Below are 72089 nucleotides of genomic sequence, written 5' to 3'. Positions count from 1 at the left end.
ATATCCCTTTCAGGCTCCGTCAGCCAGTCTGCCTTGGAGGATGCAGATGCAGCTCCTGCTCCTCTCCCTCGGATGATTGTGGTGGAGTCGGGAACAGCTCCCTCTTGGGCTTTCGATGCACAGGCTCCCCCCTTCTAGGTGCTGGATGCACAGACTCCCCCCTTGTGGGCGCTGGATGCACAGGCTCCCCCCTTCTGGACACTGGAAGCACAGGCTCCTCCCACTCAGGCATAGGACATTCAGGCTCCTCTGTCTCTGGCAATGGAGGGGGTTGGTCGCGTGCTATGTGCCCAACCTCGCCAACGGCAAAGCGCCATTCCTCACCTTTCAGGCAGGTGAGGCAGACATCCAATGTCATAGGGACAACAGTCCTGCGTTGCTGCTGATGCACTGGCTGCTGCTACTGTTACTGCTGCTTTCTCCGGTCGCTTCTTCACATTTTATTTGTTTATCTATTTATTTCCAAAAAAATATTTGTAATCCCTTTTTTTCCCCCAAAAGAACACTTCAAAACTTCACACAAAAAACTTTTTTCTTTTTGTTTTTTTTGTTTTAAAAATAACAACAACAACAACAACAAAAAAAAAAAACGCTGTCCTTCCCTGGTCTGACTTGTGGAGGCTGGGTTTATCCCTCTTCAGACACCATATGTGACCAGGATGGCTTTGCAGCGGTGACATCAGACAAGAAACAAATATCAAAACAGTGAATGGCGGGGCAAAACTGAAGCACAATGGCACTTAGTGTTTTATTAAATAAACAATAAAACAAACAGTTTGAACAAAACAAGGCACAAACAAAAGGGGCATTAGCCAAACAAATAATAAATAAGTATCATGCTGGTTTTCAGCCAGCATGTATAGCAATTGTATACTCTCTTCTACAGACTTGCGTCTCTCCTCTGACAAACACAACCCTGAGCGCAGACAACTGCAGGCTATTATATTCTCGCTGAGGGGTTAACTGGCTATTAATTAATTACCTTATTACCCCTCAGCCACAGTCTGCACGAGATTAAATAAGGATGTGTGACTGTCAGCTAGTTAAATCAGTAGCTGATCAGTCACGCATCCTCACAAGGTTTTCAAAAAAAAAAAAAAAAACCTGGCGGACAGCGTCTCGCTTGTCCGGCCTACCAGTAATAATAATAATAATAATAATAATAATAATAATAATAATAATAATAATAATAATATCGATCGGCTTTTGCCGTCTCATTAATACATAAATCATAATACAAAACAATAATAAATAAAGAGGCGGGACACTCCGCCACACAAACCATTCTTTTCTATGCATGCTGCCTTCGTTAAAATGACAGTAAATGATGTCCACAACATGACAAAATCACACAGAAAAGCTCCAGTGAAAGCCCCAGAAAAAGGTTTTGAAATATATATTTTGAGCTACCTCAGGTGAGTTCTTTTATTTGAATGCTTGCATCTTCAGATTCTCTTTGTATGCATATGTAACTGTGATGGCAAAGCCTATAGTTGGTATACTTGATTTATGAGTACATTGAAGCCAGTCCTGGTCTTTATTCCAACCAGGTCCTAAATTAGTTAGTTGCCTCTTAACTACAAATTCAGTTAACAACATTAGAACCTGCATGGAATAAAAACCTGGACTGAATTGGATCTCAAGTTGAGTACCACTGGTCTAAACTGTACTATATCACCATAGTAACATATCACAGTCTAGTAACAGGGACTTTACTAACTTAACAACCATGTTTAAAACTGAAGAGGTTATATTGTGTAATTACTGGATTCTAGTTACCAATTCAAGCTGAACTCACAACAGAATTGTATTGGGAAAAGAAAGTTGAAATAAATACGCACCAACCGAACAATCCAGAAAACTAACGGGTATCGCCATTAACAAGATGTAGACATGAAGTAAAAGTGCCAGTATAATTGAAACCGTATATGCACAACACCACTATGTGCAAAGAGCCTATTGTGTCAGAAATGAGGAATGGTGGAGGTGGGGCGGGGGGTTAGGGTTAGGTTTAGATTTAGGGTTAGGGTTATATCCTGCAAAATAATTTACACATTAAGTACATTATAACTATGCATTATAACATTGCAATTATGGGTAAGTCCACAGTAATTTGAGAAACTTCATGTAAAGTGTTACCTAACATTTAAATACTGTAAAGTAAATTACTTACATCAAAGCCTTCTAATCTTCTGCTTTTGTCTGTTTTTAATGTGGTGACTGTATTTATAAATGTTGAAACCCTCACTGGCACAATGCACTTTTAAGAAGTTTTTTTTTCATGGCCCTTGAACCCCATCGACCTCTTATCTCAAGGATCAGATGCACCACAAACAGATGCACGGTGAGCGCAGGTCTCGTGCTTTATAATGGCTAGATGCTTTAGGGAGGAAGGTGGAAAGGGTGAAGCATCTGCCTTGAGGGCATGTTTAAGACTGGATGGAATGACTCGCATTCCTCCCACATTCTTTAGCTTGGACTCAGATTGACAGAGTGGAGATCAGATTAATGAGACGGCACATCCGGGGGGAGGACAACAAAACTGGAGCACGGACACATGGGAAAACGAGCAGACTTTCACACATTTAAACGGACGGAATGGTTTGTACCATACATATATATATATATGCTATATATATATATATATATATATATATATATATATATATATATATATATATATATACTGAGTGTACAAAACATAAGGAACACCTTCTTAGTATTGAGTTGCACCCCCTTTTTACCCCAGAACAGCCTCAATCCGTCGGGGCATGGACTCTACAAGGCATCAAAAGCGTTCCACAGGGATGCTGGCCCATGTTGACTCCAATGCTTCCCACAGTTGTGTCAAGTTGGCTGGTAGTGGATCTCTACTCCAAATAGCTTGTTCCATCGCATCCCACAGATGCTCAATTGAAAGAAGCAATTAACATAATTTCCAAATCTGGTACCTGGCATGCACCTTCACTTCTACATGTTAAAGAGGTTACTTCGATTTTTATTATTATTGTATGTTTATTTGACAGACGCCTTTATCCAAGGGGACTTACAGGTGTTACAGGGCAGTAAGTGGTTACAATGTAAGATTCATATTTAAATACAGTATAGCTTACAGTAAGTGCAAATAATACTACTAAAGTACAATAGGATGCAGCAAGTAAGGATTACAGCAAGTTATATCTACAAAGACATATTAGTAGTGCAATAGTGCAAATAGTGCATTAGCTGAGGATCCAGTAACGTGATGCTTAGGTCAGGCAAGTCCAGTGCATAGTAGGAGTAAACAGGTGGGTCTTGAAGAGGCTGCGGAAGTCAATGAGAGACAGAGCAGTCCTGAGGTAGCTGGTTCCACCACAGAGCGATTGTTGAGAAAAGACAAACCAACCCGATCTCGAATCATCCATGACATACAGGCAGTCATTTTCAAAGAAGCGTCATTAGCTTCCTGAGGAATTCATAGAGAAGCTTTTACAATTTCAGTGTTTCTAACAAACAGTACCAGCTTGGACAGATCGGAAATGATGATCCGACCCTCGTATTTTTCGACATGCCAAGCAATACCATAGTTCACAAATTGGGAGAAAAACTGATGTGAGTAATCATGACTGGAAATGAGAAGCAGCACATAACTGTAGTGCTCTGTGTGAAAGCAGATGGCCACAAACTGCCTCCATATGCGTAATTGAGGTTGTATCTTTGTAAATGCAGATTTATTTTATGTTTTATTTTATCTTCAAATTGAGGGTGGGAAATTTGGTCTGCGTCTTAAATTCGAAGGAATGTGGTAGTTACAATGTACTTAATGGGTACATTTTCTGCATGATAAAATCTTCATCTTAGCCTTATCCTAACCCTAACCCTAACTCTAAACCTAATCCTAAACCTTTTCTGATACAATTGTGTACTTACACACACCCTGCAAAAAGATTATGACCACATTATCTTGGAGGCCAGTTTTACTGTTGACTCCATAGCTCCACACTCTAAGTACAGAAAAATAAACTTTTACAACAGATCTAAGGTATTTACCCTACAGCATGGAAGATATTGTGCAAACTCAGATATGTAGAATAGGATCCAGACATCTCCTGTACGCTCTGCTTTGCATTTTTCCAAGCTTTAGCAGCCCTTTAGATTGCATAACTTTTAAACTGTGTTCTTTTACCACACCTTCCTCTGCTAAAGGAAATGCAAAGTTTAAATTGTTTAAATTGTTTTATTGTTTTATTGTTTAAACTGTAGCTATGAACCACCCTGCCCACCTTGTGAAATCAGAGAAGTCATGTCACTACAAGATCTTCATCTGTATGAATGTTCTTGGTGGCCTGTAGCTACAACCACAGAATGTGTGACAGCAACATATGTCTCAGGCTTGTTTTGGCAAGGGTTCAAATGTACAATGTGCACTGCTGTGCATTAGAGAGGTTTATAATGATGTTTAATTATAGAGTAACATAATCAAAATAAAACCTGCTAGTTAATGCATTCAAATACCAACAATATTTACAGTACTGTTAATGCAAATCATTTTGGGATGTGTCTGATACTGTTAAGACATAATCTATAATAGATCATTACAGTGCCTGCAGGCTTAGTTGTCTGTTGGAAACTGAACTCCCTTTCCCAGAAGAGTGTAATATTAGTGTTATCTCACATTTGTCTTTCCCATACTACTAGAGTGGTTGATTAATTGTACATGTGTCATTGATTGCTATACAGTAAAAGCCTGATTGCCCATACAAATACAGTTTTGTATAAAAGATAGATAACAGTGATCAGTTAAAAAAAAAAAAAAACACACCCAGAGTTTATGAATTTAAGTCAACACACAATGAGCTAGATTCTCCAAATTGTCATTAGAGCAATTTTTATCTGAAAGGAAAAAAAAAAAAAAGACACCATTACAGTTCTAAAACCACTTAACCCTACTAATTGCCACAAAGAGCTGCTGCATTTATTCAAGGGAGACGTTCACTTGATGTATGGGATGCATACGTCTATCATCTAATCAGTGAATCAACCTTGAAACAGGGAAGAAAAATCAAAACGCTTGCATTCCTGGTGGCTGCACCAAGTTGATCCAGCCAGCTGATGTTTGCTGGAATGCTCCATTTAAAGCAAAGTACCGTGAATTCTACGAGGAGTGGCTGGAACACTCTGAACGAGTGCAGGATTGAGCAGCATACGGAGCTCTTTGGAATCCTTATATAGAAATGTGAATTGTATTGTATTGTAAATGGATAAAAACATCCCATTAATAAACATCTTCAGACTATTTTTTTTTTGCCTACAGATGATCTATACATGGATGCAAGCATATTTATACCCTATCTACGTTACCTTAATAATGCAAAACACATTGAAACCGCTTTTCAAAATGTGGTCGTGAACATTCAGGTAGGGTGAATATGGTGTCGGAGAAAAAAGTGATTCCTAGAAAATAAATAATATTTTGGGGTACCACTGTACTTTCTTCTTAAAATCCCTTGAGGAGGGGATGTTAATATATTCCAGGGTAACAAGAAAGGACAAGGGTCTAAAGATGGGAATCTTACCTACAAGCGACGACCAAAAATGAAATATTTTCTGAGTTATGGGTCCTGTAAAGGATCACACTTGTCTGTTGCTGTATTCTTATTTTGCATCATATCTGACAGAGGCCTGCAATTTTGCACATTAAGTTCATTTTTTGCATTTATTTTTTCACAGGAACACCGTATTTAAACAACTTCATTGTTCAGTATGATGTTTAGCATAATGGGATGTGATAAACATTGGCGCTCACAATAAACAATAGAGAACACCCTCTTCTGAGGACAGGAGGGGGATTTCACAGCCACTCTACAACAATAATGCCAATGTTTCAAATAGAAAAAAATATATTTTTTATAGTATTGAGACCATATACATCTGAAATGGTTTCATGATGGAAAAATTTCACAATGAAAAAAAAACAAAACTTGTAGAGTCAGTTCTTTACAACCAGGCTCTGCTTTCCACTCTTGGCTTGAGATCACCCACAATGCATTGCGTGCCACCACTGTCTCAGTCGATTGGCGTTAAAATAAGCACAATTGCACAGGTGGGGCAACATGTGTCAATAGACAAGTTACTTTGTGTGAATACACCCTATGGAAGTTCCATTAAAGGTGAAACGACTTTCATAGGAAATATTTCATTGTCAGCCTGGTCGGAAGCATTTAAACTAGAAAGGAAGGGGGGAGAAATCAACAAAAAAACAGAAGGGAGACCGCATCAAAACAAGAACAACAACTCAGGTAAGACAACCATTAAATGTATTTATCTAAATGCTAGAAGTATCAGAAACAAAATTCTAGAACTTGAAGCTACTGCACTAACAGGTAACTATGATGTGATAGGTGTTACAGAAACGTGGTTATCTGAGAGTGATGGGGACGAATATAATATTTGTGGGTATACACTGTATAGGAAAGACAGGCAGGACAGAAGAGGAGGAGGGGTAGCGCTATACATAAGAAACAGTCTTGAAGCCCAGGTGTTAAACCTGGACAAAGAAAATAAAACCGAATCAATATGGGTCAGAATAACAGACAAAAATTCAAAAGGCATAATAATAGGAGCATGCTATAGACCGCCAGATTCAGACGGTGAGCACAATAATCTGTTATACAATGACATTAGAAATGTGTGTAGCAAAGGAGAAGCCATACTAATGGGGGATTTCAACTTCCCCCAAATAAAATGGGAAAACCCAGTGGGTAGCGCGAAGGATGAAATAGAAATGGTGGAAATGACAAATGACTGCTTCCTAACACAATTTGTGAAGGCACCCACTAGAGGGGAGGCATGCCTTGATTTAGTCTTTTCAAATAACGAAGATAGAATAACTAAAACAGAGGTCAGAGAACCACTGGCAAACTCAGACCATAACATGGTCTCATTTGAAGTGTTTTTTAAATCCCCAAAAGTAAAGACTAAAGCTAAGGTTTACAATTTTAGAAAAGCAAACTATGAAGGCATGAAACAGAGACTAACAGAAGTAGATTGGAGTAAAATAGAGAAAACACCCACAGAAGAAGGATGGTTGTTCTTCAAAAATGTAGTACTAGAGGCGCAAAACAATTACATCCCTAAAGTAGACAAATCTAAATGTAAAACTAAATTGCCAAAATGGTTTAATAGATCAATTAAAAAAAATATTCAGCGAAAAAAGGCACTTTACAGAGCATTAAAAAAGGACCAAAAAGAAAGTACGCAGAAAGAGTACACGGAACTGCAAACGCAAGTCAAAAAGGAAGTTAGAAAGGCCAAGAGAGAAATAGAAATGAACATTGCTAAGGGAGCTAAAACCAATTCCAAAATGTTTTTCCAATATTACAACAGCAAGAGAACATTCAAAGAGGAGATTAAATGTTTAAGAGATACAAATGGCAAAATCGTAGAGGAAGAAAAAAAAATAGCAAATATGTTAAATGATTACTTTTCACAAGTTTTTACAAAGGAAGATACTGACAACATGCCCCACATGTCATCCAGTTCCTATCCAGTTTTAAATAACTTTAGCATAACTGAGGCAGAAGTGTTAAAGGGACTAGGAGCTCTTAAAATAAACAAATCCCCTGGGCCGGATGAGATCCTCCCAGTAGTACTCAAAGAAATGAAAGAAGTAATTTACAAACCGCTAACCAAGATCATGCAGCAGTCTCTTGACACAGGGGTGGTACCGACAGACTGGAAAATTGCAAACGTAATACCGATCCACAAAAAGGGAAACAAAACTGAACCAGGTAACTACAGACCAGTAAGCCTGACTTCTATTATATGCAAACTTATGGAAACTATAATAAGATCCAAAATGGAAAATTACCTATATGGTAACAGGGTACTGGGAGACAGTCAACATGGTTTTAGGAAAGGGAGATCGTGCCTAACTAACTTGCTTGATTTTTTTGAGGATGCAACATCGATAATGGATAATTGCAAAGCATATGACATGGTTTATTTAGATTTCCAGAAAGCTTTTGACAAAGTCCCGCACAAAAGATTAATTCTCAAACTGAACGCAGTTGGGATTCAAGGAAACACATGTACATGGATTAGGGAGTGGTTAACATGTAGAAAACAGAAAGTACTGATTAGAGGAAAAACCTCAGAATGGAGTGTGGTAACCAGCGGTGTACCACAGGGATCAGTATTAGGTCCTCTGCTATTCCTAATCTACATTAATGATTTAGATTCTGGTATAGTAAGCAAACTTGTTAAATTTGCAGACGACACAAAAGTAGGAGGAGTGGCAAACACTGTTGCAGCAGCAAAGGTCATTCAAAATGATCTAGACAAGATTCAGAACTGGGCAGACACATGGCAAATGACATTTAATAGAGAAAAGTGTAAGGTACTGCACGCAGGAAATAAAAATGTACATTATAAATATCATATGGGAGATATTGAAATTGGAGAAGGAATCTATGAAAAAGACCTAGGAGTTTTTGTTGACTCAGAAATGTCTTCATCTAGGCAATGTGGGGAAGCTATAAAAAAGGCTAACAAGATGCTCGGATACATTGTGAAAAGTGTTGAATTTAAATCAAGGGAAGTAATGTTAAAACTGTACAATGCACTAGTAAGACCTCATCTTGAATATTGTGTGCAGTTCTGGTCACCTCGCTATAAAAAAGATATTGCTGCTCTAGAAAGAGTGCAAAGAAGAGCGACCAGAATTATTCCGGGCTTAAAAGGCATGTCATATGCAGACAGGCTAAAAGAATTGAATCTGTTCAGTCTTGAACAAAGAAGACTATGTGGCGACCTAATTCAAGCATTCAAAATTCTAAAAGGTATTGACAGTGTCGACCCAAGGGACTTTTTCAGCCTGAAAAAAGAAACAAGGACCAGGGGTCACAAATGGAGTTTAGAAAAAGGGGCATTCAGAACAGAAAATAGGAGGCACTTTTTTACACAGAGAATTGTGAGGGTCTGGAATCAACTCCCCAGTAATGTTGTTGAAGCTGACACCCTGGGATCCTTCAAGAAGCTGCTTGATGAGATTTTGGGATCAATAAGCTACTAACAACCAAACGAGCAAGATGGGCCGAATGGCCTCCTCTCGTTTGTAAACTTTCTTATGTTCTTATGTTCTAAAAATGAAACCACGTCACACCACAGTGAGTTCAATAATCATTTTAAGGGGACAATTGGAAGCTAAAAAACAATAATTTGTGATTTAGCTTCCTTTTCATGACTTAAACAATAGTAAAGGCAGCAATTGCCATGCAAGTCTAATAAGTGCCGCATTATTCCCCCATTACATTGTTTTCTTATGATTGCCTTGGAGTATATTTTATTCCACAATATTTTTAAGTGTATGGTAGCCCAAGTAATTTGTTCGCCTCAGCAGCTTGTTTTGTTGCTCAGGGCATGCAATGGTCCAAGTTGAATGGGGTGCCTAGGTAATACGATGCAGCGTGCACCTAACTTCCTGGTGGCCGTGTGCTGGAAAACACAGGCAAGGCATGCAACTGTAGAATTGAATCATTCTTGATTGAACAATGAGTGGCAAGCAAACTCTTGTTGTCAAAATCAAAATGGAAAAGTGCAAAATTTGTTTACTAATCCCTTTAGTGCAAAAGACTTTGCAACAAAAACAGAAATTATAAAAAACAGAAGGCCAAAACCAAAATTGGAAGTAGTAAAAGGGTTGATGAAATGATATTTCAGTGAGCGGTGTACAATTGTGAATGGACCTGCAGGATTTTGTTTATTGAATCGCTATTAGTAGCCTACATTATAAGAAAATGTTTTTATCTGTAAGTTGGTGCATGTCTTGCTAAAAGTCACTGCATGCCATTGGAGCCCTGTAATTGAAAGTGTTTGAGAAAGATGAAAGGGGGTAATAATCCTACAGGGAGGACCTCTTGCAATCCAAGGCTCCTGCCTATAATTAATGTATCAACTTTTCTTATGGTAAAATCACTTATTTAACATGCAGCTGAAACCAATATAAAGCAGTGGTTTCTAACTGAGGAAAATGTGCTTTTCTCGTGATTCATTTCAGCAAGACAGAAAACAGCACACTGCATGGTAATGCAGTGCAGATGAACCTTCTTTCTTTCTTTCTTTCTTTCTTTCTTTCTTTGTTTAATTCATGTTTCATTCACATCTTAAGAGGATGATTTAAAAAAAAAAAAAAAACTTTGGTAATCGTTGAACAAAATAAACATGTTCGTTCAAACACGCGTTCAGTTTTGCTCCGATGAAGGCTGCTTTCACATAGTTTCTTCTTGCAGTGTATTAGCCCTTCTTTTGACATTTCATTCACATTTAAGGAGCTGTATAAAATGTACATTGGGTTAGATCGATGGTGGGTTAAGACACTTGTCAGTTATTGTTGGATCGTTTCTCATTAGGTCTAAAGTTGTTCTTCAATAATACCTAAGGACACACTCCAGAACTGCCAGATTGCATTTGTAAAGTGACACAAGTGGACTCTATAATGTATTAGTAAATCCTCTATCAGTCTAATTTCCCATTTCCTGGAACACATCCCAGCAGATGGAAGGTGGGTGGGAGTTCAATTATGTCGATTGTTGTGACAAAGCATCCGTTTGGATAGATAAATACAATAATTGCATGTTCTAAAAACAGCATTTACTGCGGGAAGAGGCAAAATATGGATCCTGATTGACTCTGATATGTGTGTTTCATTCCAGCTCATTCAGCAATGATGTTTTTTAAAGTAATTGTAGCAACAACAAACAAAAAAAAACTATTTCCTAAGTGGCACCAGGTGTGCCCTTCCTTTCTCTGTACAGTACAATGCAGTTTGATTTAATTTAGCACACTTCATGCAGAGCATCCCATGGAGCTTTATATTAAAAGCTGTAATAATAATAAAAAAGCCATTGGTCAGCATTTCTGGTGACTTGGGATGAGTTCCAATGCAAGGATCATAACAACTACAGCTCACCAATGCTCACAGATGTTAAAGCAAACATGTATTTTCATTTTGAAACAAAGATATTTCTCAGTTCCCTTTCAATTCGAATATGGCCACCAAACATAGTTATGGGATACACTCCTGCCTATTGGTAGGTGTCACTGAGCTCTTTCTATCAAAGCTGCAGTATATTCCATATTATACAGTATGTTCCTGCCCCCTATAACATTTTTGATTGACATTTAGTGATGTAATTTCCTCCCATCCCAAATTGAGACTTTAGAATTCAGGTCAACCCAAGGAATTAAATCAGACTAGATAATTCTGGCTCCTGTAACATGACCCCAAAGATGAGGTAACCTAGGAAGTTAAACAGTAACAGATTTCCTGATACTAAGGCAAGCAAACGTTAGTTTACCTACCGTAAACCTGGTTCCCTGAAAGAGAAGATGGCCACCAAAATCGTTATGGGATACACTCCTGCCTATTGGTAGGTGTCACTGAGCTCTTTCTATCAAAGCTGCCGATAGACCCCCTCCCCTCAGTGACTCCCTCGGTCCTGCCTCCCGAGGGTACTTAACCATCACGCAAGGGAGGATCATTCTCTTTCATTTCTCACAACTTCAGCTGGGCCAGCCATATACTCCTCACCGAGGCTTCCCTCGTTGTTGGGTTGAGACGTAAGCGGTCTGCGCAGGCCTTCACCTCTGGTGTAGGTCGCTCAGTCTACAGACAGTGTGCTCTCCCCCATCTGTCCTGTAATATTTAACTGTTTTTTGTATTTTAAAAACTGTTTTTATTACTGTGTGTGTAACTCAATCGCACAGGTTGCTCCAGATCTCTGGTCTGCAAGGCCAGCACAGGAAATACCTCCACTTCGCCTTTCAGGGCAACGTGTACTGCTGTCATTCGGCCTCTCCCTAGCTCCCCATACATTTTCAAAGTGTGTAGATGCTATCCTTGCCCCCTTGCGGCTGTAAGGAGTCAGAGTGATGAATTACCTCGCTGACTGGTCGATCTCTTCCCAGTCGCAGGAGGGAGCGGTGGCCCACACGGCGCTAGTGATGGAGCATCTAGTGAGGCTGGGCCTCACCATCAATGATGCCAAAAGTCGGCTGACGCCAGTGCAGTGCATAACGTATGTTTTGACAGGGTAGCTGCTTTACAACACCACCTCTCCCTGTTTTGGCAGGGATCGAAGGTATCCCTTGTTTTGTGCCAACATCTTCTGGGTCTGATGGCAGCAGCGGTATCAACCATCGAGCTGGGTTTATTGTGCATGCGTCCGCTATAGACGTAGCTCAATGCGTTCCGGTTGCATCCCAAACGAGACAGTGTGTTTCGCGTGTATGGCAGCCCTGCGCTCGTGGAGGATTCCCTCTGACCTGCATCAAGGAGTTTGAATGGGGCCGATTTACACTCACTGGGTAGTGACAACAGACACCTCCAACTCGAGTTAGGGCGTGGTCTGCAAAGGCAGAGGAGTCAGCGAACCCTGGTTGGGTCGCTGGACGTCCCTGCATATCAACATGTTGGAGCTGCAAGCAGTGTTCCTTGCCCTCCAGCACTTCCTACCTGTGGTGTAGGAACATGTGCTGATCCGCTGATTCACAGACATGTGCTGATCCGCACCGATAATACATCAGTGGTGGAGTATGTCAACTACCAGGGTGGCCTTCGGCCCCCGGGGTTGCATCGCCTAGCCTTCAGGCTGCTGATTTGGGCCCAACAGAACCTACTGTCCCTTCGGATGATGCATGTTCCGGGTGTGGAGAATCGGGTGGCAGACTTCCTCTCGAGGGAGGGCCCGCATCCATCGGAGTGGCGGCTCCACCCTAAGGTGGTGGAGCGCATTTAGGAACATTTTGGGAAGGCGCAGGTCGATCTCTTCTCCTCGGCGGAGACGACACACTGCCCCTTGTGGTACTCCCTCCACGGCTGTGGCGGTCCACTTGGCGTCGATGCCCTAGCCCACATGTGGCCCAGAGTGCTCCTTACGTGTTCCCACCCAATCTCATGTCTCATGCCTGCCATCTTGCAATTTATGCAAGATCTGCTTAAGGCTTGTAGATCACCTTCCACACTGAAGGTTTACCTAGCGGCTATTTCTGCTTGCCATGCCCCCGTTAACTAATGCATTTTTTGGCTACCTGGTTTCTCCGAGGCACTCGCCGATTGCGCCCTCCTAGGAGGGCTACTCTCCCCGACTTGAGATTGTACTGCAGGCTCTCATGCAGGCCCTGTTTGAGTCTATATACTCCATCGAGTTGAAGCACTTGTCCATGACGACAGCCTTCCTCTTGGCTATCACCTCCGCAAAGTGGGTTAGTGAGCTGCAGGCGCTGTCTGTGCATAGCTCCAGTATGCGTATTTGGGATGATGGTAGCAGAGTGTCATTGCATGCAAACTCTGCTTTTCTCCCCAAGGTAGTTACAGCCTTCCAGGTGAATCAGTCCGTGGAACTGGAGTCCTTTCATTCTCCACCATCTGTGGTGGAAGAGAATAAGAAGTTGAACATTCTCTGCCCAGTACCGGCATTGAGATGTTATGTAGATAGGACGAGAGCGCTGCATCAGTCTGACCAGCTCTTCATCTGCCATGGAACACGGACCCTGGGACAGCCCCTCTAAAAGCAACGGCTGTTGCATTGGATTGCGGACACAGTCTCGACTGTGTATAATAGTGCTAGCTTACCCCCACCTGGGTGGATAGCCGCACATTCCACGAGAGATGTGGCTACGTCATGGGCCCTCTTCCGAGGTGCCTCCATGGCTGAAATTTGCGAAGCGGCTAGCTGGGCTACCCCGCATACCTTTGCCAGATTCTACTACCTGAATGTGGTAGATCCCTCATTGCCCTCTGTGGGCACTAGAGTCCTCGAGGTTGCACGCTCAGGCAGGCAGGACTTAGCATCCCTCATATGCTGCCATACTTTCTTCCCTCTCGACGGCTCTGGTACACATTTCCCATAACAATGTTTGGTGGCCATCTTCAAATTGATAGGGAACGTTAGTTTACCTACCGTAAACCCGGTTCCCTGAAAAAGAAGATGGCCACCAACCACAAGGTCGCTTCGGTCAACATCACGGATTCGTCGCGAAAGAGAATGATCCTCCCCTGCGTGACGGTTAAGTACCCTCGGGAGGCGGGACCGAGGGAGTCACTGAGGGGAGGGGGCCTATCGGCAGCTTTGATAGAAAGAGCTCAGTGACACCTACCCTTAGGCAGGAGTGTATCCCGTAACGATGTTTGGTGGCCATCTTCTTTTTCAGGGAACCAGGTTTACGGTAGGTAAACTAATGTTTGCTTGCCTTACTATCAGGAAATCTGTTATTGTTTAACTTCCTAGGTTATCTCGTCTTTGGGGTCATATTACGGGAGCCAGAATTATCTAGTCTGATTTAATTCCTTGGGTTGACCTGAATTCTAAAGTCTCAATTCGGGATGGGAGGAAATTACATCACTAAATGTCAATCAAAAACGTTGTAGTGGGCAGGCACATACTGTATAATTTTGGCTGGCATTAAATTTTGACAGTTCTTGAATTGACGTTTTTTTTTTAACTTTCACATAGAAAAATGCAACACAGTTTTGCATTTATATTTTTTATTCCAAAAACATTAAAATAAATGTTTACTTAATGAAATCTGTCTAACTTGTTATAGCATCCATAGTGCCACTGCAGCAACTTGGAGAACAACAAAGAAGGCTTTCTAATCAGTTACAATATTTATTGTTTTATGGCCCTTAATTTTAAGGTACTGGTAAACTTTTATGATAAGGATTTGCTATCTCTCAGTTTTAAAACTTAGCTATGGTTCACAACATAACACAGTGGAATGATCACAGTATCATGTAAAATTGTAGGACAGTATTGCCAGGTGTGAAAACTTTAACAATAAAGCCAAAACAAAAATGCCCACACCTAGGCAGGCTGCAACAATGTGTCTATATATTTGAACATCTGAGACACATATCAGATTCAAACGAGAAGATAATAAGATTCACAGATATTTCTTTGAGAAGCGAAAGAGGCATAAACAACTGATGACATACATACGAGTATGGATAACCACCTTGATAATGGAATATTATGGAATTATAATACCTTCTGCAGCGAATTCACGTCTTGAACTGTAACTTGCAAGTATTTTTGTGGAAAATCGATAGTATTTCTTCCCAACTCACATGATAACTCGCAAGAGGTTGACTTGTACTATTGAGCGTGTCAACTGAAATCTACCGACATGCAAAAGTACTTTGTGTTCAACTTCGGTTTTCACCGTAAACACAAAGGGAGTCGAAATTATGACATACAAAATAGTGCAGGCGGAAATTGAAATGGGTTCAGAATAGCACTCAAATGACCACACTAAGAACCTGTATGGTATTTCGGACATATAATATAAATTTATATCACAACAAGCCACGAGTTCGGTGCTCAGTTCACGGGTGTTGATTGACAACTAACTTTGTTATGGTAACATTGAAAGACTAACTTTCAGTCCCGGTGTTATCCAACCCACCTAAAGCCCCATAAATTTGTGAGGGTGTTATCCCTACCCACTCCCAATGACATCTTCTGAGTAAAATCCGAGTGCGAGTGTATTCATAGGAGTCTTGGTTTCGGAGCACTAGCGATGCGATTTCAGCACACCTAGGCAGGCTGCAACAATGTGTCTATATATTTGAACATCTGAGACACATATCAGATTCAAACGAGAAGATAATAAGATTCACAGATATTTCTCTGAGAAGCGAAAGAGGCATAAAGGAGCAGTATATTAAAGGGGTGGAAATAACACCCTATTGCAGGGGTTCCCAAAGTTTTGGTGATGGAAGACTAATTTCTGGAGGTTGCATGGGATGGGGGGCTGCAGAAGAAAATGTACCACTCAAGAAACCATAATATGTCCCAAATTATACCTTTTTTTATTTCCTATACATTTTTGTATTTAAATTAGGAATGTATATTACTACCACTGCAACACCAGCCGCTTTGAAATGTATTTGTATTTTATCCTGTGTCTTGGTGCCGCAAAGGCTTAGGTTTGAGCACCAATATCATGCTGTCACATCTTGCATTGTGCTGGTCACAACAATTAAAGAAGATAATACTGAAATAGGTACTCTTCAAACTATACCAGTTAAACTCTTTTATAGGATATTCTTCAGTAGAGAGGCACAATGCATCTTGACTTGTACAACTAATCACTTCACTGTGAGCTGAATATGTGTACAGTGAACTCTGCTTAATTCAAATCTCTTGGGACCATACAAAAAGTTTGAGATGTGCAAAATTCTAATTAAATAAATTATGTAAACTGCCCCATGGTGTGGCCATTTAAAGTGTTTTCCATAGTAAATGTACAGAAATAAAACACAGACGCTACTGTGTTTTACCTTGATGTTTTTATTTATTTTTCCTACCTGAAATCAACAAAATAATCACACATTTCTATTTAAAGTGCATCATTAATTATTCATAAATTATCTGCCATTACATTGGCGCTTTTTATGCAATTACATACGATTGCTATGTAACGTCCTACTAGCTACTGCACTGCAGCCTAACTGTAGTCTTATTCAGAAACACTACAAAAAAGAAATGTAACAGTAACAATTTTAAACTGTAGCCGGGTGCTGTTACTACAGTAGTACTTTCCCTAACAAAAGATCCAAGCTGAACGCCAAAACTACACTACTGTACAAAGAGCACTTTCCCGATGTAGCTGAAGCTGAATGCAGTTTAGCTCTTAAAATAATAAAATAAAATCTAAATCTAAACAGAAAAAGTGCCTGTATACTGAAACAAAACTTTTCTTGCAGTCGCTCTGTTAACATTACAGAAGCTAGCGAGCTACTCCAGCTGCATAAAGTAATCTAACGTTATCTGGATGGTACCTTCAGGTCTTGATATAACAGTCTTTGAGCATCTTGATAGGAGATGACAAAATAATAATTTAAGAAAAGTAGAAGCGCTTTTTCTTTTCTTAGGAGAGTCCATGTTATTCAGCACGGCAAATCTACTGTGCACTATAGGCGCCATTATTTTTTTTTAAAGGGACAGTGCACATACAATGACCATTACAACTTAATTAATAAAATTGGCTTGAGGCTCCAGATTATGGGTCAAACTGCTGTTTAACAGGAGTCTTATTTCCATTCCTACATTATACCATGTGGTCAGTCAAAGCTTCTTACTTTTACTGGTGAAAAGAAAATCAATCTTTGGCTCACGTTTTTAGTTTTACTGTACAGGGAATAGATCCAGCCATATGCAGAACATTAATTTACACAAATAGCCACACACACACATACAGCACATTTTTAATGATGCCCCAAATGTGTATTGCTCAGCTGTGGGAGTCATTTGGAGCTTATCTGGTTCCACAGTCCTTTGTTTAGTGTTTGCTGCTATTTTTACCTTTGATATGATCTTTCCCACACCAGGATCCCCCAGCCACTGAGGCCCTTGTTTAGTGCTGAGCCCTTGAATATTACTTTCCTACTGTCACCTGATCTTTCTCACAGTGAAACACAAATTTACCCAATTACCAAGTTCCAGTGCTCACATCCACTAAAGGCAGATGACTTATGCACTACACTAAATAAAATCAGAAATCCATGGTCTTGCCTCAAGCAATTCACTTTGGCATTAATAATACAAACAATATTTAAAGCAATTTATTGGCTGCAAATGAGAAGGGAATTGACTGACAGACGAAGACTTCCAGGTTTACTCAAATTTAAAAAAAAAAAGATACTGTTCTGGGAATTAGGTTTCTTGATTTGATTTTAGCAATTAACACCCCACCCCCCCCTCACTCACACCTTCTAAAGCAGCTGCTACTTCTTCTAGCCAATCCCCATATAGAGTAATGCTTCTACAGCCCCTCTGTGCTAGGTCTGATGTTTTGCTATTAACTGTTGGCCTCTTTGTCAAAAAGAAGATGTGAACTCTGGCATAGATGGATTGTTATGATCAAACTGTTATATGCTCCTGTTAAAAGTAATAGTTTTTTCTTGTAAAATGAATAAATATATTCTGCTAGTAAATGGATTTGGAAGATATTGTGTGAACCCTTAAACATATGCATATCTTTGCAGTGGAAAAATATCTATTTGGATAAGATATTTAACCCATAAATACTATCCACGGGTCACGTGGACCCAAAGCACTGGCTCTCTGTTCTTCTGCCATGCACAGCCACTTACTGTACCCTAGCAGTTTCATGTCAAGTCAGTACAAGTAGTATGGTGGTGTTCTTGCTGGGCTGGGTATTTGGGTCCAGGGGACCTGTGTAAAAGACTTACGTGACATTACTTAATTAATCATATGATTTAGAAATCGTAATTTTTGGAGCTACTAGGAGTTAGTTCTAGAGCCATATGAAGTTGATATGTTGAAAAAGAAAGGAACAAAGCTTTTCCATAAACATTTTCAGATACATTTTTCATAGAAATAATAATGGCACTATTTCATGCCATTCTAAACACTGCCTGGAAAAACAGCAGGGTTCTCTACATGTCTGCAGCCCCAAGCGTCTAACACGCTCTGAATTCCGCAAGGGACTTGGGAAAGTCCTATTTCGTCCCTTTATGGAGAGCAGAATGACCAACACCAAAGTGCCTCACAAACTCTGCTCCCTTCCAGTGGATATTCTCGGAACTGAGCTGCCTGCTGACCCAATCCTTGCAGATGATATTCCCAAATCCAAAAGGAAAAGGTACTCCATTTAAAAGACAAATGTCTCCTGTGCCTCGTGCAAGAATCCCATCTATCTTCAATGTGCTGTCACTGGTGTCCAAATTGCATCTGAGCAATGAAACTGCTCTGAAAGATGTGAATAGTGTAGTTTTCTTTTGCTAAAGTGGCATTTTTGTTCAATTGATTTCATTTGTCTGTTTCTTAGACCAAATAAATGACCTATGCATAGTACTTGACTTTTTTTAGTGGATAGTAGTTATGGGTTAATAAGCAAGAGAGCCAGTGAGTTAAAATTAGCAATAAAATGGCCCATCCACCAACACCATTTACTAGCACAGTCTTTTAAGTCACTTAAGAAAGCTAATGTGAGTGAATTTAATAATAATAAAAAAAGACTATATGAACATCATTTTTTTCCTTAACATTATGTAATCAAACAAAATGATATCGCAAAGGTCTACTAAAATAGTAGTACAATATTGCATGTTAGATTTTCAAAATGCGACTGTAGCAGGGCAGCAGGAGAGAAGCCCTGTACATGAATAGGGGGCAAGGCAAAGCCCTGCCATAAAATGTTTTTTTTTTTGTATGTGGAGGACGAGGGAGGTGCCGTCCGGCATGTTATTGTTTTGTTTTTATTTTGCATTTATTTAAGAACGGGGTACTCCCCACCCCTGTGCATATTTTGTATTTATTTGTGTTATGATTTATTTATTGTATTTATGACAACGAGAAGCCATAGGTTTTGTTTGGCAGCGTGGTTGGGAAGCCCCATCCACATTAAAATACCTTGTGTGAATGCGTGACTGTCAGCTAGTAATTATTGAATTAAGGAAACTGAAACTGAAAAAGAAAAAGAAAAACAAACACAAACATAGGAACAGTGAAAGCGATCAGCCCAGCCTGACCTGTGTTTGGTGTTTTTAGTGTTCGTGATTTTTGTTTTTGTTTGAACCTTTTATTTCGCTCGGAGAGCAAGTGTTTGTTAAAAATGTTTGTTTTATATTTTTATTATTTCAATAAACTGTGCTGCAGCATCTTTTTGCCCTGCAGTACAGCCTGCTTGTTGTTCCTGCATTCTGGCCAGACATCACCACATCGGCTACCCTGTCACAGTCACATTTTGTCAATTTCTGTCAGTTTTTCATTAACTAAATGGAAAACTACTAAGCAGTGTGTAATTCAATATGTTAACGTGACATTATTCAACAGGTTTTATTTGACTTTATGAAGCAGAATGTGTTAATTCTATAGGATGATGCAAAACTGGCCATAGCTGTAGATTTAAGCTTTTGCCTTCCTTAAATAGAGCTTTCAATGACCCCCCTCCCCCATCCTGTTCCTGTCCCTGGTCTCTAATTTGGCATCCTTAGTCAGAGTTGTTATGTCAGTCTGTTTCAGTCTTCAAGTCAAACCTAAAGGCTCATGTGTAAAGGCTAAAGGCATTGCTAAATTAAATTGGGATTGTGTTGATGTTTAAATAGCTGATCAAAAACTGATTTATGGTTGTACTATGTGTTTATTTGTTTCTCAAGACAATTGCTGAACTCCACCTGACCATCTCAGATTTACAGAAACCTTTCACAAGCTTTCAAATCTAAATACAATACTACCTGTAATATAGATCTACATTGGTTCAGTTCCTTTGAGTATATAGTAAAACTTTGATTCTCCAACCCTGATTATCTGAACACCTCTATTATCCAAACAGACCTTTGATAACCTGCCCTGTTGTGCGCTCTGCTCTTCTTCCCTGATTGCAAAGAAAATGTGATATTCAGCCCTCAATCTCTGGTATTTACAGAACTGTATGTTATATATTTAAAGGTAATGGGGTTGAATTATATATTTTTAGGTGGTTCATTGATTTGGAAAGTCATGTAAAAAATGTCACTCGTAATTTAATTATCAGAACAATTTAATTATCCAAACAATTCACTTATAATAATAGAAGTTTTACTGTAATCAGTGGTGTAGTCCTAAATCTGATGGTACTGGAACGCCACTAAAATATAGAGGGCTTTATTGGCTTTTAACACCTGTGTCTTATCTACACAAAAACAAAGAACAGGCATCAAGGACACACAGCGATGTACTAAGAATGTGATTGAGATCATGTGTTGTCAGACTCTCCCCACACTTTGTGTATAATGTACACTTTCTCCTTCAGACGTCTGTATCCATATAAAATGTTCTTATAATACTGTAAGTGTTTGGTGGCTACTTCTAATCATCTTGAGTTTATTTATCGCGGAGACGAGCAAAGAGTACATTAGAAAATGCATGATTAGAGGAATTCACTGAACAATTGTAAACAAATTGTGTATTGGGTTACGAAGTTCTATCGTAATTTTAAAAGCTTAATAAATATATAATGAAGTGTTACATACATGGTATACATGTATAATAACTAAAAACTACAAATACCAATGACACTTCAAATGTATTTATTTATAGCCTACAATTGTACATACTAAAATACAGACAAAACCAGATATCAACATAAGAAAATAAATTCCAACCAATATACATAGATAGCTTGGGGTATTTGTTTTTTTCCTTTTAAAGCAAAAAAGATTGCAAAATGCACATTAAACGAGTTGTATAAAGTAAGCTGTGGCAAAATATCCCCCCGAAAGAGGGTAAAGTGATTTACCCTGATGGCAGATAATCGTAAATCAGCACTGTACATGTGAAGTTATCTAAATGTACATATTGCATGACAAAATGCACAATTTTAAATTAAGTTTACAAATTATACACAACATAGATATTCCCATTATTTACCTGTAAGCTAGTAGTTTCCATAACAGCAAATTATGCATCCATTAACAAGTTTTGATTAACAAGTTCCCCTTATCTAGTCGTTGAGACAGGAAGTGATGTAGGTGACCTGCGACAATTAGGCTTTTTAAGGAGAAATGCGTTCATTAACGCCTCACCGACTCAATTTCAAAGCATTAACGGATTGATTTAATGAACACATTTAGTTTGAACATCACTTGCTACTAAAGTTCTCGTGACTATACCACGAGTTTAATACAATAACACTGGTTATTGAAAATCCTGCCCAGATTTTCTTATACAAGAATTATTATATGAATACACATTGTATTTGTATACTGAACATCTACTAACATTGTGACAGAAATACAATGATTCTTGGTTGTAAATCTCCCTCCCGACCTGTGAGGGTACTAAGCAGCGAGAAAAGAGATCCCTGAACAGGCTGGCCTGACAGTTCTTTTCCAGGGTTCAAAGGAAGTTTAGAAAGGGGGCGGGACTCAGTTGCAATAATGCATAGACCGGGATAGGAAACGACGTGGCAGCCGCAGGTTGGAGAGGCGGTTGCACTCGTTTACCAAGGGGTCATGTTTGACAGCATAAAACGGGATGGAGAATCGCAATCTGTTCCTTCGCTTTGGTTTGTGTTTGAACCTAGAAGGACTGTGAGAGACCCCGTATAGTGAAACCAGTATCATGAGTCTTTTGTTTGTTTGTCTGTGTGTAATTTTTCTTGTTTGTAAATCACTAGACGCCTAACACGATTCCGGAGCTGTCACCAAGGGCCAGCACTAAGCCAGAACAGCACTGCACTACTGTCACAAAATAAACTGTATCACCCACCACGAGCACTACTGCACATTCCCAGGACTGGTGACTGTGTTGATATTATTGTGGGTGGATACTTATTGTTTATTCTTTGGGTCTGCAAGCCCGTTATTGTTTACTCCGTTCAGTACACATTGTTGTGTATTGCTGGGGGATTATTGTTTTTGGTAACCAGACCTGGATACAAATAAAGCCCTTTCCAAACAGGATTGCAAGGCTCTGTCTGTTTCATTACTGCACTGCACTGCATCACCCCTGCACCTGTTTCCAGTCAGCCACTTTGCCACACAAATGTATTGCATTTAGGTAATTTCTACAAGTATTTCTATAAAATGCCTTTCTTCATCTCGTCAGAATGCTTTACTTTGCATGTGTCCGTGGCTACATTTGTGTTTGTGTCCACAGTCATAGTTTATGTACTGTTGCTATCGTCTTCGTCAGCATTTTTAACCTCCTTAAAGAAATAGTTTGTAATAGAAGAAGTTCCTAATGCTCTTTGCATTGCATTTAAGAGGACTGCTGACTGAATCAGACAGTTGTGCGGGAGATGTGAGTCATGTAACTCAGCTTGCCGTGTTCTGGCACGACTACGCCACACTGTCTATAGACAATAGTACTAGAGCAGCGTTCCGGCGCATTCTGGCACAGCTACACCACTGACTGTAATACCAACTCAAATGGAATTTATAGAGACTCACAAATTTTTGTTATATTTATGCAATGATGTAGCCACAGACTTTGGGGTCTGAAAACATGATTCGATTCAGGGGATAAACAAAATGTACTTTCCACTAGCAGATTCTTTCTAATAGCTAAGAGTTCCTTTGAGAACATAAGAAAACATGGCATGCAAGCATATTGCAGCAGAGTAGCCCTGTGTGGCAGTGTTATACTAGTTCACCTTGTGAAACATTGCATCTCAAGAGATTTTGATGCTGAGGAAATTTCTGATTCAATACATATGCAGGTTAGTCACTGAAGCATATTTGTCTTCCTTGGTAACGCCCGCTAGCAGAGTCCATGGAAGGAGTCCTGAAAGAAAGGCTGTTAAACTGCTGAGACAGATTTATTCCTCCCTGCCATTTCACATCCTGCAGACTTGAGGTGCTGATATCAGTGATAAGCCAGTATCTGTACTGGGGATGGAAAGGAATGGACACAGTGTGCACAGCTGAACGAACCAATTGGGAACTGAGAATGGTACTACAGACTTTTCATTGTGCTTTCAAATGCTGGAGAGCTGCCATCATGTAAAAATCCATAGGGTTACAGGTTGGGAGGGGCAGTGGTGTTGAAATAGCTCTCAATGAAATAAAGTTTTTATGATGTATACATTGGCCATATGTTGCTTTCTACAGGTTTATTTATATAGTTTTTAATTGCAGTGTATACAAATGGAAAAGTTCTTTTTTTCTGACAAAAGCTCTTCTTTAGCTGTGTAGAACGAAAGTAAATGCAATGCAGTGAACTAGATCTTTTTGTCAGGAAAACTTTTATGACATTTTGAAAAATGCAAAAATTACTGCACTGTTAACTTTTATTTCCACACAGCAGAAGAAGGGCTTTTGTCCAAAACGTTCTGACTTATATATATTTTTTAATCATCCAAAAAATAGATATAATTACTCACACACACACACACACACACACACACACACGCACACACATAAACACTCATTTCCCAGTTATCACTGGGGAAAAAGGGGGTAGCAGAGCATGGGCTTGACAGATTGAGCCAGACAATGGTGGGAAATGAGGAGAGGGTATATAAGGGAATGCATGAGCCTGTAGGGGAGAGAGACCGGGGAGAGTCTGCAGAAAAAGCGATAGGGGCAGTTAGAAAGGGTTTATTTTGATGGCATGAGTTCCAGCCCCGAACAGGAATTCTCTGCTTAGTACCTCAATAAAGTGTGAATTCAAGAATTCAACACTGACTCCTGCTTCACCGATGAAGTCTTGCTTCATAAAAACCTGACAAAACGTTACACGAAAGTGCTTCTTTGGATATAAATTTATTATTTTGTGTAGTTGTCCAGACTGAACTCTGTAATTTCTTACTTGTAGAGATTATGTAATGTCCTCTATTTTAGTGAACTGGAAATTTCACGTGTTTTGGAAATGTAGCGACTTGTATTTTAGTATTTTTCACCTGGACATGTGCTTTTTCATGATGTGGTTTTGCACTGGACTCTGCAGCTTTAAAGTTTCATGTTTGCTTAGTGAAAAGATTTGAAATGACACAACCGTGAACACACCTTTGAATTGTATTTCACTAGTCATTAAATATGTTAACTGCACTTCTTGATTCTTATTTGTCACTATGTTCTATGCTCTACGTTCGAATTTGTAAGCATACCTAATTGTAAACGTAATCTTCCTGCCCAATTTTAAAAATAATCCTCCTGCAAAAATGCTGGTAATTTTGCCCCTGTCTGATCTATATATATATATATATATATATATATATATATATATATACATACACACTGTACTCTAATGGGACATGTACCTAATATTGGGTTGGGTCTCTGTTTGCCCTAACCACAGCCTTGACATGGCATAGACTCTACAAGAGGCTGGGATTAGTATTGATTATTCAGTCATTAATATTTCAGACTTGACAAGCCTCTAACTGTGTTCTCCCTCTGTCCGTCAGTTACTGTTTGCAGCCACAGTTGTCTCTCTAGGCTTCCCTTTGCCATTGCTGATCCACTCCGATGACTCTTGGAGCAGCCGAACCAACAGGGCTGTCCTTGCTACCCTGGCATTTGCTCAGCATGCACCCTCTCTTCAATGCTTTTAGATCTTTGCACCACTTTTAATAAAATAGAACAATAGATCATTCATACTCCCACAGTATACTGCAGCTGCAGGTAAAGCAGACGCAGAAGCAGCAGCTTGCTTATTTGGCTCATAAAAGACGGTTTCACAGACTTCTATTTGCAATAATGTGGGACTACCTTACCTAAGATAACATTAGGTAGACCAAGATTAGTGCTAATCAGAGTTTGTGAGACAAGCTGATCAGAGTCTGTGAAACAAGCTGATCAGAGTGTGAAACAAGCTGATCAGAGTCTGTGAAACAAGCTGATCAGAGTCTGTGAAACAAGCTGATCAGAGTCTGTGAAACAAGCTGATCGGAGTCTGTGAAACAAGCTGATCGGAGTCTGTGAAACAAGCTGATCGGAGTCTGTGAAACAAGTTTGTGAAACAAACAAGTGCCGTAGTGTGTGGGGTTGATTTTAATCAACCAATTCCCCAACGGAATAGGCCATAGACGGATTTTACAGCACTTGAATCAACCACTTATTTTAGGGGTCATCTCGGAATAAACACCAACATGTGGTTGATGCAATGCAGGTTAATTCCACAGTGCTATAAAAGGCTCTAAAAATCAGTCTATGGCTTATCTCGACAGGGTACAGGTTGATCAGATTAATAGGGCTGGTGTTCACAGATCCGTTCCGGAGTCCTCCAGGTTTAAATCATTTGCTGATTATAACTGAAAGGAGGTAAATTGGTTCATTTTAGTAACTTAGGTTACAGGGGGATCAAAGACCTGCAGGGCTTCGGAACTATATCGTTGCTATAGAGTTTCAAGACTGCATAATGATGTGTCTTTGCAGCGAAAATGACCTTTAGATAACGTAAAGAAAGTGGAATGCCCACACAGTATTTTGATAACGCATACTTTACTACACTCTTCCTCAGTTTAGTATTCTCAGCAGTCATCAAGGAGTGTGAAACGCACTGTGACTGTGGGATGATACCTCTTTAAAACTGCAAGGTGGGTCTAGGGACATCAGCGAAGCCTGGCTCTATATTTTAGCGGAAACCCCACATGAGGTCATGAAAAACAACTTTTAATGATAGCCACTGGCCCCTGTGCTGTAATGGGGCTGGTTTATTTTAAGCCCTCAGCGTCAGGCCCCTTGGCATTTTCACAAAGTGATGAATAACAAAGTAAAAGTGCTCTCGTATTTACTGGAAGACGCCGGACTACATTTCAGTAAATGCTCAATGTGCTCTTAAGAGTTTTGCTCTGCCTGTGCAAAGTCGTATTGTTTTTTATAAATAATTTCCACCACACTGTCTGCATTTAATAGAGCAGGACGTTCTTTTTGAGCAGGACGTTTTGTTTTTTTAAGGGAAGTGCACACAAAATGGAAATGTCAGAGCTGCTTACCATTCCTTTTGTTTTATGGCTTTTTCTCCCATTTCAGTGGCAGTGAATGTTAATGATAAAAGGTTTCAGTGGCATCATGCTGGTCCAGTTCAGATTCCTGCTGGGACTTACTTCATGGCTCTCATTGGCCCCTGATTGGTCTGAACCTACGTCAGACAGGTTCCTAAAAATAACAGCAAACATAACAAAGTTGCACCAGAGATTATTCTGACAACAAAAGACAGTCAACTCTCCTGCCGTTTCTTTGAGAAAGTAAGTGGATTTAAGTTTAAGATGTCACCACACATGCCACTCAAGCCCACTTGATCACACCCCCCAATATTATCCCGGATATTTACAAAAAAAACTGCTAATTATTTTACTTTTAGTAGTTACTAAGTAAATACATGTCTACTTGTACATAATTACATTGTTATTATGCATAGTTACAATGTACTTAATGTGTAAATCTTTCTGCACAATATACAGTGCCTTCCAAAAGTATTGGAACAGTGAAGTCTAAACTGGGATTTTCACTATGAACTCCTAAGTGTTTTATTTTTAATAAAGTCAATTCAGTTCTACCCTCTTGGGTCAGTTAAACAAATTAATAGTGTGGAACCTCTTTATGTTGAAGGAGCAAAAGTATTGGGACAATTGGCTGACAGGTGTCTCTTGTTGGTCAGGTGTTTGTTGATGGATAATTAGGCACTCATAAAAGAGCTGTGAACATCAACCTGTCTCACTTTGACATCAGTGTTTAGAGTCCGTAGTCAAAAATCAATATGATAACCAAAAAACTTTCTGTTAAAGAAAAGCAGACAATTTTGAAAGAAAAGAAAAACTCAACCGGAACCATAGCACAGAAAGTGGACATACCAAAATCAACAATTTGGAACATACTGAAGAAGAAAGAAACCACAGGTATAATTACCAATCAGCCTAGATCGGGTCGGCCAAGAACAACATCTGCATTTGATGACAGAAAAAATATCAGAGCTGTCAAGGAAAACCCTAAAACTACTGTCAGTGAAATCACCAGCAACCTCCAGAGTGCAGGGGTGAAGGTATCGAAATCCACATTTCACAGAAGTCTGAGACAGCAGAAGTACAAAGGCTACACTACAAGATGTAAACCTCTCATCAGCACCAAGAACAGAAAAGCCAGATTAGAATTTACTCGGAAGTACAAAGATGAGCCAGGAGAGTTTTGGAACAAAGTTTTACGGACAGATGAGACCAAGATAAACCTTTACCAAAGTGATAGAAAGCTTAAAGTCTGGAGAAAGAAAGGATCCGCAGATGCTTCAAAGAACACCACCTCATCTGTGAAGCATGGTGGAGGTAATGTCATGGACTGGGCATGCATGGCCACCTCTGGAACTGGCTCACTCGTCTTTATTGATGATGTAACTAATGATGGCATCAGCCAAATGAATTCTGAAGTTTACAGAAACATTTTGTCTGCTTATGTAGAAGAAAATGCTTCCATACTTATTGGGCGGCGCTTCACCATGCAGCATGACAATGACCCAAAACATACGGCAAACGCAACCAAGGAGTTCATCAGGAGAAAAAAGTGGAATATCTTAGACTGGCAGAGTCAATCTCCAGATTTGAAGCCAACTGAGCATGCATTTTACATGCTGAAGAAAAAAAAGAACACCTCAAGAATAGACAAGAGGCTTGGCAAAGCATCTCAAATGATTACACAAAGAGTTTGGTGAGCTCAATGGGTTGCAGACTTCATGCAGTTATTGCCTCAAAGGGATGTTCAACCAAATACTGACCTTTATTTGAAATAAGTGGACTGAACACAAAGTATGTTTTTGTTCTAATATGATCAAATGTATGCATGGAATTACCCCAAAATAAAACATATATTATTGTACTTAATATTCATATTAATCTCATGATCACAAATACAAATTGCTTAACTGTAAAGCAAAAATAACAGGTTAGACCTCGCTGTCCCAGTACTTTCAGAGGGCACTGTAACCCTAACACTATCTTAAACCCTAACCCTTTTCTGATACAATTGTGTACTTGCATATATCGTGCAGAAATATTTGCACATTAGGTATGTTGTAAATATACATAATAACATTATAATTATGTATAAACACACTGTATTTACTAAGTAAGTGCTATGCAAAGACACAGTAATTAGAGACACAATATAAAGTGCTACCAAATACTGTTTTATATAAAATAGAAAAATAAAAAGCATGATTGGAATATATCATATAAAACTATGCACAGAACTATGCATTTCTAGGGTGTGTTTTTAAGGTATATGTAACAAACAGTATTGTGAGATGCACTGCCACTAAGAACCCATCGGTGAGATGAGATGAGTTTAAAAGCTCTACAACCACAAATATAGAGTGGTTAAGGTGCTGACCTGTGGTGTGTGGGGTTGCTAGCTCCCTCACAGTTACCTGTACTTTATTCCTTTGAATTTAAGACATCCTCAAATTTCAGATTCAGCTCAAATTTCCCACCCTCAATTTGAGGAAAAATAAAACATCAAATAAATATTTATTTACAAAGACACAACCTCAATTACGCATATGGAAGCAGTTTGCAGCTGTCTGCTATCACACAGAGCATTACAGTTATGTGCTGTTTCTCATTTCCAGTCGTGATTACTCACACCTGTTTTTCTCCCAATTTGTGAACTGTGGCATTTCTTGACATGTCAAAAATTATGGGGGGCTTTGTTTGTCTTTTCGCAGCAGTCAGTCACGTTGCTGTTTATGTACTCAGGTAGTGACGTCATTGTTGTCTTTTCTCGCCAGTCAGTCACGTTGCTGTTTATGTACTCAGGTAGTGATGTCATTGTTGTCTTTTCTCTCCAGTCAGTCACGTTGCTGCTTGTGTACTCAGGTAGTGACGTCATTGTTGTCTTTTCTCGCCAGTCAGTCACGTTGCTGTTTATGTGCTCAGGTAGTGATGTCATTGTTGTCTTTTCTCTCCAGTCAGTCACGTTGCTGCTTGTGTACTCAGGTAGTGACGTCATTGTTGTCTTTTCTCGGCAATCAGTCACGTTACTGCTTGTGTACTCGGGCAGTCGCGTCTTTTGTTGGCAATTTTAAAACACACATCACTATACTGTGCTTGAATTTAAGACGCAGACTATTTTTCAGAAGCAAAAAATGATTCAAAAAGTGCATCTTAAATGTGAAGGAATATGGAAGTTAAATCATAACAATTTTTAAATATTCAAATTGTCACCTGTCGAACCAGGCTTACTAAGTATTCCAGTGAAAAATTCCTGGTTTCAAATGATACCTCCCCAGGTAAGGCTGATCTAATTAGAGATTTTCCATTTACTAACTCACAATTACAGAGGGGGTATGAATTACAGCTTCACTCCCCTCCACCCCACTTCAGAAATTCAGTTTTAAAAACATACCAAATCTATCCTGGTAAACAACAGCCTGAGCAAAAACAGAATTGTAGAATTACACAAAGCACACACTACAGGATATTACACTTGTGAGAAATAAAACATTGGATATTTATTTGGTGTAAAATATCCTTTTGAGATGTCCCCTGCCCTAAGATAAGTATAATTTACAGCTGCATGTTATATTGAAACTAAAACGAAGCTAAAATATTGAAGCAAAGTGAACAATATTTAGAGCACTAAAGACAGAATGGCCTTGATGTGGAAGAATGTGGAAGTTTTGCATCACATTATAGAATTAACTCATTTTGCTTCATAAAATCGAATGAAACCTGATGTATAATGTTAACATATTAAATTACATACCGCCTTGTAGTTTTCCATGTACTTAACTAAAAACTTTCTAGGTGATGCAAAGCTTTTAGCCATAGCTGTAGGTATTTGACCCATTCTTCGTCTCATTGAAAATGTACTGACCTCGGGTCACCAATCCCCCAGGTTAATTTCCAAGGACTAAGAGCATCCGTTTTCTACAGTGCCATGGGCATGGATTCTTCATCTTTCTTGCTTAGTCACCCATGTCCAAATGAATGTTTACACTGCTCCTTAATTAAACGGCTCCTTAATTAACTTCTATTTTTATAAGATAAAACACCTGGTAAAACATGTGGGATCTGCCATTACAGTATATTTTATTTTTCATAAAACTTGAGAAACTATAAGACATGTCAACCGGAAAAAACATGTGCAGTTTTATAAGTCACTATGAGGGCAGTAAATCTATAAATATGTGCTTATCACTCTTTTTGAATGAATACATTTCTAAGTGTTGTAAAGCAATCCTTTTTTTTCTCTAAATGGAATCCAGATGTGAACCCACAAACAGATTATTGCTAACCAGGAACAAATGTAAACAAAAAACTGTTTTAGGTTACACTGTATCATGAGCATCTGTGTCTGAAAGAACACAGACTGGCCTGAATCACCAAGATGCCTCAAGAAAAGCAGCAAAATATAGATCTAGAAGTGGATCAGTATGGCTAATAAATAAAACATGTCAAAGGCAAGTATATTTTGTTAAGAATCAACTGTGTGTCCGCTTTCTTTTAAATACTGTACTGGGCTATTCATAGTAACAGCATTAAAAGATACTCCCTTACACTCAGGAAGTCACAGTTATTGCTTTGTTCCCCACATTGGATGGCAGGCTGTATCATTTTATTCTAGTTGTTTCAGTATGTAATAGCAGGCATGTCTACAGGGATCGGTCAGCATCTGGCTTGCACGTGTGCGATTGAGCCCCCCTCCCTCTCCCCCTGCTTGCTTTTCAAACCTGCTTGAAATGGAAAACCCTCACAGCTCTTCCTTTCTGTACTTTATTAAAGAACTAGCTTCGTGAAACTCTTTCTTTTCACCCTCCACTTATTATCATCAAGTAGATTGGGTTGGAAGCGTTAGTGTGGTCGAGGGTGAACGCAGGTAAACTGAACTTACCCACTTCTCATTTAAAGGATACATGGTTTACTCACTCCTACTCTCCTGTGATAAGCAAACCCTGGCTACACCAAGGGTTAAAGCCAAGGCATATTCCAGTTTATTATATAAAGCGACTCAGTGTATTTAATGATGTGTGTGAATCTCTTCTGATTAACCTTTAACCCACAATCCTGCACTGCCGCCACAGCTGACATGCGTGTAATCTAGAGGCATCTCTGCACACTCTCACCCTAACTCTAAACCTAACCCTAACCCTTTTCTGATACAATTATAAATTTAAGTATATCGTGCAAAAAGTTTTACACATTAAGTGCATTGCAACTATGCATGATAACATTGTATTTATGTATAAGTACATAAATACACAGTAATTAGAGACTTAATGAAAAGTGTTACCCAAACATGCTGGTAGGGGTAGCAGACTTGAAAAGTTTCAATGCTGTTAAAGTATTAGACATCTTTAGAACTCTTTATATGAACTCAGTGGAGTATGCCCTGCTAAAACTTTCATGCATTTTAAAGTTAAAGTGCCTATGACACCCTCCAAACTATTTTTAAGAAACATAATGTATGAATGTGGCAAAGTGGCTGCTGATAGTGAACAGGTGCAGAGGTGATGCACTGCAGGAATAATTACTGGCAGACAATTATAATCCAGTTTAGAAAAGAGCGCTTTATTTTGTATTCCCGGTGTGCGACCAAACAAAAATGCCCCCTACAATGCACACCAATGTGTAAAGCATGGAGGTAAATAATGTAAATGGTTTTGTAAACCAAAATAATAACGCACGCTATCCGCCCCACAACAACACAATAGACGGTCACCAGTCCGGGTGCGTGCTGTAGTGCTCGTGGTGGGTGATAACAATTCTAAACAGTGAGTGGAGTGCAGTGTTGATCCGTTTTAGTGCTGGCCCAAGGCGACAGCTCCGGATAGTGATATACAAACACATACAGTTTAGCAGTCTAGTGATATACAAACACAGACAGTTACTTAAACAGACAAGAACAAACAAACAAAACACTCATGAATATTTCAAGTGCACTTTTCTCTGCGTCTCACACGGTCTTTTCAGTTTATAACCACAAACCCAAGTGAAGGTAAACATTAACAATTCTCAGGCCCCTTTATGCTGTCACGCATGACCCCTTGGTAAACGATTGCAGCTGCTTTTATTGCTTGCAGCTGCTACCTCGTTTACCCTCCAGGTCAATACGTTCCTGCAACAGAGTCTCGTCTTCTTCCAGGCTGACCGACTTCCCGACCCTGGAAATGAACTGTCCGGCCAGCCTGACCAAAGACTTTCCCTTTCGCTTCTTCGTGCCCTCACAGGTAGGGAGGGAGATTTCCACCCAGAACTTATTATATTTCCATCACAATGACTAACAAGTATTCCCAAATGAGATTTAAAATTGTTGGCAATAATCTAGTTTTTTAACAAAATGCAGTTTTAATGTGAGGGGCGCAGCCTCCTGTCTTGGTTTTGAAGCAGCCTCAGGATACCGGTAGTGACATCACAGAGGGAGAAGGTGAACAAAAGACAGATTGACATTCACAGAGACAGGCCACTTTTTAATAATAAAGGATTTGTGTTGTAGCTGGTTTTCCGAAAGACACAAAAATGCAGGCATATAGGAGAAAAAAGTTCAAACACCCCAAGAAAAGTGGTATGTATCAAACTGGCAGTACACCTACATATGTACTGTGCATTCTGTGCTAGATATTTTTGAAGAAAGACATGATAATGTCAGAGATGGGCCTGGATGTAAAAAGAAGGCGTATTTTAAAACCAACTGCGGTTCCAACCATTCTGAAGCAAAGGCAAGCTGCTGGAATTGATGTGGGTCCCCAAGCGAAAGGACTAAGAAAGGCATTTGAGAAACGGAAGAAGTCTCAGGTAGGTTTTGCATGAAACTTTACTGGTATACTACTAGTAATTAAGAAAAAATACAGTGCAAGCACAGGGTCTTTATAAGCACAACGTGCAATATAATGATGTAATATATAAATTCAGTAATATAAAAACAATTGTTTAGAGTTTTGTGTGGCAGTTTCTAGTATGTTAATGCCACAATAAACTGTCAGTGAAATACAGTATTAACCCTTTGCAGTCAATTTATTCAGCACTTGTCAAGTGCGTCAGGTCCAATTTATTTTCACACACGCTGTTTAAAAAATATATTTTTTCAGAGTAAAACAGGTTTAAAAGGCACTGCATGGCAAAATGTTATCAGTTCTGCATGTCCAGCTAAGCCTCACCTCTTGTTCGCAGTATTTTTCACATATATCTTCAGAGATGTGCATACTGATAAATCCACTCCTAATCACTCGTTTAAAAAAAAATCTCCTCAATAATGCAATCCAAGTTATTATTTTGTTACTATAACATCTCAAAAAGCTCTGCAAATGTCTGTGGTATTCTTTGAGCGCTGGATGCGGAAGCAGCTTTTTCTCCTTTGTTTGTGTCCGTGTTATCACTGTGTTGCAGGGGCTATCTGTATTGCTCAGATACACCCCTTTTTTGTTTGTTTTCTTTTTGGCTTCATTCAGCGTCTCTCGGTCTCACTCAGCCATTGAAAGGTTGTCTTGGCTTTTTCCGGAGAAAAATGAACTAGAGACCTGTGCGTTACGTCTTTTTGATGATGTTGAACAGGGTCCGACATCGGACTGGAAAGGGAAAATTGTAATGTCGGACCTAGTCTGATATAGGACCGCAAAGGGTTAAGAATCATTAATACATTAAAAAAAAAAAAACCCAAAAAACTAGTGTCAATAGTTCATGTATCAATATTGTTAACTAAAGGACTGACATAACTATACAATTATGAGTCAAATGAATATTTAAAAAAAAACAATTTTTCTCCCAATTTGAAATATCCAATTGTATTTAGGCTCAGCTCACCTCTAGCACCCCTGCATTGACTCGGGAGCGGCGGAGACGAACACACCGAAATGTGTGCCGTCAGCTGACCGATTCTTTTCACTCTGCAGGCCCACCATACAACCAATCCAGAGTTACAGCGTCAGTGGACAACGCAGCTCTGGGCAGCTTACAGGCAAGCCCACAGGCGCCTTGTCGGTCTACAGGGGTCACTGGTGCGCAGTGAGCCAAAGACACACTGGCCTAACTTAAGCACCCCCCCTGGGTAGTGCTCGGCACTCAGCCAATTGGGCGCCACCCCCTGGGAGCTCCTGTCCACAGTGGAATAGCCAGTGGTGTACCACAGGGATCAGTATTAGGTCATCTGCTATTCCTAATCTACATTAATGATTTAGATTATGGTATAGTAAGCAAACTTGTTCAATTTGCTGATGACACAAAAATAGGAGGAGTGGCAAACACTGTTGCAGCAGCAAGTCATTCAAAATGATCTAGACAAGATTCAGAACTGGGCAGACACATGGCAAATGACATTTAATAGAGAAAAGTGTAAGGTACTGCACGCAGGAAATAAAAATGTACATTATAAATATCATATGGGAGATACTGAAATTGGAGAAGGAATCTATAAAAAAAGACGTAGGAGTTTTTGTTGACTCAGAAATGTCTTCATCTAGACAATGTGGGGAAGCTGTAAAAAAGGCTAGCAAGATGCTCAGATACATTGTGAAAAGTGTTGAATTTAAATCAAGGGAAGTAATGTTAAAACTGTACAATGCACTAGTAAGACCTCATCTTGAATATTGTGTTCAGTTCTGGTCACCTCGCTATAAAAAAGATATTGCTGCTCTAGAAAGAGTGCAAAGAAGGCATGCGAACCATCAAGAGAACCAATCTCATTGGATATCCTCCTTCAGCTCATCTCCTCCCTCCATCCGGCTGCTTGCCCCCTTTTGATGACATGGAAGCTCTGCGCCCAATCGCCTTCTTTGGGTTCCTGCACTGGTCTTAGTTTTCAGTCCCTTCAATCTGCAGCTTCTCAGCCATCGGCCTGTGGCGCTCTGACCTCACTCAAGTCTCTGGAAATCACTTTGTCCTATTCATCAGGACTTCAGAAAAAGACCAGTTATATCAAGGTCAGTGCATTCAGTTCTCAAAAATGGACTGTCCACTCTGTCCTAGGTCTGCTCTAATCAAGTACCTCACCACCAGAAACTCTTGTTCCCTTCAGATCCTCTCTTCATCAACTCTTCAAGAACCATTATTACAGGACATTGGTTTGCTTCCCATCTCAACACCCTTCTGTCAAGGTCTGGGCTCTCCCCTCAGTTTTATTCTCCCCACTCCTTCCGGATAAGAGCAACCACTACTGCAGCACGCGCTGGAGTCAACCAACATCTGATTAAAACCATGGGGGGCTGGTACTCTTCAGCAGTGGAGGAGTATATCAGGTCATCTCCCACGGACATTACAGCAGATCACCACTCCCTTGTTAGTATGCCGGAGTGGGGGTGCCCTCTCCGCCAGGTCCACCCAATGGAGGGGAATGGGGGGTGTCCTCTTCACAGTGTGGATGGCCTCCAATCCATAGCCTGTTATACTAACTCTCTTTGTTTGGTTTCTCTTTCTAGCCTTTCCTATCATCTATATTTGCGGCTCTGCAGTCTCTTTCCTATCTACACGGTGTGATTCTGTGGGGAACCGGGGGTCCTTCTTTTGTGGGGGAAGTGAGTCTCACTCCCCAAGTCCCTACCATCTCCGACGGTTCCTCACCAGTCAGAGGGGACCCCCGGCCACATCTATACTTTTGCATCTTATGCACTAGACTCATGGAGGCCAAAACCTGCTATCACTCTCCCTAGCACCTTTCTTGCTCCCTCTGAGGCAGTCCCCCACCCGTCAAGTTGGGCCCCACGTGTGAGGGGGTTGGGGTTCTATCCCTTCATCTCTCCTATATGGACATGAGACACTTTTCCCTAACTCTCCACGCCAGCCAGCTGCCTGCTGATGCTGCCTGAGGATGCTGCCTTAGTAGTGATGGGATCTATCCTTTTGTCTTCTATCTCTCATTCTCCCTGTCACCCAGCAGGCAGAGGATGCTACCTGACTCAGTCCTTTGAGTACAGGTATCTGTCCAGCCTGCTCTATGTCTAACACCATTGTCACACAAGCGCTCACACGTGCCGAAGCTCGTTGTTCATCATTCCCCCTTTTTACTCTCAAGCCCTCATAGACACCCAGTGGACACCCAGTGAAATGCATTACTAGAAGTTCAGTGCACAAATAAAATGTGAATTTGTATAATAAATCTTGTTTAAGAAAATCTATACTTTAGTGACATTACTGTACCTTCATATTCAGGACTACACCACTGCTGTTGTCTCTTCACCTGACAAAATGTGTTACAAGTTCCCAGGGGTTCATTTGTGCCAGATTGCACTGGATCCCCAATCCAGCACCTTTTTACAACAGTTTTCAAATGATGAACTGCATGGAAAAAATGGCCTTAATATTCTATTCAAACATGGCCAGGCAAAGGTGGGCATGAAGCTGCCGACACCAACAGTGAGGCATGAAACCCGATCCACAAGCAGAGGAGAAATTGAAGCCTACAGCAGTGTGCACATTTATTACAGCACTGCAAGATTTGCCATTTATATCCTTTATATACCTGCATGGAAACCTGAGAATTTACATTTTTGGTCAGTAATCAGTGATATAGAAACAATATGTGCCCATGTGAAAATGAAAAAGAACAATATATGTGGCTATGTGTTCCTTTTCTCTCACTATTATAAATTAATTGCATGTGTGGTTTATTAAAGCCATCGATGAAATTAGACAATCACAAATTCCCCAATTTTGACAATTTCACAAGATGTTCTGTTTCAGTGGTTTGAGTTCATGTGCACAACAAATCTAAACTATAGAAGCAATAGGGTAGCCCAATATAGAAGCAATGGGGTGTTCTAATACAGAAGCAATGGGGTGTTCTAATACAGAATCAATGGGGTGTTCTAATACAGAAGCAATGGGGTTTTCTAATACAGAACCAATGGTGTTCTAATACAGAACCAATGGGGTGTTCTAATACAGAACCAATGGGGTATTCCAATACAAAAGCAATGGGGTGTTCTAATACAAAAGCAATGGGGTGTTCTAATACATGTGCACTGCTATATGTGGTAGCTACTGTAAATCAAGGTCAGTACATTAGATCTAGAAACAGAAATTATATCCATCTTATTAATTTATAAGATCCGGTACCTTTTTATTTACAAATTAACCAGTACAATTTCTAAATTTAAAGCCAGTGGGTAGTGTAACCCCCCACCAGCCACTCTCCACAGCTATGTTTGAACAGGCTGTAGCATACCAATTCTCAACAGGGAAGACTCCTCTGCATTCCTCTGAGACCCTCACTCCTCTCCCACATCCCTGAACTGCACAAGAGCCCTGTAACCTAGGAGTGCTTGGGCAGTATCACTTACATTATTTGCATTAGAGACTTCGAGGGCTGTCTCGTTCATTAGATCTCCATGAATGGCTACTGATCTGAGTGACAGTGGGTAACAATTCCGCAGCCCAAGAAGAGACTGCATTGTGTTTTTTTTGAAGAGGCGGGTTGAATTGTTCTCCCTGAAATGGTATGCAAAAGAGAATAGTAGCATAACCAGCCGGCATTATGTTGTGATCTCGAGTTGTGGCTGACATTATCAATTGAGCTTTGTTTTTGCTCTTCTGTCCCCAAATACTTCACGTTCATTTTTTCTTTAAACGCAGACTCTATATTAAGTCTGGGAGAGTGTCCTATTCCCTTTCCTTCTTGTTCCCCAGATCCTTGTTAATACCTTTATTGTTGCTGATTTCCGTGTCTCTCGCTAGAAAGAAACACCACAATCTACCCTCACAATTTCTAATGCGCTAAAATTCAGCACATTAAAAAAAAAAAATAATCTATTTTTTTTTTTTTTTTTTATTATAACATTTTCATCAGATTGTACCTGGAATTGTAATGCTAGGTTATACATGATTTTAATAGGGGAACATATTTGATCGTGTTTGCTTGGCAATAAAGTGTGTGAACTGACATTTCGTTACAGTGGAAGAGAAACCATCACTGTTCATTTCACAAGTTAAAGCTTGTTTTTCCAGCTCATTATTCTCAAGATAAACTATTGTGAAGGTAATTGAAGCCGAAGATGTTATCATTCAAGATTAAAAAGCATGTTTCCTGTCTGCCCCTGCCAGGCTGTTATATGTTTGTTTGGAGGTGCTGAAAGGAACCGCCTGTTTTACCTTGTGACAATCTCTGGTCTCATTTCAATCAAAAATCTAAATTCTTACTTAATGCTTGGATAAATCTACCAGGAGCACTGAACACTGTCTGGGCTTAATGAAGTCATAATAATAAGTGAAGTGCTCTGCTCACAATAAAAACTACAGTAAACTATTCATTAAAAGTTCTACTAAAATCGATTAGACTCATTTTTACTTTTGCATGATTTTAATACCCCCCACGTGCTTAGAATCATTATAATGTTTTTTTTTAATTCTGTTAATGTTTTCTTTAAAAGAGCCTCTCGCACACATAAACAATTTACTTCTTCACTGAACTTAATACCGTATAAAGGGAAATTTTGCCGGGAATTTATTTTGGCTTTATTGGTGATTTTGATTGGATCGCCAATAATACTTCCACCAATCAGTGTTGCAAAGGAAAAAAGAATGTTCTTAACCTGATTTAACTTACTGGTATATTGTAAATTGTAGCAAGGGAAATGTCTATTTTAAAGTACTTTAAGCGGTTAGTTGGATTACCTGCCACACCTCTGTTCCAGGGCTTTCTGAATGTAAAGTGAATACTACAAATATGTTAGTGACTCAAGGTTATGAAGCTTCACAAGTAGTAAGTAGAAAAGAACCTGGCACTGGCCCTCGAGGGTCGTATGCAAATTATACATCTGAGCAGCGTCTTGAAATCGATAAATATGAAAGCAAGCCTCTTTTACTTGGGGAACTAGATGATAAAGTCAAGCTCTACTTAAAAGCCTTACGTGAATCTGGAGAAGTTGTCAATACAGCGGTTATTGTTGCTTCAGGAAAAGGAATCGTAATGTCACACAATCATCTCCTGCTGTCTCAGAATGGTGGTCCAATTATTGTTACACCGACCTGGGCTAAATCATTGCTGATCTGCTTGGACTTTGTAAAAAGAAAAGCCAGCCAGACGAAAAATGCCACCATCAAACTTTGACAGTGTGAGAAATGTGTTTCTTAATAGAGTTGCCTGCACAGTGATAGAGGACAGCATCCTGGAAGAACTAATTTTTAACTGTGATCAAACGGCATTACCACTGGTACCAAGTGGAAAGTGGACCATGGCTCAAGAACTAAAACTATAGAAATCGCTGGAATGGATGACAAACAGCAAATTACTGGGGTCTTCTGTCTTTGATGACAGGGACATTTCTGCCACCACAACTACTGTATGAGGGGAAGACCATTGGTTGCCAGCCAGGTTATACATTTCCACCGGACTTCCACCGGACTTTGATGTATGGCACACACCGACTCACTGGAGTAATGAAAAAACAATGCTTTGTTACAGTGAACACATTATGGTGCCTTATGTGAGCTCTGTAATACAAAGTTTGGGTTTGATGTGTTTAGAGCACAGAGAAGCCCATCTGTATTAGCAAAGCTGCAAGAACACCATGTCGTTGTGTTTTCATCCCACCTAACACCACTTGACAAATTACAGCCACGAGATCTTAGGGTGAAGAAGCCACTAAAGGATGAGATGAAAAATCGTTTCCAAGACTGGTATGCAGAACAGGTTAAAGAAGCGTTGTAAGGGAGAGAATGTGTCAGATGTCAAAATGGACATGAGAATGGCAGTGATGAACCAATCAGTGCTAGCTGGATTGTACAAGCGTTTGAATACATTAAAAGTAGACCGGACATTTCTATCAATGGATTTAAAAAATCTGGAATTTATGATGATGTCAGAAACTCCAAAATCCTGTAAACTTTGTCTGGTACTGTGGTAGGACTGTTATTTTTTATGTTAAGCATGTTTGTGTTATTTATTATTATTTTGTTTACAAGGGGTTAATATTTTTCTTTTTTAACATAACAACCACAATTGTTTATTACAGACTTGTTAGTAGTCTGTAATAAATGGGTCAAATTTGCTGTGGGTTGATATTTTCGATATGTTGTGTATGTAGACACTACCAGCAATTTATTTACTTTATATTTTAGCCAGCGTAGTTCAGGGGGCATGGAGCTGGGGGCTTCTAATTTCCTGGCAATTAGTACCTACTTTCTATTTAAGCCCTGATCACTTGCACCTTCGCTGTCTAGCGTTTAGTTTTGAATCCTGACTGGTAGTGGTACACGTTACTCTGCTTAAAAAAAAAACAAAAAAAAAAAAACAATTCAACAAAGATGATTCTTTCAAATTATAATCTTAAATATTTGCAAGCTTACCTGCCTCGAAATGGAAAAGCCTTCAGCCCACGCCTTTCCTTACGACTCGGTTGAGTTCCTGCCTCCGACTCCTCCAGCGGTCTGTCTGTGTTTGACCTCCCACCCCTCCTCCTCCCGGTTTCTGACTGCAACAACCTTGTCAACTGACCTTGCTTCCACCCAGACTTCAGCCAGGCAAACGCGGTTCCGCCAGCCGGCCCCAGCCGCAGCTTCATTATAAAGGTTGGACAACACCTAAGCTGCTGAAAGTTCTCTTCAAGAAGTCTATCTCTACCCCCGTTGGCGAAGACCACATGTCCCTGTTTCTTACTTATTGTGAAGCCCTGTCAGCCGAGCCGATTCCCCCCCCCCCAACCTCCGTCTGCAAGCTTCTGTCGTCAGGCCCTAGTCTTCTACTACTCTCGCAGCTCCCGTTCCTGCTGTGCATTCGTAAGACCCTGCTCACGCAGTCCAGCTCCCCCTACCAGCACAGCCAGTGCAGCCACAGCTTCTGCTGCCACAGTTACACACTTTGCCTGTCCCCTCTACCAGCGGCGCCCCTCACGACATGTTTAATCAGCTGCAAACTTTGCTCCTACAGCGCTCATCTTGACAAGCTGGAGAATCATTCTTCTGCTCCACTTGCCTTCAGTTCCAGCACTTCTGCCCACTCTTCTGGTACATCCTCCTCAGTACCCCCATTGCTCTTCCAGAGTTCAACCTTCCCCCTCCCCTGCTCCCAGAGCCAGCACAATTTATCGTTCCTTCAGAAGATCCAGCCCTGGATTTTCATCATCTACGTTCAACGTTTTAAAAGACCTATTCAATACCCCCAATATACAATACTCTCATAAACTGCTCCTGACCAAATCAATAGGTTTTGCAGAAGCCTTGGAACAGCACATTCTTCATCCTCTCTGGTTCTGCAGTGGTCTCAGATCTCTGCATTCTTCATCTCTACCTAAAAGCAGCCCCATCTCTGTCTCCATCTAAATCTGCCTTAACACTCAAAGACCAATATCCACCGCATTCAGCAGATCCCTACTCTCTGCAGCAGACCACCGCACTCTACCGATGGTAGTCCTCCATTCACTATTGCAGATCTCTGCTTCAGCAGATGTCTGCTCTCTACTACTGGGTCTCTGCACACTACTGACAGCACGCCATCATTTTCTTCCTCAGATCTCTTTTCAGCAGATCCCACCCTCTATTGTTAATCGCTCCTCACTACAGCAGATCTCCGCTCAATCTTCAGATCTGCTCACTACTGCAGCATGCAAAGTTGCTGTAGTTTACTGTTTAAATCTGCAACTGCACTTTTCCAGAGCCTCCAATGCTCCAGCTTTCCTCCAATAAGCAGATCGTGGCAGCAAATCACAATCAAGTCTAACACTAATTCCTGTCTAATCAAATACGGGGCACTTTCTCAGCAATCCTATTCATATATCCACTCATCCTCTCAAATATTACAGCATTAATACATGGTGAGAGATGTGGTTCCAGACTGGAAATCTGTCTTGATTATGAGTTAAGGAGTTCCACTATTAGGAGAATGACTGGAGTTGTGAAACCCAAATCTCTGAATGTGAGTTCACCTTTTCCATTCCAAGCAGACATGACAGTAGCAAACCGCTGATCGATCCTGTATTAACTAACATATAGAATGACGGCATTTCATCTCTCTGCCCTCGTTTGTAGAATATGGGGCGCAAAGGTGCCAAGCTTCCCCAGCAGCCGATTCATATGTTCGTTCAGTCCAGCTGCCACCTCAGCCCTCAGTTCCAGCTCTCCTTCTGCCTCTACTTTCAGTAACCAAACTCCGTCAGCTGGTCCCATCTGCTTCCACAACCCCCATCCAGAATCCCCAGCTTCTCCAGATGCTATTCGACTGAATCCTACTCTTAGTAACCTCCTTCAATCAGCTCAGCATTACATGTCTGCAGCCCTCACCCCTTGAAGAGCTTCCTATTCTACATCCTGCTCAGTGTTTTCAACCTTTTGCACCCAGAATCGAATAATCATATTCCTTCAATCAAAAGTGGATCCTGGCTCTCATCGTCCATCCTAGGGATTCTCTCCATCTCCCTCCAGTCTCTCCGTACCAACAGTTCAGCTGACCCTCCATGGGATTCTTAAGAGCTTTCCCCCTGCCTCACCTTCCTGTCTGTCTATATCAACGGACATTCTTCATTTGCTCATTTCCACTCTTCGGAAAGGCCGCTTCTCCCCCTACAAGAATCTACCTATGGAGATCATCTGCTTCTCGGCCGCCTTCGATGCTTACTTCATCATTTGGCTGCATACCTCCAAGACAGATCAATTTCAGCATGGTCAGTCCATTCAGCTGTCAAGTATCAAGCCCCCTATCCTTCCTTTCTTTTCAAGGCATCTCCCCCAGGAACCACCCCATCTCCCTCAGACCCTCTGTTCATTGATTACTCTCGCTCCTATCATCACTAGCCACTGGTTCTCAACCCACCTTTCTGTCCTCACCTCCAGAGCAGGCCGCCCTCCCCTCCACCCTCGCCTCCAGAGCAGGCCTCCCTCCTCGACTCCCACCCCCCCCCCACCCATTATTCCGTATAGGCGCAGCCACCTCCTCAGCAAGGGCCAACATCAATTACAGCCTGATCATGAATGTGGGGTAGCTGATCCTCCTCTGCAGAGGATTCCTACATTCATTCATCCTTCCCTGATATAGTTGCTGCTCATTTTAAAATTGCTAGCATGCCCGGAGTGGGGGCTTTCTGTCTGCCAGGGCCACCAGTGCTTTTCCCCTAATCAGCCTCAAGGTGTTTTTCCTCTCCACTGAGCAGCAGGTATACACATAGTCACATCCTACTAAGTTACTAACCATCCCTCTGTTTGTCCCGTTTTGTCATTCTAGTATTTTGTTTATATTATGCGCTGGCATGTGCTGTCTTTTGTTCATCTCACAGTGTGGGAGATTTCGCGAGGAGATGGGGGTCCATCCTCTGGGGTGAAAGTGAGTCTTACTTCCCCGACCTCAGGGCTAGGCATCTGCCTCTCTTACCTTCAGGGGGGTCCTCACCATGTGAGCCAGATTGGACCACTGGCCATACTCTGTCCTTTCGCAGCTCCTGCGTTTATCTTATGTCACTCGAGGCTCTGTTCTATACTCTGCCTTACTTTCGGGACGTGGCTACTCCGTGCTCGAGTCCCATAATGACCTCTATGCCTTGTCCTTATTTCAGGTCCCAGGCATGGTGAAGTCTCAGCCAATCGGAGTCGAACGAGAGTCCCTTTACAGAAGTCTCAGCTGCTAGGTACCTCTCTCTCTCTCTATCTCCTTTTGTGTCCCGGTCTCCGGGACTGTCTTCCTCCCAAGGGTCGGCTCCCCGAGTCTAACCCTTGTATGTGTTTTCGGTTGCTGGGTCCTTTGCCCCTGGGTTGTGTTGGCATCGCTGCCTTAAGGGCTATATACTGTAAGAATGAACAAGTAACTGCTTAGGAGGCTGCCTTTGTTGTTCTTCAAGTTGCTGCAGCGACATTGTAGGTGCAATAACGCGTTACAGTAAATGTGATACCTGTACTGTTTTATCAGATAGATTTAATTAAGTAAAACATGTTTGAATGTTTTTTAAATGAAAAGTGTTTTTTGTATTTATAAAGAGAGACAGTGTAAATGCAAAACTGTGTGGCATTTATTTATTTACCAGTATTTGTTTTTTGATGAAAAACGGCAATTCAAAAAATGTGAAAATCCACTAAGGTAGCAAATTCGGCAAATTTAATACTAGCCAAAATTCACTTATAACTTGAATGACACAATCCCCATATAATGTAGTAGATATGTGCAATTAATTAGCTAATAATGAACTGGCTGTATGCATTTTACATTCCTATAATGTGTAGTTTAATGTAAAAATGTGATATTACTTACCACTTTCTCTGTATTTTGTTTTCTTTTTGTGCTTTCCTGCAAAGTATATCAACATTTTAAAGTTAGTAAACTAAAACACAGCTCACAGAATAATAAACTGCTTCTGCTAATGCACCACATTATATAATTAATATTATATACAGCTTCGTCTTCAGTCCTGATTTTGTTCTTCAGAATAATAACTCCGGTTCCATAATTTAAGTAATTTTTATACTTGTAAATGGAATGCTCATTACCTTCATCTTCCATTTTAACAAAATGCTCGTATTTTTATTCTTGAAGAAAGCATGTCCCATGTTGCGCACCTTTACCATCTCTGAGTTAATTGATTTAAAGCTCATGAATATGCAACTGACTAATGTGATTAGTCCAGACTTCTAAATGTATCGAATTTTCAAGACTTGTTCTAACCTCTGTGGGGCTGCGTAGGTACGAGAACAACCAATGAAAAACACTTCTGATGGACTCAGGCACCGCCCAAAATAACCAAACTATCCAATCAGGGGTAAAGAGAACATTACAAAAGCATGAGCGCAACACTCAAACAGGGCTCCCGACACAAAATCCAAGGCTCTGATACACAAACCAGTCTTTGAACTGTGATAACTGGAGATCCAGCCTGCGACCAGCTGGGACAGAGATACCGTTTTCGGACACTCTAATACGAGATAGCTATTCTAGTGTTTGCCTTGGTGTGGGAGTCTGCTGCGTGAGACATCTAAAATCCTAAAGTACTTGTAATCAAATCTCCAACTTAGCCCCGATTGATCACCAGAGAAAGAGTTGGATGAACATTTGAAGTCAACATAAATTGAAGTATATTCAATTTATTGAGCTAGCAGTGCCAGAGTTTGTGGTGGAATATCCCAGACAGAACGGGATAAAGGGTGTAAATATTGGTGGAGGATTTGCTGTTTCAGTAGAATACCTAAATAGTTAATGACTCTAGTTCTTTGCAAAGACATTTCTTTCATACCCTGACAAACCATGAGGAAGGCAGACCCCGGAACCTGGACCTGTCCTTGCCAGCAGGAGAGCCTTCGAGCGCCTATATTGTTGAAGACACAGAATAGCTGGAGGAGGCAGTGCAAGTCTGTTAAGTATTCAATGAGTAGTGTTTTAATCCTCTTATGAACTCAAGAATAAGCAGACCTTAAAGTAAAATTAATGTTTTGTTTTAAGTGGAATATGAGAAAAGTATTTTATATATTGTTTTCAATTCATGCTTTGAGTTAATTAACACTATGGTATTTGTTTGCATGTGATTTATACAAATGGATGTGGGTTTTATAAGACAATTATCATTCTGCGTTAGAAGCTAGAATCCAGATTTAGCTGTCTTGATAAAAGATCATTTTTGATAGGTTGTCTGGACGCAAAGAGCGTCTTTATCTCACAAGAGTAAGAATTGTCTTCTGATCCAAAACTATATATTATGAGACTGATTTAACGATGCTTTGATTATCCAATATTAACAGAAGTAAATATTTGTCTTACTAACGATACCCCTGTTAAGACTAACCTTCATCTTAAATATCTGTCAGGAATGCAATTGTAACCTTAAGGGAATCTCCCAGAGATTGCGTTGAATCGTTAATCGCTAATCAACTAGCAGGAGTGGGGTGTTGTTGTTTGAACCTTATTTTCTGTACTGTTTAGTTTAGTTAATTCTTCCTTTCTGTATTACTTTAGTTTAGTTGTTGCACCTTTAATTTTCCTTTATTTAGTTTTACTTCTAATAAAACTGTTCCTTTGTATTCACTAGAAACGTTGTCTAGTCTGATTTTTTTGATAAAGGTCAGGTTCTTCATGACTTGAATTCAAAACAGGGTATTATATTATAACCATTTAAACTAGTTGAAATACAAATATACCTTGCACATTACACCAGCTTGGTATGCCAAACTTTCATTTAGAGATATCTCTAAATGACTTCCTGGGAAAATGCTCTATGTTTTGAATGGACTTCCTGTCTATTTAGAGATTTTCTAAATGACCATGAAACTATTTAGAGATATCTTTAAAAACAGTGCATGCTAGGTGCCGGGGGTATGGATGCGAGTGATTGGATGGGACAGGGGTCAAGTGAAGACATAAATACAGGGTGCTTGTCCTGATGGCTCTCGGCAAGAACAGTAGAAGTTGCAGAAGAGAGTGAGAGTGTGGAAAGTGAAAGAGAAGAGTAAAGAAAGAAAAAGAAAGCTTGAATCACCACTTCACTTTATTTTGTGTTTGCTCCCAGGACCCTCCCCTTAGTTATATTTATTTTGTTGTTTAGATAAATACAGTTTCAAGCCTTAAAAATACTTACCTTATCTGACTCCATTCATCCTAGAAACCAGCCACTTTACATTATCCAACATTATTTAGAGATTTCTTATAATAAACTGGAAGTTGTTTAAAGATATCTTAAATAGAATTTAAAACATTAAAAATGTAAAGAATTTTAAAAACATTTTGAGATCTCTTAAATTTATCACATTAAGTTCCATTTATAGATATCTGGAAATATTTTTTTAGATATCTCTAGATATATTTTAGATATGATTTAGAGATATCTTTTAATATTTGAAGATCTCTTCAAATATTTAGAAATATCTGGAAATTATTTAGTGATATCTTCAAATATTTAAATGATGTGTGCACATGAACTCTCTCTGGGAAACAACTTTTTGAATCCAGACAGTTTTGTGATTGTGGTCATACTACACTTGTTCCGGTTTGTAGGTCTCCCAGACCAGATTATTTAGGGCTCACATATATATGTATTTACATAGTAGTTACAATGTTATTATGCATAGTTACAATGTCCTTAATGTGTTTTCTTTTGTTGTTTTTTTTGCATGATATAACCCTATAACCCTAATCCTATCCATAACCCTAACTCTAGGACAAGGCAAGAGAGGATTGTCTTACCTCTTATCTCCTGGGAATATAGCAGATGCTCCTGGAGATGCGTCACACATTCCTCAAGACGTTTTACATATTTTCAGATAACAGCTTGCGCAATTGTGAAAAAACTTGCTTTGGTTTATCAGCCCCTTAGCATTAATTTTTTTAGAAAACTAAAAGATACAGTATCATGACAACTGCCTCACAAAGCTCTACAGCTGTGCCTAATTACAATGACGGAAATTAGACTCCTAATGCATAGCAGTTCATCCATTTCAGGTGTTACTGCCAGCTTGATTAGCCCAGTGTACAGATCACAAGCTCAAGTGTGTCTTATTAAACTATATAGTAAAACCAGGAATAGATCAAACTGCTATGCAGTGAGGGCACAACAGGTGGCGAGGTTGATCCCACTAAACTCAAATGTAGCCCGAAATGTATTTGAACCCAGGTGTCTAGAGTTGAAAGTGAATTAGCCTGCTGCACCATCTAGCCCCAGTCAGCATGTGTTTTGATAACAGTGCAGCAAACTGAATTCTGGACACAGAGACTTGATAACTCCTCTTTTAGCCAGTTCAAGTGTGCATCTGTGTGGTTGTGCCGAGTAATTAATTAAAATGAGTATCCATAATAATGGTGGGGATTTTCATGAATACAAAACGCATTACTAGTACTCATTTTTTCAGACCACTTCTGTTTTTAGCCCTCTTTTAAGTACAATTTCAGTACATATATGATGGCTCAGAGTATTGAAATAAGAGTAGGAGCTTCTCACACCTAGTCCTAATATCACCACTATTTAACTAGTATGCAGTGTGCCATGCTTTTCCCTACTCTTTAAGTAGCTGTTATGGCAAGCCAAATCTCCTCTGCATAGTTCAATAGCCCATTAAGTAAAAAAAAAAAAAAAAAAACACTTTTTAATTGTAATTTCTGAGTACAGTTTGTGTGATTGAGTAGTGAGTTCACTGCCGGTCCTAGTGAGTTTATTTATTTTTTCTTATGTATGCGCTTGATTATTACGAGTACAGCGTACAAACAAGCTGAAAGCTATATGTTTGTATGTATGTAATGAATACTGATGAAATACAAACAAATCATTTTTACCTTAAATAAATAAAACAAATAAATATATATTTTTATTTAGTCATAGGGAAATGTTTTTAACAAAAAAATAACATGTAGGCAATAAAGAATAAACAACGGGGTGGAACAACCACAACAACGCGTCCTAACAAAAAAAAGAGAGAGAGAAAGAGAGAGAGAGAGAGAGAGAGAGATAAAATAAATCATATCCGGGTAAACAGGTTGTGTTGGCGGAGGGAGTGAGAGTGTCTAATGCTTCAGCATATGACACTCCTTGAAGCATGGAGCAACACACAAAGCTTGGTGCTGCCTCTTTGCCGTCACTTGATGTTGATGGTGAATAATTATTTGCTTATGTCTTCACTGACACATTCGCTGACATCTGATTCTGTAGAAGAATTGTATGTATGTGAATTTAAATTGGAATCTGAATTCAGTATTATTAGTAATACTTATTTCTCACTGAGCGATTTTCGCTGGTTTACAAACACTACTGACATTTTTGTGACTGGGATAATTATATGTAATTCAGTCAATATCTAGCAGAGGGTGCAAGAGACCAATAAAAGCTGCTACAGAAACCTAGTGTTACAATATAATCCGATCAGGGGTTTTGTAGGCTCAGTAATTTAAGTTTAAAGTTGCAGAACATACTGGTATGTTTGTATTACTCAAAGGGTTAATGAGGATGATCAGGGCATTAATTAAATGATGTTCATCATTAACCCTAAGCCACCTACTAGGAATGACTATAAATTGTGCATCTATCTAATAACTTTCTACTTGAGCGCTTGTAGTTTAATAACCATAAATCACAAATTAAAACCTAGATATAGCAACAGAAAAGTGTTGAGCAGACCTTTCCAATGACATCATCTGTTTTATTGTAGGGTGTTTAATAGATTTTTTCTTACAAGCAACACCTCCAAAAAATATTGAAATATGAAATATTAATATTTTAAAAATGTGCATAATTTTATATTTTTTCAAACGATGTAGAAAAAAAAATCAGAGTATGTGCAATTTTATGAGGATTTCAAATATTTAATCAGAATTGAAATTGCTTGTACAGTTGCAGAGCTACATAAGATTTTAAATTTCCGGGCCCTGCCTTTACTCTTACTACCCCCACGTGGACCCAGGGGGGGTGGACTGGAGGCGGAACTGGTGCTGGATACCTGAGAGGTAATTCCTGATGGAGGAAGGGGCCAAGTTAAGGGAGGTATGTGATAAAGGCAAGGAAGTGCTGAAGGTTATAGGTGATGGGAGAGATCCAGTTCTGGGCACAGGATATGGTGAAGGAAGACCAGGTGGTAGAATAAGAAGAGCGAGTGGAAGGGGCTAAGGCATTCTCCATAAATTTGTGGGCTGACTGAAGGAGGCTGGAGAGTATGAAGTTTAGTAGAACACCAATTGATTAAAAGGAGGAACTTGCCATGGGTTGGGGTCTGCTTCTGAGACCAGACTGGGAAATTTGTGGACCTGCATATGAGACAAAGCATCAACAGCATTATTAAGGGACCCAGGGATGTGATGGGCCTGAATAATAACATTATTGGACACTGAAGTCCAGAGAAGACAACAAAGGAGCTGCATAATTATAGGGGGCTGTTGAGTGGATTGGGCAAATAGGAACTGTGGCTCAGTAGTTGAAATTAGGAGAGGACCGTGGAAACCGGGAGTAGCTGGATGTTTCAAGGACTGCTGTTGCTTTAGCTGAGACACTTTTGTGATAATTGTAAAACATGGTGCCCCCATAGCGGACAGCCAGTTCTACGATATAGGCGAGGTAGTGGTTCAGCTTCTCTCAGCGACAAGGAAAGGCGCTGCATAGGACATCTGTGTAAGCTGAAAAAGCCATGACAAACTCCCCCATCGTCACGTTCTTGAGAAGACAAGAATCGATGGTCAATGAGCTCATATGCAGCAATGAGCACTAGTACTAGATTGACATTATTACCTTCAATGATTTGTTTACGAAGGGCTGGATAAACGGTGATGCACCTGGATCAGATGGTGTGCTGGGGGTAGGCAGCAGATGCAGAGGCCAGTGTGAAAGAGGGTTCGTGATCGATGGCCTCAGTGACTGAGGTGGAAGCTGAAGTATGGGTCAGTCAAGGGGCTGGGTTGGAGAGGGCTTCTTGGGAGCTGAGCCTGGTGTTGATGGCCATTATGAATTCAGAAACCAGCTGCACGAGGGACTTCATTTCTTAAAGCCTGAGTCAGATGATGACTGTGGAGGAAGGTGAGGAAACCACTGCTGCAGAGTGCGACTCCCTGGACCGGGTAGCTGGGCCTGGAGAGTCGAGGAAATGGTCAGGAGGCAGGAGCTGGGAAGAGCTTGAAGCTGAGGCGGATGGGCATGGGCAATGGGATTGGGTTCCTCTGTGCTTCCGTTTAAGAGGGAAGACGGGGACTGCCAAGATGGTGTGGTAGTACAGCTGAAAGAGCTCTTTGCACTCCACTCCTAGAGGAATCTGAATTCTCCTATCAAACAAAGCCTTCAGGAGTTTAGGAAAAGTCTAATCCTTGAATGATAGTTTTTTGGGCCTCTGCTGAGAGAGCGCCTGCTTTGGCCTAGATGGTGCACTGCTTTACTTTACGTGTCTGTGTGTCAGTGGCAGAACGAAGATGCCTGAGCTGCCTATAGAAAATAGTTCTGGCTCGACTACACCACTCGACAGCAGACATGTTACATGAGAGATTACTCAAACAGAGGTCTTCTTCTGACTTCTGAAGTTCAAGTCACTTCAATTTTATCCAAAGTTCCATTCTGTCTCTTTGCGATGCTATGTACAGCTGTGGCCAAAAGGTTTGCAGCAGCTAGAATTTTAGGATTGAGACATAATTAAAAAATAAAAACTATATGAACATAATTTATATATTTTATTTAACATCATATAATCAAAGAAACTACAAAATTATATTGCGAAAGTCTACCAGAAGCCATAATAGCAGTACAGCATTTCATTTTCAATTTCAAAATGTCATATTTTTTTGTCAGTTTTTCGTAAAGTATAAGGAAAACTACAAAGCGGTATGCAATTCAACATGTTAACGTAACGTTATTCAAGAAGTTTCATTTGACTTCATGAAGCAAAATTAGATAATTTTATAGGGAGATGCAAAACATTTGACCATAACAGAACAGTACTGTCAATTCTAAAATACAAAATCCATGAAGAATATCACTAGGGCTCTTGCAGTATAAATACGTAAAGAACACACTATTAGAAAGATATAGAAAGACTGCTTATTACATTTCTAATATCTTGATATAATTCACACCACAGTATTTGAATTCACTATCAGCAGTTCCCCCAACCTCAATCAGCAATAATCTTGAACTACGATACTGTAACAAAGTCTGTGTGGATTTACATAACTACTCATACGCACAAACAGGAGCAGCATTACCATATAAGCAAGAGATTCATCTAAAATGGAGGCTAAGAAAAGGGTGACATTTCCTGGCCCCTATAACATCGGGAGTGCATTACCAGCTGTGTTTGAAAGTAAACATGACATTTAAACACATACAAAAGGACTCAAATGAATGTCTGGCCAACACATTCCCAAAAGCCAAATCTAGACTAATCCCAGGGTTTATAAGAATTAATCATAAAGTTAGTTTAATTGTCTGGGGGACATTGATTTATTTATCCTAGAACAAAGAAGAATTAGTGGGACCTTAAGTGAAGTCTTTAAAATCTTAAAAGGAGTTGGCAGAAATTAACCCAAACCAATACTTTAAGGGCAGTACACAAACAAGGACCAAAGGACACAGCTGGAAATTCATTGGAGACAGACATAGGACTGAGGGACACTTGTTTAAACAGAGAGTGGTGAGGGTGTGAAAAGGGTTACCTAGCGATATTGTTGATGCTGAATCACTGGGATCCTTTATGGTCTAACTTCATTAAGTCTGGAGACCAGCCAGCTACTAGGAACCAGCCGAGCACTGATTGGCTGAATGGCCTCCCCATTATCATACATTGTTCAGACCCCCCCCCCCCTTCCTTTCTTGACGCTTATGGTGGAGTCCTCTCTGCTTCCCCTGTTTCTATCTGTGTTGCCTCTCACTGAGTTTGACTTCTCCTCCTCCCCACCTCTCAGGTCTCCTTTTGGTGGAAGTAAACTGCATCTACGTACAGCTGCCGTTAGCCAGAGGCATGAAATTAGGCTAGATGTCCTGGAAATAAGATCTTACTCTCATTCCAACTTCTCCTGGCAAGTCAGTAAAGGTGACGGTGGCACTGGTGCGTGAAGGCCTACAGAAATTCCTTTTCCCATATTGTGTTATTGGAAATTTCGATGTGTCTTAAAGAGCAGTTTGGTACAGGTCTAATATATCACAGTCATCTTGATTAATTTATTTCTGTTGTTGTTAAGAATCACTCTGTATATCTTTTTCTTTGTTTCCGTCATCACATCTTGGTGACTTTAAAAAAAAAGTTTAGGCACTCCTGTGGTCTCAGAGCTATCAGAATCATATCCGATCAACAAGAATCATGTGTAACCTCCAAGTACAGCTCGCTCGTCGGAGTGGAACCATTGACCTGTCCCCCTGCAACACTCCCCCTGCCCCCAGAGGATGTATGGAATGCATCAGTAAGAAATACCACAAAGAAGTTGTATTTCTTGTTTCATTAGCCAGCAGAATGTGATGACTGAAACAGAAACTTACACACAGAGATTCTAAAGAACACGAAGGAGACATTAGTTAAGAATCAATGACTCAGATGCCCAGTCTGAGATGCTGCTGAAGTAAATTCTGTTTAGAGACAGTTGTTGCTCTTCTCTTTGGGTTTTGGGTTTGAATTGTTCTCAACTATTTACACATTTGTTTTAAATTTAGTATGTCCAATTATTATTTTTCCCCTGATTTTATCACTTACCGTAGCAATTCCCCACATGGCTCCAGAGGCCTGAAGATTCAGTCGGTGTCCTCCGATCCCACAACCGAGGCAGCTTCTTCTTTTACACCCAGGAAATTGAGCGTGGCTGTCTACCAGAGCTCACTGTAGCGTGATGAGGAGAAACGGTACCTGTCAGTTTTGCCACCTCAACCTGCCAGAGCAACGGAAGCACTGTGATGCGTCCTTCTGAGTCCCCAGCGAAGATGTAAACCTGCACTGTGTGACTCACCCTGTGCACAACGTGGCTGCACTTTTACCAGGTGAGCCACTAAGGGACCCCCACAGCTATTAGTTTTGCATATGTAACTTCACAACTCCAATGTCATGTAACTTGGCTCTGGTCTGCCTGGATACTGCCAGAGCTGGCAGTAGGCACAGGTGTTCTTGTCCATCAAATTAACAGTACAAAGGTCACTCAGGATTTCAGGATGTGTTGCAGTAAGAATACCTCTGTTAAGAAAGGGGAACAAGAACACAGAAATTGGACTATGGAACAATGGGAAAAGGTGTTTTGGACTTTTGATGGATGGACAACAACAGCCAGTTCTGTGTCAATTCAACACTTGTCTTCTTTCTATTCCTTAAGGACATTATCTTCAAGTGTTGCTCATCCTTGTTCGACAGCTTTTTGGGTCTTCCAGTCCTGGGTTTGTCAATTACAGATGATGTTTCTCTGTACTTGTTGATTTTGCTTCGGATACAACACATTGAAAATCAAGTGATGCAAGCTATTTCACTCAATGTTTTTCCTTCTTTATGCAAGTCAAGGTTGTTATAATAGTAGAAAACACTAGTGGAGGTTTTGAGTAAATTGTTGATGCTCATAATGCATCAGAGTAGAAAAATACAACTTTTAAGACTTTTGCACAACAGTATGTATATTAGAGATATAATAATACAATTATGCAAATGTTTATGATACCCCTGAAAGATTATCTATTTGCCAAACATTAAACCCAATCCTGAGAAATATTGAATTTCAGTTAACAGAAAAATATTTAGGAATTGATTAGATTGAGGTGGGGAGGGGACATCAAACAAGTGATACAAAATATTGTTTTATTCCTTAATGTTTTCATACATGCATGCCAGTTTTGTGTAAGGGCTAACAAGTTAATATATTAAAATTATTGAATACACATTAATGATTGTCATGGGACCAGCATATTACTGCATTCAACAGATCATGTGTTTGATAGAAAACACCTTACATTTCTGTTACTCATCTGTAATCCCATATTTGTGGTCAATGTATATAAACTGGCTGCTTTCACCACTATAAATGAAACCACAGTTTCAAAGTAAAGTGATCTGTCAAACATTTAACACAATAATTTTCTATAGGGTAAAACTTGCAAATAATAAATATATCCCACAAATGGATTTACAAAATGGGCTTGAAAATTGAGAGCCATTGGAATTGTACATAACAGTACCTCATTTACCTGTATAAACAATTATAATAAAAAAATAAGGTGATACTCCAGCGCTCCTTTGACACGCAATATACAAAAACATTAAGAGCTATTTGGCATTTGGTCAAACAGGCAACACAAATCAAGTCTTCTAGAACCCTAATCTTGACCTTCAGTTAACACTTCTTAATCATTTTTAAACTTTGCAAGTCTGAACAGAGTGAATGTTGCGTTTCCATGATTTACTACCAGCTCTTAACCAGTAATTGATTCAATTCTGTGGGCAGTATATCTTCTTGACTTTTTTACTTTTTGCTGTCATCAAATTCCTGCCAACAAAATCATCAGGTCGACATTATTTCAGTGAGGGAGAGTTTTTCTCAATTGCTATCATAACTTTACCAGTACCATTATCACAATCATCAAAACAGCTTACCAAAACAGTTTACCTACTTGCAAAACTTTCTGCACATTTGGGGATCCAGGCTTGGCAATCTTCTACTGTAATGTCATTACAAGCGTCATCCATGGCCTGGAAAAGTGTGGCTTGTTCATGGGGATTGTGGAAATACACCTTCCACCTCCAGGAGGAAAAAAACTCCTCGATAGGACTCAGAAAGGGGAAATACGGTGGAAGGTACATCACAGAGAAACAGGGATGTGCATCAAACCATTCCTGCACTACCACAGCATGATGGAAACACACATTATCCCAAATGATGACAAATATTGTGGCCTCTCTTCCTGCCAACATTGCTGCATTGGGTGGGACAAGGTGATTGTACAATTCCTCAAGGAAAACTAGCAGCCGCTCTGTATTGTATGCGCCAAGCAATGGACTGCAGCAAACAACTCCATGCTGACAGATGGCAGCACACATAGTGATGCTCCCTACACGCTGCCCAGGCACATCCACAGTGGCATATTGTTTCGGCCACGTCTGCGTCTTTTTGCCAAGTTGAAGCCTGCCTCATCAACGAACATTTATTCACGTGGAGACATGCTGGCATCAAACGCCATCATTCTCTGTAAACTAAGATATGTTCAGGTGTGTTTATATTGCAAGAAGGAAGTCTGAGAACAGCAGAACATTTCACAGAACTAAGGCCTCTGCTCAGAACATGACTCAGTAATTGCAAATTTCTACATTTCATATCATGTTACTGGTCGTATTTTGCATTACCATTACAGTCAACTTACTTGTACATTTTCGTACCATAATTCCTTCAGTCTTTCACTGTACCTTTCAAAAGATACCACATAGATTTGTTTCATTAGAACCTGGTGTCTTTTCAGAACATGGTCAATGGTTGACAAGCTGACATTGTTCACACCATGAAGTACATCATCGTCATCATCAATCCTGCTCTGTATTTCACGAAAGCGGATGTCATTGTTGGCATGGACCATCTCAACTATTGTCGACTCTTGCAGTTCAGTGAGGAGACAACTACGGCCACCGATATTCAATTTCCTTTCAATTCTAAAAGCAGAGTAATGAATATACAATGGCTATTTACTGTGAAATGCTAATGTAACACAAAACATGCTCATACAGTAATTCTAGTGTGTGTGTGTGTGTGTGTGTGTGTGTGTGTGTGTGTGTGTGTGTGTGTGTGTGTGTGTATATATATATATATATATATATATATATATATATATATATATATATATATATATATATATAGTGAGCAGGGAGAGGGTTAATTTCCTCCCTGCTAAAAAGAACATGTACAAATGCACAGTTGTGTTTTTAATTGTTTGATTGTTTTATTATTAATTATCCAGTGCACCTGGTAATTATTGTAAATTAGAGCCAGGTGCAGGGTATTTAAGAAAAGCAGCCAATCTGTTCAGGGCTGCTGCTGTGTGGAGGGCTCGGTTGATGGTGTTTTCAACCGTCATGAAAAAAAAGGTACTGTGTGAAAGCATTTTTGGTGTTCAACCTTTGTGTTAAACTGTGTTGTGTTTTAGGACAGGAAAACAGCTTAGCTGTCCCATGTTAGGTAGGGCCGGTATTGTGTTTAGTTAGTGCTCCGAATAGGAGCTAGGTGTTTGTTTTGTTTATTTTGTGTTATTAAAAGTGTGCACAAGCGCAGAAACTTCCATTTCTGAGTCAAGGGTCCTGCTTTCAAAGGGGCAACGAACCGTGATGAGGTGCAGTTGTGTTACTATATATATATATATATATATATGTTCTGTAATACGCACTTATTGATTCTCAGAACGAAATGTACGGATGATAGATGCAACCGTAGCGTGTTTCAGGTTCAGTTAAACTATCAACTCAGCTGCTCGTATTTCATTTGAGACAGCAGCATGCCTTTGTCTCACTTGTCCAGACTGTCTGCCCGCAATACCATGTCCACGTCCATGACCACCTTCCTCTGCTTGTTCCATGCTTTCACACACTGCAATGCGTTTTCATTGGAAATCACAGCCTTTTATGCACAGCGTTACTGTCACAAGTGATGTTTTGTTGTTCTAATTTGGCACTAGATTAATTTTGTTTTTTTCTTTTTTCTTTTGTTTTTACACTTACCTGTGTTTTCACTGTGTTTGTGTATCAACTGATTTCAAACACTGTTTTTCTTTCTATGCACTGTTATTTTGTGTTTGGTATGAACATTTTCCTCACTTGGAGAAGCTCCCACCACGACCAATTAGTGGTGCTGAATGGGAACACACGGGGGGAGGATAAAAAGGACAGGCAGGATTGAGACGAGGTGCAGCAGAGACAGGAAACAGGAAGCAGGAACAGCAGGGAAAGGAGAGCGGATTTTGGAAGATCCAACACAAGGAACAGAGAACACGGATTCAAACAGAAAGAGACTACGGATGAAAGAAAGGAATAATTGGTAGGACTTGGAAAAGGAAACAGATACTGGACTCTAGTTGTAGGGTAACTACTGGTGGGAGGTGGTTAACTAATTGATCGGGACTGTGTTTACTTTCTGCTATTGTGTTTATTTTCCTGTTTGTTATTTTTTGTTCTTCCTGTTTTTTGGATTACTTTTCTCTTTTTACTTGCTATTCTCTTCTTACGCACCCTTTATTTTGTGGATACTTACTGTTTTGTGCTGTTTTTAGAGACTACTTTTTACAAACCACATGATGCATTGGAGGATTTTTAACAGTTATGATTTTGTTTTATTTCTTGAATCGTGTCATGAGTTAATTGCTGCATAAAATTACATCATCCTACACAGCTGGTGTTAAGCGGACTGGAACTTGTTGGAGGGATCGTTTTCAGGGTCAAAAGGTGGCCCCAGGAGTCCTACAACCTGTGGAGAGAGAGAGAGTTTATACTCACCGGTTCCATCGGCGAGGGTCTGGGTCCAAGTTCCAGGGTGTCCAGGGCCTTCATCCACGATTACTTTCAGTGGTACAGAAAGTCGCCGGGTCCCAGATATGGAGAAAGAGATACGAAAGAGACAAAGATAGGCTAAGGGGAAGTAACCAACTGCAACACTAAAGTATAGGTGTCATCTTACTTACCGTTGTATGTGATTGTAGCAGGGAGAGATCTGTGCTGACTCTGCTGGCGTGTTCACAGTACTGCAGGGTGGCAGTCTTCCAACAACTGCCTGTGAGTCATGGCAGTGACACCGGGAGGTGGGAAGGTAGGTGTGTGGACTTTCCCCCTCTCTGAATGGCTGAGAGGCGAGTCTTGGCAGATTGCTAGCCCTATAAAAAAATGCTCTGCTGTTTCCTCAGGTCTGCCCACTTAGACGCGCCGAGAGTGCAGAAGCTCTGATCCAGGACCGGGAATCAGGCGAAACAAAGAGAGTTTCACAGCGAGACAGAGAGAGCGGGGAACCCTTGGGCAGACCCGGGCGTATTGTAAAAGAGCAGGCTAGCTAGCCTACAGAGTAGGACTGTGATCCGGGTCGTGCGGGTAGCGGCGACCGGGATAATGCTGCCGAGTGCAGCACCTTTTATTTGTAGTTTTATTACTGTTTTATTTTCCATTGTTCTTTTAGCCTTCTGTTTTCATTATTATTTCTTTGAGCACCTGCGAGTGCACTTGCTGTTCGCGTACCAGCTGTGGTATTTCCGTGGTGCTGTCTATCATCGTTGATAGGCAGCCCACGGTCGACAGTGCCCTCTGCCGGAAAAAGCAAGAACTGTTCTCAAATAAAACTGGGCACCTGGGTGGTGTTTTCAATTACACCTGTCTGTCTCCTTGTCAGTGAATTACCCACACCCCTTCCACAGTGATCCTGACAGCTTCCTTTTTGTCTTTTTCTTTTTCTCCTAGACATCTCCCGGGTCCTCATCATCAGTTGGTGGCCAATCGCAGGCTTTTCTCGGCAAGGGGGATTAGCAGCCTTTCGGCACACAGGACAGTTAGCGACAGGACTGGTTTGGTCACTTACCCCAGGACAGTATTTGCCTCAGATTATACACTCTTTATTTCTGGACTTGCTGGTTCAGCTAAGAACAAACTTTTTTTTTTTTTGAGATTTTATCCACGGGAGGGGAATGCCTGGTTTTAATTTTTGCAGTGTTGTGTGCTTATTTGTTCTTTTTAAAATACTTTACCCTGTGGAGAAACAATAAAACTTGTTTTAACCTATTTGGTTCTCCTGAGTGTGTGTGTCAGATCCCTGGGAATCAAAGGAACCTGTCTAGGGAAGGTTATCATTTGGTCACAAAGGTCCTTGCCCTTTTCAAACACAAGGTGGCGTATATTTACTTACGGTTACCCCTGGTCATCCCATCCATGAAATTACCATTTGATAAATGATTGATTGATCAATTAAGTTCTATATTATTTATACATAGAGAATGTTATTTAATAATACTGAACTCATATTTCTTGACCTGATTTGTGCTCAACTTGTTCACATGGATAACCAGAGAAACAGCCCACAAATTTTCCGATTGTATGGGACAATGTGAGCTTTCACGTGCACGTGCACATGATGCTTTTTCCTTACATTTTCTTCCACCGTGCTCCTCCTTCCTCAACCCAATTGAGGAGTTTTTCTCCTATTGGAGATGGAACATATATGATCACCGTCCCTACGACAGGGTTACACTTCTCCAGGCCATAGAGGGTGCCTGTGATGACATTGGGGCAGAAGCCTGTCAAGGCTAGATACGTCACGGTAGGTGTTTTTTCTCTAGGTGTATTGCCAGAGAGAACATCATTCCGCTGTGATGTAGAGTCAAATAATGTGACCTGAGAGAGATGAGAGACTGAGTGGTGATGATACTGAAATGTGTTAAGACTGTATATTCTTTAACAAACTGTAAATAAATTATTTCACATTGATTCCTTTTGCTGTTTTTTATTTCTTATATTGTATACAAAAAGAGGAACACACTAATATGAACACACAATAATAACAGGATTGATAGTTTTGCAAACAATGTTACTATGTTCAGTCATATCTGTTGATGTATTGACTTCAATATGTTTGAAAATTAGTAACATTTTATTTTGGTTCAGTGGTTAATGGTAATATCACCTTGTGTTTAATGTATTGATATGAGTATTACTTTGTGCAAGGTGTGTGAATGAATTTGACATATACACTTGAGTTTTGCAAATGACCAATCAGTTTTGCAAATGACCAATCAGTTTTGCAAATGTACGACGAGTTTTAATTTTTGTTTTGATCATTGTTTTGTGAGTGTCCAAAATTGTTCTTCAGCAACTGAAAAAAACTGTAGTACAAAGCCACATATATAAAAACCCTGTAATAATGGACAAATAAGCATTGTGTACTTTTTTAACTATTATACAGTCTGGCATAAGAGGCATCTGACAGTAGGAGTTGTTTTGAAGTAACAAAATAGCCGTGACGACAGCAATTATCCACATTGAAATAGCATTCGCTGGAGGAAGATGCAGAAACAAGAACATTGCATTTACATATGATTCTCTGTACTGTTTTAGAAACAAAAAGAACGACTGTTTCAACACACACTTTGAATTCAATTGTTTTAAGTGTGCAACACAAATTGGTTATAAAAGTACAAGAAATAACCAGTATTGATAGCTTTAATAATTATGTTGTAATGACAGGTAAGAAGACAAAATGACCCACCAACTGCTGACAGTTGAGGGTGCTGTGTTTAATTTTTACAAAGTTAGTGTTTGCTTTCTTTTCTGCAACAGAAATCGGTTGTTGAATTAGTCAAATTCTGCATGTTTTTTCAGTTCAGCTAGCTGAAAAGACAGCACGGCACAGTAGTTGCCATTTGCAGCTAATGATTTGTAACAGCATAATCATTACACAGGTGCACCTTGTGCTGGGGATAATCAAAGGCCACTATGAAATGTGTAGTTCTGTCACAGAATACAATGCCACAGATGTCTCAAGTTTTGAGGGAGAGTGCAATTGGCATGCAGACTGCAAGAATGTCCACCAGAGTAGTTGCCAGAGAATTGAATTTTCATTTCTCTACCATAAGCCGCCTCCAACGTCGTTTTAGAGAATTTAGCAGAACGTCCAACCGGCCTCACAACCGCAGACCACATGTAACCATGCCAGCTCAGGACCTCCACATCTGGCTTCTTCACCTGCGGGATCGTTTGACACCAGCCACTCAGACAGCTGATGAACTATGGGTTTGCACAACTGAAGAATTTCTGCACAAACTGTCAGAAACCGTCCCAGGGAGGCTCATCTGCATGCTCATCATCCTCACCAGGGTCTAGACCTGACTGCAGTTCTGCGTCATAACCGACTTCAGTGGGCAAATGCTCACCTTCAGTGGCCAATGGCATGCTGGAGAAGTGTGCTCTTCAACTTTCAACTGTACTGGGCAGATGGCAGACAGCGTGTATGGCGTCGTGTGGGCTGATGTCAACGTTGTGAACAGAGTGCCCCATGGTGGCAGTGGGGTTATGGTATACGTAGGCATAAGCTACGGACAACAAACACAATTGCATGTTATCAATGGCAATTTGAATGCACAGAGATACCGTGACGAGATCCTGAGGCCCATTGCCGTGCCATTTATCTGCCACCATAACCTCATGTTTCAGTATGATAATGCATGGCCCCATGTCGCAAGGATCTGTACACAATTCCTGGAAGCTGAAATTGTCCCAGTTCTTCCATGGCCTGCATACTCACCAGACATGTCACCCATTCAGCATGTTTGGGATGCTCTGGGTCGATGTGTACGACAGCGTGTTTCAGCTCCTGCCAATATCCAGCAACTTCGCACAGCCATTGAAGAGGAGTGGGACAACATTCCACAGGCCACAATCGACAGCCTGATCAATTCTATGCGAAGGAGATGTGTCGCGCTGCATGAGGCAAATGGTGGTCACACCAGATACTGACTGGTTTTCTGATCCACGCCCCTACCTTTTTTTTTAAGGTATCTGTGACCAAGTCATCGGTGACCAAGTTGACCAAGTTATTCCCAGTCATGTGAAATCCATAGATTAGGGCCTAATGAATTTATTTCAATTGACTGATTTCCTTACATGAACTGTAACTCAGTAAAATCTTTGAAATTGTTGCATGTTGCATTTATATTTTTGTTCAGTATATATCTTTCAGAAGCAAGAAATCCTCCACCAGAGCTTTCAACGCTCCAGCTTTTCTCCATACTCGGATCATGGCAGCCATTTCCACAGTCAAGGCTAACAATGATTCCCATCTAGTATGTCCGCTAATCCTCTCAAATACTACAACATTAATACATGGTGAGAGATGTGGTACGAGACTGGAAATCTGTCTTGATTATGAGTTAAGGAGTTAGGAGAATAACTGGAGTTGTGAAACCCAAATCTCTGAATGTGAGTTCACCTTTTCCATTCCAAGCAGACATGACAGTAGCAAACCGCTGATCGATCCTGTATTGACCAACACATAGGATGGTTGGAATCTCATCTCTCTAGATATCAGGATGTGGTACTCCTTGCTGCAACACTGAAACAATCAATGAATGTAGTTCCGGCAGCTCATCTTCAATACAGATCACCAAGTCGCTTTAGCAAGAACATCAACCGCAGCTGCAGTTTTCTGCATCCACCCTTCTGTCTGCAAAAAAAAAAGAAAAAAAAAATCATGTTCCTAGGTCTCTGACAGACGTGCAGAACAGAAAGCTAGGTCCGGATAAGCACTGTTATCTGTGAGGGTGGAGATAGACAGCTGCAGGGCTGGGAAAGGCTACACGCTGCTCTCGCTGGATTGCAAGAGCTACATGTGCTGGATGTGAAACAGTCATACTTGATGCAAGAAGCTGTGGCAGCGGACCAAGATACGTCTTCACTGTCGTCCCATTGAGGGAAGAATGCTGGATAGCTACTGTAAGGAGCAGCACTTGAAAGTGATGTTAGCCGCATTAAAGGAGCAATTGGTCCTCAAGTTCTGGAGCCTGGTTCCCAGCGTGGACTCTTGTCCCCCCCTTCAAGGACCTGACGTTCATCTAAACTCTCTCCAGTCTCCTCCGCTCCACACGACATGTCTGAGGCTTTAGCTCCTTCCACCTGGTCTGCCTACTCCACTGCCTGGTCAACGTTCCTCCTATTCTGCACCCAGAACCGGATCTCTTATTTAGTCAGCAACCTAGACCACTTCCTCACATTCATTACCTACCTACGGGTCTCTTTGACCATCCTCCCTTCATCTACCAGACCCTACATCTCCAGCATTCAACATCAGTTCTGTCTTTCATCCATCCCTGCTCCACAGCTCCTGTCCATCCCGGCTATTTGCCTAATTCTCCACAGCATGGAAAGAGCTCTGCCAGCAGCCGTCCTCAGAAGTCCTTCGACTTCTGATCTTCTTGTTCAGGAACGTCTGCTTTAATCCATCGGATGACCCCACCATGGAGGTACAGTGTCTATGTGCTTTCCTAGGCTTCCTTTGCTTTTTGGAGTTCTATGTTCTTTCTCCATCCACCTTTCCATCGCTTGGCTTACAGCGCTCTGACCTATCCCAGTGGTCACTTCATCCTTCTCCTGAAGTCCTCCAAGGTGGATCAACTCCATACAGGTCAGTTCATCCAGCTGTCAAAAATTCACTTCTCTCTCTGCCCCAGCTCTGTTTTAACCAGGTATCTCACAGTCAAGAGCTCTCTTCCCTCAGATCCTCTGCTCTCAGACCACTCAGGTTCTATTATCTCCAGATGCTGGTTCACTTCCCACCTCTCCACCCTCCTGAGAAGAGCTGGATTTCCTTCTCAGTCCTATTCTCCTCATTCCTTCCGGATTGGAGCTGTCACCTCAGCTGCATGAGCAGGGGTTAATCAACACACTATTAATTCCTTGGGACGTGGTCTTCTGCAGTAGAGACCTATATCAGAAGAACTTCTTTGGACATTGCAGCTTCCCAACAATCCTTGGTTAGCATGCCCGGAGTGGGGGCGCCCTCTCTGCCAGGTCCACCAGAGGTTTCCTCCTGCTAGGGGGGGGGGGGATTTCTTCTCCACAGCGTGGATGGCCTCCAGTCCTTAGCCTGTCCCTACTTACCTCTCCATGTCCTTTTTGTTTTCCAGTTTGCGTTCATGTGTGCGGCATGTGGTTCTTTCCTGTCCCATAGGTGCGGTTCTGCGGGGAGCTGGGGGTCCATTTTCAGGGTGGAAGTGAGTCTCACTCCCCCGGTCAGGCCTAGCTCCACCGCCCAGGTTCCTCATAAGTCAGAGGGGACCCCCGGCCACACGTGTTCTTTTGCAGCTTGTGTGCTTTAGCCTCAGCGAGACTCTAATCTATACGCCTTTCTCTTAACCCTCTCCCCTTTTCCTTCAAGTCCCACGGGCATCCAGCAGGTGCCCGGCCCTCACTTTGGGGCTACACCAATTCGTCAATGGCACATTTTTTTCCGAAAAGAGAAACACACCCAATTAAGTTACCAAACCAGAAATGAACAACTAAGGCTTTTAACTTAAGAAACAACTTAACACTGCTTACAAGCTTCTATTTGTTTTATAATGGAATACTGTTTTTTTTTCCCTTTCTGATAAAAATCACACCAATGCCAATTTGGAGTAAATAGCTTTGAGAATTTAAATGTCTGAAGCATTCCTTTTTTCAAGACGTCTGAAATACGTCATGAACAGTGTTCCGCCTCTGGGATTTATTTATCTGGAAGCCGGGTGTCCACTGTAGCTGCTCTTGATTTATTACCCTTGTTTCGATAAATGCTGTTTTGCCTCCCATTCAGCAAAAAAGCTATTCACAAGATTAGACAAAACAGCCTCAGGTAACAGTAAAACTCTGAGCAGTGCACCAGCTGGGGTGCACAGGCCAGTGTAAAACATCTGCACCATGATCAGCCTCCTACTGTTTTGCGATAGGGTCAAAAAGTAGGCCAGTACAGATGTGGAGTTAAGGAGTGTGTGGTCCACTCACACAGGAGCGTGCCTAGCACCTACTTGTTGCTTCTAGTTTCTATCCAATGTCTAGCGGGCAGTTGTAAAAGGTGTGGGGTGGGAGATTAGCTCTGTCTTCAGTCAAAAGCCCTCTATCTTATCCAACTGTCTCTGACTGTAGTGGTCCCCAAGTTCATGAGGCCCTCTATACAATGTTACAATCTGGGTAGGGTACATCCATGTGGATTGGGACCTAAATGTAATAACACCGGGGTTGTGGCCCCACCAAAAGAACAGATGTAACTACATTGAGAAGTGAAATGCACTTTACGTAATTTTAAAATGCTACGAGACCAATAGATGAAAATAATACTGTTATTCAGTACAATATGTTGCTATAGCTATTTCATTGTTTTTAGTCCTGTTTGAAAATATAACAAATATGCAGGAAAAACTTGTAGCATTAAATGTTTTCAAGTTTTACGTCACATCTGTTTCGAAAATGCTAGCCATAGACAAAGCTGTTACGTTAATGCAATGAAAATAATATTACACAAATTTTATTATAATGTGTTTTAATGTGTTATATAATAATAATTAGGATAATTTTATGAGATAACTTATATTCAAATAATAATAATAATAATAATAATAATAATTAATGTAATTTATTTAATTTAATAAATACATTAAAATGCAGATTTAAATGAATTTATAAGTGGGAATAATACAAAATGAGATACATATTGACAATCTCTGACCTTTTGAGTAACATTTAGTAGCAGAATGGATTGTACCCTATTGGGGATACAGACAGCAGACTGGGAAAGAGATGAGATTGAGTTTTACAGACCACTTTTATGGCGCTAACATGAACTTGGCATAAAAAAGCAGGATTTTAAAGCCTCGATTCTCACTTGTTTTAAATGCAAACACCATTTGCCTCAAAAGCGGCTTTTTATTGAATTTAACAGATTATCTTCCAAGTCCCGCTGGACACAATAGCAAGATTGAGATGACCGTCTGCTTTGAAGATTCATTTGTGTTGGAATTCCAAGCTCATGAGGTCAAGGACAAGAGACTAGTCTAATGGAAGGAAGATGAAAAGAGATGTATATAGTCAACATTCACAGCCAGATCTGTTGCTTAACACTGGGAGACCAAACAGTTGTTCAAATGTAATCCCATCTTAATTGAAAAACACTGTTGCTATGACCGGTCGATAACGAAACCAAATATGACCCCAACATAGTATTACACTTTTAAGACTGTATTACTCTTTACAGGGCAATTCATTCCCATTTCTACAATAGATATAGCAGGGTGCACATGTACTAGAACACCCCATTGCTTCTGTAGTTCAGCAGGGTGCACATGCATAATAACACCATTACAACACCCCATTGCTTCTGTAGTTCAGCAGCGTGCACATGTATTAGAACACCCCATTGCTTCTGTAGTTCAGCAGTGTGCACATGTATTAGAACACCCCATTGCTTCTGTAGTTCAGCAGGGTGTACATGCATTAGAACACCATTGCAACACCCCACTGCTTCTGTAGTTCAGCAGTGTGCACATGTATTAGAACACCCCATTGCTTCTATAGTTCAGCAGTGTGCACATGTATTAGAACACCCCATTGCTTCTGTAGTTCAGCAGGGTGTACATGCATTAGAACACCATTGCAACACCCCACTGCTTCTGTAGTTCAGCAGTGTGCACATGTATTAGAACACCCCATTGCTACTGTTGTTTTGATTGGCTGTGCATATAAAATCAACCACTGTAACTAACTAATCTTGGAAAATTGTCACAATAGGCAAATTAGTGACTGCCTAATTTAATGAATGACTTTAATAGGCCACACATGCAATTTAAAATAGTAAGAGCAAAGAACACATAAGCACACATGGTAAAATGCATGAGACTTTTGAGAAGTCTAATACATTTGCACACTACTGTACACCACAACTTTGTCCAGCTACAGATAATATCCTGGGTTACATTTAGTGGGTAATCCTGGGGCTACAGATAAGTGGTTATTGAAAGAAAATGGGGATTCCCTGGTGCTGTACAATGCTCTAATGACATCCAGCTGCAGCTTATCAGGGTACAGGCTGATCAAATCAACCCCTTAAGGAGTAAGTAGCGGGGTTCCAAAAAATATCACGCTACACGTCTCCATGTGTTGCTACAACTGTTTAAATAACGTACCTATCATTTTTATTTTCATTGTTAACACCCTGAAAACAGTTTTGAAACAGACTTTAAAGTTATAAGTGTATAAAGTTATCAGGATGTTAACAATGAAAAGACAAATGACAGGCACATTATTTAAACAGTTATAGCAACACGTGGGGATGAACCCCGCTATTTATTTTTAAGTTTTTCGAATTAGAATTTGATTAAGTGTTTGAAGTTGGGATGAAATGCTTTCAACACGCCAGTTTTCTGCTGTACCGCAGTAAAATTTAAGACTATTGTTCAGAATGAGTCTGGCAAAATGCTTAGGAGGTAAACAGAGGCTGCTTCAGCTCTATAAAGATAAGATCAAACTCGACCAGGCATGCACAGAGAAGCTAATAAAACAGAGACAGTAGAAAGTATTCCCTAAACATCCCTGCTAACATAAAAATAGATGTGGCCTTAGGCAAGGACTAGAGTGAATGCACAAAGGCTCCAGTGGACAAGATGTAAGGACATCTGGAAAGGGTGAAAGGAAAAATAATATCCGTAGGAACCGAAGAAGGAAATGTGTCCAGAACAGGAATACTGTGATAAAGGGGAGCGTATTGATCTGCTGTGGCTCTGTGGGTTCTGCCATTCACAAGGGACTGAAAGAATCCTTATCTGGGCAGGGTTCATTAACAAAAGCCACACAATAGCATAGTGTTGTCATGTAAAGAACACATCGGCCTGTATACATTAGGGTTGAGTGCTTTTTGTTTTAAGTACCGGTCTATAGGTCTCAGTAGACATGCTGACAATTTATCAGCATGACTGAAATAAATGAACTGTTTGCCGTCTTTCTTTTAAAAAAAAAAAGTGGTGCTTTCGAATCTCATGAAGAAAGGTGAGGGACAGTGACACTGGCTAGAGTCAAGGATCGGGGATCCTGTGATCTACCTCCCCCTAACAACTTTGATCATGTGACTGCTCCTCAAACCTGCCATCAATCCTGAGCTTTCTGAGCAGACCTCCAAGTGTGCCAAAGCAAATTGCTTTGGAGGAAGTTGAAATCATTGCAACTGGGACTAGAGAGAGCCTCAAGCCTCCGGAGGCAAAAGCCTAACAAAATATTGGCTGTGTGGCTGTGTCACGTGTGTTATTTTAGAAAATTCAGCCTTAAAAAAACATTTCGTTTATGGGAATTTGTAGGTCGCTTCAGACAGATGCTTGGTTCCAGCAGTCGCTGCCCAGCTTCTGTTTTAATGAAATGAAATTGGTAAAAGTAACATACTTCCAAGATTAATTAACTGGAATGCTGGTTCAGACTATTAATCTGATCTAAGTTATTAAAATTGCATTTCCAGTCAATAAAAGAAAAAGAAAACAACAACATTGGTTCATTTAAAATGATATAATTTGTAACTTGAATTAAGAACCCAAGTGAATGGAGTGTACAGACAAACTTCAGTTTTATCAACCAAACAGTGATCTTACATAGAAGTTTTATTTTGCTTGGGTGGTCTGAATAATCTGTTTAGTTGGATTTTGTTTAATGGAGCTGATAATAGTAAGCATCATAACGTAGGAGGATGTATATTTCCATAAAAGTTTTTAGTAACTATATGTAACTGTGATGATGTGCCCGCCCCTGTGTGTATTTTCTGTTATATGTTGTGTGTTGTGTGTTTAATGTTGGTGTATAGTCATTGGTACACGGGATATAAACGGGTCTGTGTAGCACAAGTGTTTTAAAATGTATATTTGTATTTAGGCACGAGGATTGCACAGCACTTCACGTGCAAGTAAAAAGTAATACTATGTGAGCACAGGGAATTGCACTTTATTAATTCATGTGCAGTTGTACCGTGACTCCAATTGAATGATTGATCAGCAATCGAGTCATGGTACAGCTGCATAAAAGCTACATGTTTTCACCCACTCAGGGTTGTGTGTTCGGTGAGTGGAGAACAGGATTGGAGACGGAGGTAATAATTGTGATCATAATAATAGAAGTACAATATCTGCTCACCGTGTTTTGTTTAGTGTTAGTTCGTTTTGTTTGACTCTTTGTTTTGGCTGCCAGTGCCGTGTCCTGTTTTATTTTGTAATAATAAACTGCACAGCAGCGCATCCATTTATCATTTCCTCTCTCTGTACTGTGTGTTTCTTCTGGTTTGACGTCCCCACTACAGCCGTCTTTGTGACAGTAACCAACAGGGACTTTACACATTCAAATTAGGGATTTGTCTGTACCATGCTAAAATCTGAGTTTTATATTTTCAAACTGTCACTGCTGTAAATGTTTTACAGTTATCATAGAATTATGGCACTGAAGTTTTTGGTTTCAGCAGTTGCTTTCGGTTTGGATTAATAAGAACATAAGAAAAGTTTGGAAACGAGAAAAGGCCATTCAGCCCATCAAGACTTGTCCCTTGCTGGCACACCATTCTCCCCTACTGGGGGGAACTAATTTAAAAGCACAGAATCAAGTTTTTTTTTACTTCACATGGCAGGATATTACATTTCTGTTATTTCACTTAAGTGAGATAATCTGACTGGAATAACATGAGTGGAATAACATGGTTACTGCAATTGGTTTCAAATGTGTCTTTGCTTCCATTCCAATCCAGCGGTGTGCTGATTAAATATTTGGTATTTAAACAACACTGCCACTGATAAGTGTTTTAGAGCAACTTTAAAAATGATGGAAATAATTTCTATTGTTGTTTTGATTTTGACTTCGAATTCCTTCAATGCCAGCTAACGATCTTGGAGCGTCTGACTTATCTAAAAAGACGGTTGTGAAGATGCCATAAACAGGAGTGGAAATGAATATGCGTCAAAGCATTGTCTGTTAAAAATGAAGATAAATATCCACCAGGTAAAACAATCCCTGAATGAATTGATATCTACAAATTAAATGACTGTTTGTTGGTATAAACAGAATATTAGATGACCGTTCGTGGTGTATGTTTTTATTCAACTTAGGAGGATGTCCTTACATAAACCTCCCACCTCTGTCAGGGCTCGAGACTCATGGGGACTCCCTCTTGCAGTGAATAAAAACAGCATCCCAAGAACGATCATTCAGTACCCTCTACTTATTACTATAAGCTATTGAGTGGGAGTAACGCTGGAACTTATATCAAGTGTGGCAATACATCTGGATATATGTAATACAGTATACTGTATATTAGAAGGTGAATGCTTCAAGGGTAGCTGCATGACCTAACACCCCTTCTCTCACTGCTGGCATACCCTGCCATTACGAATTGTGTCGGTTCTATTGCATTGTGGTAAGGACGCTCGAGTAGAGGTTCATGGGGTCACCCGTTCGCAGACAGCCTCCGCCCTGTTACACATGCAACTCCACAACTGTGCAGTAAAACAAATATTGAGACTTACAATTCTCAACTGCACAATAACAAAGGAGGAGTTCGGATAAAAAGAAGGAGGCAATGGGATTAAGACACAAAGTACTCAGGGAAGTTTGGACAGACTAGAAGGCTTTCTTAGTCACCCACATCCCTTTTATTAATATACAACACTGTCAAAAAAAGAAAAGATAATAAGTTAGCTGTCAACACAGTTTTATATTTCTAATTTGACAAATGTTGACATACATACATACATCCTGAGCTCAGTAAAACTGGTTGATGCAATTAAAAACAATGAAAAATGTTATCAAAATGAGATTTTTCAGTAACAAATCCATCACGTTTTACAGTAAGATCCGGACCTGAGTTTCTTTGTAATGTAAACAACATGAACCCTGTTAATCATCAGTTTTCTCCACTTAATTGGAAAATGAGCGAATATTAAAAGGGTTTTAGTCTGAGCAAATTTTTAACAGTTAACCTGAACCAGTACTTTAAGTGCAGTACAGAAACCAGGACCAGAGGACACAACTGTTTTCTATGTACAGCAAGGAACATAAGTGTATAGTGCTGCTTTTCCACATACACTCATCAGTAAGCCTGGCTCAACATGGTTTCATGGAATCTCATATCCCTGCACCTAGGTGTGATGTGTATGTGTGTCTGTGTTTGTGTGTCTGTGGGCAGGTATTCATTTCAATATTCGGACAAAATTTGAGAAAATGTCCCCACAAAGATAGTAACTCCTGAAAAAACAACGTTGTTGGGACGTCCCCCTTTGTAAAACACCTTTTTAAGAACTAAATATGCCTTCAAAAAAAAAAAGTGCAAAAAATATTTTTGTTGTTGACTTGCAACCTGTGTGGAGTTTTGTTTGACTGGAGTTAGAAATATCAAATAAAAATATAGTGAGTGTCAATGCAAACATGAGTGTTTGTGTGTGTGTGTGTGTGTGTGTGTGTGTGTGTGTGTGTGTGTGTGTGTGTGTGTATGATCTGCATTCAGAGGGGTTAGAGATGTTGACATGGATGATGTCCATATGGCTGTAATTATTTTAATGACCTGTATGAACATTTTCACAAAACTACAAAAAAAATAAAACCCACAAGATTATGAACTAATTGAAGATTAGTTAATTGAGAACAAATTCACACTTACACTGATGAGCTGGCACCACCACAGCAAGCTCAATAAATAAGGAGTACAAACATAAAAACCATACAGTGATCAATCATAAAACATAAAACTCAGCAGTACTACTTAAACTCCAGGATTAAGCAATTATTGATAATGAATGGATATCCAGAGCTCAATAACTTTTTAAAGATCTTCTTCTTCTTCTTCTTCTTCTTCTTCTTCTTCTTCTTCTTCT

Source organism: Polyodon spathula, chromosome 8 (genome assembly GCF_017654505.1).
Source record: "Polyodon spathula isolate WHYD16114869_AA chromosome 8, ASM1765450v1, whole genome shotgun sequence".
Taxonomy (NCBI): Eukaryota; Metazoa; Chordata; class Actinopteri; order Acipenseriformes; family Polyodontidae; genus Polyodon; species Polyodon spathula.
This window is presented reverse-complemented; position numbering follows the sequence as displayed.